The sequence below is a fragment of the Vigna umbellata genome, chromosome 11 (assembly GCF_029865625.1).
Source record: "Vigna umbellata cultivar VRB3 chromosome 11, Vumbellata_1.0, whole genome shotgun sequence".
Classification (NCBI taxonomy): Eukaryota; Viridiplantae; Streptophyta; class Magnoliopsida; order Fabales; family Fabaceae; genus Vigna; species Vigna umbellata.
The window spans coordinates 17,109,607-17,181,695 of NC_142175.1; the positions used below are offsets into that span (position 1 = coordinate 17,109,607).

A 72,089-nucleotide genomic window follows, 5' to 3' on the forward strand; every position below is an offset into this window, starting at 1 on the left:
TGATTGTGACAGAATTACCCTGTGTGAGATTTGAGCCACTTTATGTTCTTTCTTGTGTGTGATACGTCTCTTGATTGCTTGCGCATATGCCTTGGCTTGACTCTTGTTGATAATTCTTGATTGATATGCATGTTTGGAAGTGATAAAGGCAGTTTTGTTTTTGAGCCTCTCTAGCCAAATAAGCTTACCTTGTTCTGATCCTTTGATAACCCCTTTTGAGCCTATACTTTCCTCATTTCTTTGTTTTGAAGCTCATACACTAGCCCTAAGTGAAAAACCATGATTACCTTAACCTTAGGGAATTTTGGAGCTTTGGAAGTGTTTTGGGAACAAGTGTGGTCTCCTAGGGGTTTCTGATGAATTGGCTGGTTGGTTCCTCTTCTTGTTTTGTGTTTGTAAATATGTTGTGTATCTTGTCTCTTATAGTTGTGTCCTAAACAGAGAGAAAAGAAAGAGACAAGATGAAAAAAAAATACAGAAAAAATGAAAAAAAAAATTGTGAATAATTGTGAATAATGGAGTCAAGAAGAGGATTGAAGTAGAGGTTGTGGGTGTGTTTGAATGTGTTTACACTTGTTCCCCATTGCTCCTCTGTTCCTTATGGTTTGTAGCTTCTTATCCAGATATATCCTCCCTTGTCCTTGGCCCCATTACAACCATGAAAAGACCTTTTGATTTGAACATGCGTATGTGCTTGAGTTTTGATATTAGAGGCTTGTCAAGTCTATTTGTGTTTGCTTTCTTGAGTGCATTGAGTGACATTGATTTACCTTAAACACTTGAGAGAAACACTGATAGTGCATCTGTGAGGTTTTGTTACTTTTGATTCACCTCTTGAGCTGATTGATCATTTTGTCATGATTTGAATTGCTTGGATAATTTCATGAGTATCTGCTTTCTCTGATTCTGAGTTGGATATTGTCTACCTCTTTTCTTTGTCCAGATTTCTTGAGGAATGTGTAATTTTGTTTGTTTCCTTGTGAGTCTTTATTTTCTGTGTGTCGACGTTGTGTCACCTTCTTAAACATCCTTTGACCTATTCCCTGATTTGCGTCTTGATTTTGCCCAGGAGTGCAAAAGACTAAGTGTGGTCTATTTTGATGAACCAATATTTTCCTCACTTCACTTAGTTTAATGTGCTAGAATTAGTTGGGGAATTATGCTTAAACGTCCGGTATTTCCCTGTTTTTCCTAATTGTGCTTAATTTGATCGGAAATTCTTATTTTAACTAATTTGAATTATCTGAGCTTATTATTTTGCATTATTAATTACGGGAAAATTTTGGATAACTTTTTGGGACATTTGAAAGCTAAATGAGAAATGGCAATTGAGCCAATGCATCTTAGCCATTTTTATTTTCGCTGGCTGCCGCGTGAATGTTGTGTCAACTTGTGTGTCTTCGTTTGAGTTCAATTCTTATCCGTTTTCCATGCAATTTTTTTTCATAGTTTCGTCTGGATGTCTATTTTAACATATAGTTTTTACTTTGTTCAAATTCATTCTGTGCTGTTCCCAGTATTTATTTTACTCTCATATGTCAGTCCAGTGATTACTGCTGTTTGTGTCAACTTGTGTGTCTTCGTTTGAGTTCAATTCTTATCCGTTTTCCATGCAATTTTTTTTCATAGTTTCGTATGGATGTCTATTTTCACGTATAGTTTTTATTTTGTTCAAATTCGTTCTGTGTTGTTCCCAGTATTTTTTTTACTCCCCTATGTCATTCCAATGCTTGCTGTTTGAGTGATTTCTAATCTGTTGCATTGTTTGCTTGTTGTTTAGTAATTGTGGTGGCTGGAATTGATCATTGGATGATGCTAAGACCTCCCAACACTCTTAACCAAGTCCTTTAATTCTTGAATTTTAAGAAGCAAAATGGAAGGGCCCACATAGAAGCACATGGTCCAGCCGAGAAAATGAATTGGAGGTGCTGCCACGTTTTCTTGGAAGTGTCACAGCCCACACGCTGGCAGCAAGGGGTGCACATAGAAGCTGGATTCATTTGGGAAGAGGCACTTACGGCCTTGATCCAGCAAGAAGAGAAGAACACACACGGAACTAGGTCTCCACGGGAATTGAAGCACACGGCCCACACTTAGGAGGTGGCATCCAGCAAGGGGTATCCACGTCCAGCAAGCATGTGGTGGCAAAAAGAAGAAGCTGTCCAGCAGCTTAGAAGTCCAGCAGCAAGCGGATGCACGTTGGAGAGCTCCAAGCCAGCAGCTTTGAATTGGTACAACAGGCCCACACTTCTTCACGCTTCCAGTAGCTTTGGTGTGCACATGGAGGCATCAGAAAAAGGATGGAGGTGCAGCGGCCCACGCGGGAGAAAGTTGGTGTGACCTAGTAGGGGAAGAACTGGAGAAAAAAAAAAAGACACGGAGAATGGAGGGCTATGGGTAGCAGCAGGAACGCACTAGCTGTAGCCACCACGGAGGATAGGATGGTTGTTGAATAGAGAGCAGCAGCAGCACGTTAGGTAGTGTGTTGTCACGGAGGGAGAGAAACACACGGCTGGAGGAGGAGAAGGGAAGCAGCACACGCTGCATCCTGGAGAGAGAGATTCATTTTTCCTTTTCTTGGCTTGAGCTGCTGCATCCAGCACGTTGTGAGCAGCAGCCTCCACACTTTCTTTTCTCATTTTTGCTTTACTTGTGCACGCTGATACATTCATATTCACTCTTGTTGGCTTTGGATAAAAGAAAAAAAAATGTTTGCTTTCATTTTACTGGCACTGATTTCAATTTTGGAACAAAGGAAGAGACACATGTTTTCGTTTTAATCTCTCGGTCACAGCAGCAAGAAACGAGTGTTTCTTTCTTTAGAGTAGTAGCTCAGTTTTCCTTTATAGCATTTGAATTTAATTTAGTAGGTGGCAGCACGTGTGATTTGTATGAGGGAGAGCCGCCACGGAGTTGAGATGGGAGGCATGCGAATTGGAGGAAGAAGTGCTCTAGGTTTTTATTATTCCAACACATGTAGAAGATTGACTCGGTGATGGAAATTTATTTTATTTAATTGGATTGTGCCCATGATTTTGTCCAGAAGTGTCTTCAAATTTAACTAAAGCTATTTTTATATTACATAGTGAATGGATGTGCGTTGGTGCTGTGGGACCACAATGAGCATTTTATTGTTTCTCTAGTTTAATAGCTGCATTTTAATAGGACAATTGCAATTGATGATTCCTCCGCTGCATTTAATTGGTCTAAGCATTTCTTTGCATTAAAATTTGATTATAAATATTTGATTTTATTTTATAATGATGTTTCACTCTTGCAATTCTTATCTAAGCTCATCATTTGATTCAGCAACCAATGTGCATTTATGCGTGTTTCTAATTTTTCTGTTTTAATTAATTCCCACATCTTGTTAGGACCATTTAGTTTCCTGTTTTCGTCCTCTATGTTGTTTGCTCTGTTCGGGTTCTTTAACTTCTTACAATTCCAATTTCTCCACTTGCTTTAGAGGTCGTTTGGTCTCAATGTAGAACCGTTCGGTCATCGGTTGGACCGTCGGTCTTCATGCTTTGTTCATTTCTGTCAATGTTTTCAAGTATGTTTAGTTGTATTTAATTTCAAGTTTTAATTTCAATGATCCAAATATTTTGTCTTTAAGTCTTAGCTAATCAATAAACCACACAACTAAACTAGGTCGTGAGTCCTTTGGGAAGAACGATACTTGGTCTTACCAAGTTTATTACTTGAACGATTCGGTCATACTTGCCGATTGACAAACAAGTTTGTGACATCATATTTTGGTGTTCATAAATTTGTCCATCAAGTTTTTGGCGCCGTTGCCGGGGACTCGTGGTTTAACTGGTTAATTTGTGTGATTGTTGATTATCTTTGACTTTAATTTTGAATTTCTGTTTTTATTTTTCTGTTTTTATTTTTATTTTATTTTATTTTATTTTATTTTCTGTTTTTATTTTTTCTGTTTTCTGTTTGTATTTTTCTGTTTTTATTTTTATTTTTCTGTTTTTACTTATCTTCTTATCTCTGATCTTATATCTTCTTTTATATCTTTTTGTGCTAACAAATATTTTCTAGAGTTTTGTGCCTAATGTCTGCAGAATGCAATTTGGTCAAGAATTTAACTATATGGGCACTCAATTCTACCAAAGTAATCTCAACCACTGGTGGGAACCTCACTCAAGCATGGATCAAAGCCAATTTTGGCAAGCTTGCTGGACAATTTGAGAACCAACCACAACAACAATGGCAGCAACAACCCTTTCTATCAGGAAGTTTGGATAGGTTGGAGGACACCCTTCAACGATTTTTGAAAAATTCCGACTCTACTCAGAAAAGCATTGAAGAATCATGTAAAAGAATGGAGATGCAACTTCGTTACATCAATCAGAGATTGAATGATGATGTTAATACTGAAGTTAACCTTAAGGAGGAAGGGCAAGTCATTATCACTGAAAGTGACAAGATTCTTGATGAGGAAAAATTAGAGGGAGATGAGGAAAGGGTAGAGAGAAAAGAGAAAGAAGAGTTGAGTGAGAAAGATAAAGATGAAGAAAAAGAAAAATAAGTGGTTGAGAGAGAAGAGAGAAAGAAAATTTGTGTGAAAATAAAGAAGTTGAAAAGAAAAAGAAAAGGGAAGAAAAAAATAAAAGAAAAGAAAAAGAGAACATTTAGGGAGAGAAAAAGGAAGAAAAAGAAGATGAAAGGAAAGAAGAAGAAATCATATGAAAAATCACATCCTCATCTAAAGAAGAATCATAGGAAGGAAAAGAAATTCAAGTGCTTTATGGAAATCTTCAAGAAATTGGAGATTAAAGTTCCTATGATTGAGACATTGCAACAGGTTCCTGGTTTGATCAAATTTCTGAAGAAGTTCAGTAGAAAGAAGAAAAAGAAGAAGGAACTTGAGCTTGGGTAAAGCTAGTGACGTTAAAAGAGCGCTTGCTAGGAGGCAACCCAGTGATTTAAGAACTTTTGATTTTATTTTGGTTGTGTAATTTTTAATTTGTGGACTTTATTTTTGTAAGTATTTGGTTGGAGATAGCATCTACTGAAGGATGCTAGGTGGTTAAGTATCTACTGAAGGATACTATGTTTGTAACACCTACTGATGGGTGTTGGTAAGAAAATTTTGCACCTACTGATGGGTGTTGGTGGATTTTGGGTCAGGCTCGTGACGTTAAACAAGCGCTACCTGGGAGGCAACCCAGTTGATTGAATATTTTTGTTTGTTTATTTTAGTTAGGGTTTGCATAAGCATTTTAAACATTGACTTGCAGGGAACCAGTGAGAGGCATGTATGGGAGGCACGTAAGTTAAGAAAAGAAGGAGAATAGCACATCACGAAAGTGCCGCTGAGCGGCAAATTACCGCTGAGCGGTACTCTCGCAGATGGGCTTTAGTTTCCCCTTAGCGGGACCCGAGCCCATTAGGGTTTTATACCCCAAGCTGCGTTTTAGGTTTTCTATCCAGGCTCTTCTCTGCACAAACACTTCCACATACCTTTTCCAAGGTTTTCCACATCTTTTCATTCTTTCCTCTTGAAAATTTCTCTTCCACTCACTTGCTCACTAGTGTTCCATTCAAGTTTGGGGTTGGAAGAGAGTATCTTAGGTTGGAAACATTCTCATTGCATCTAGTATCTCCACCCAAGTAAGTAAAATGTATTTTGTTCATTCTAGGGTTTTTGATTTTGAATGTGATTGTCAAAGCATGAATAATTAGGGGTTTTGATTTCTATGCATGATTTGATGATATATTTGATGTTTGAACCGATTAAACTGTATGATTATGAACTGGAAAACTGAAAATTGCATTTGGGTGGAGTTAGGACAGCTTTAAAACAACATTTTCAAAAATCTGCAAAGTTACCGCTGAAGGGTAAACTGCCGCTGAGCGGCACTTTGCCAAATTTGGTTTTTCTGAATTTTTGCGTGTTGGAATGTGGCACTGGTGGCGCTGAGGGGAAATTCTGGCCCTCAGTGGTGGTTTAGCTTCGAAAGGAGTTGTGTTCTGTGTTTTACTAATGATTAACATCATGTTCTGTGGTTTTGTGTTTGTGTTTGAATGTAGGAATGGCATCCTCTTCAGGAAAAAGATTGAAAACCATGGCAACATAGAGAAAGGAAAAGGAACCAGAGCAACCCCACTCTAGCAGGTTCCTCTCTAGAAAACATGAGAAACACTTTAGGGTGGTTCAGGACAGGAGACTTCTGATGGAGAGAAAGGTTGGAATAATACCTAACTTTGCTCCTCAATTTGGAGAGCAAGTGTTAGGGAATGACTGGGGAAAGCTAGCCACTTATCCTGCACCTGCCAACATAGCTGTGGTAAAGGAATTTTACACCAATGCTAAGAAGATTGGTGATTATGCAGCTGAGAATTATTTGGGCTATGTCAGAGGCCATGCTATCAGGTATGATCCTGATTCTATTAATAACTTCCTGGACACTGTATGGGCTGGTGAGCAGTGCAAGTTTGCTCTTTGCATGGAGGAAGGTGCTAATTATGAGGATGTGGAGAGAGTACTATGCATACCTGGAGGACACTTCCAAAGGAATAGATCTGGCTCAGTGGTTAATATTAGGAGGACGGATTTGACTCCTCTTGCAAAGTATTGGATGGCGTTTTCTCATGCCAACATTCAGCCATGTTCACATGTGTCAGATATTACTCTCAGCAGGGCACTATTCATCTACTGTGCTATCAGAAACTTGAATGTTAATATTGGGCAGGTGATAGCTGATGAGATTAGTGTGTGTGCTAATACCTCAAACAACAAAGCACCACTAGGACATCCCTCTTTGATCACGCACCTTTGCAAGATAACTGGGGTGGACACTTCTGCTCCACCATTTGAGAGGCCAAGAAAAGCTATTGATGAGGCTTATTACAGGCAGTACTGTGGAGGTGAGGAAGCAGCTCAGCCAGTTCCACCACGCCGTGCTCGTAGAGAGAGAGGGCCAGCATAGAGCCAGACATCTGCCGAGACACATGAAGCAGAACCATTCCAGATGAGGGACATGTATATGTCTCTTATAGGTGCTCAGTTGCAATCCATTCACAGAGGGCAGGTGGCTACTGTTGAGATGATTGTGGGGATGTATGATACACCTCCAGCCCACAGGTGGACTATGGATGAATTCCATAATGTGGTAGCTTGGCCAGAGGAACCAGTGCATGGAGGAGGGGCTGGAGCAGCTGAAGCTTCAGCTAGAGAGATGGAAGAAGATGAAGCTGATGATGATGATGCATTTGAAGAGGATGAAGATGAGGAGGAAGAGGAAGATACAGAGGACAGCTCAGACTGAAGAAGGAGCTGAGATAGCATTTACTGATAAATGCTATCATATGATTCTGCTTTTGTGGTTTAAGTTTTCTGAACTTATTTGTTTTTGTTTTTAGATTAGGGTTTGATGTACTCTATTGAACACCTGGTTTGTTATGATGGTTTGCTATTAACTGTGATTGTGTGATAAGTAATGCTGAATGATGCTTATTGATTGATCGATGTTGAGATGATGTGCACATTAAAATGCTTATACAGGTGATTCACAAGCTTTGTAAACAAATGCATTATATGATGATTGTGATTGTGAAATTAAGCAGGATGTGTATGCCAAATGTGAATGAGCTTATATGTGAGGTTTTGAGCTCTAGAGTTGTTATTGTTAAATGCTATTACTTTGAAAGCATGAATGACTTTGCCCAGGTTTTCTATGATTGAATCAATTGCTTGTTTTGCATCATATGATCAAGGCCGTTTGTTGGAACCCTTTTTATTGGCCAAATTCATAAAGTTAGCCCACTAAAAGAGAACACTTATTGTTCTATCCTTTGAACCCTTAGCCTTGAACATACACTGAAACCCTTGATTGAAAATCTTTACCTTGAGTTAAGTAGAAGATCTTGTGTGGTATTGTTAAATGTTCAAGTTTGGGGTTGTTGGGAAAACATGAAAAAGGAAAAGCATTGAGCTAAGAGCCAAAAAGGAAGTATAGGCAAAGAAAAAGAAAAGAAAAGAAAAAGAAGTAAAGCTCAATGCAAATGCAAAGGCAAGTTGGGAAAAATAAGAATAATTGTGTTGTTATGATTATCTTAACTCAAGGATTTTGTGATCCAGAAAAACCAATTTTCTTGTTAGCCCAGCCACATTATAAGCCATTGAATAGTCCTTGTGATGATGCATGCTTGTGAATGTTTTTGATTGTGGTAAAATGAAAGGCAAAGTTGCTTCATGTGACATTGTGATAGTAGAGTGAATGAGTGATCACCTTTTATACACTTGTGTGTTGAGTGAAATACTTTACCTAGTGAGGAAATATTCCATTAGCACATGAACATCCATGCTTAATTGATTGGTCATTCATGAAAAAGAGCATTTGTTGGGTATTAACTGACTTTGTAAAACACTAAAGCATGTACACATCTTGATTGAACTCTTGGTCATAAGTTTGATTGAAGTTTTTACTTATCTAAAAAGAGGATTTTTGAATGAGTGAACCATCATATGAATTGGTTGGAGATTGAGTTACATCTTGTTTGCTTGAGGACAAGCAAAGTTCTAAGTTTGGGGTTGTGATAACAGTTGAAAAACTGTTATTTTCATGCTTAAAATTGATACTAAAAGCAACCTTTATACTTAGAAACTAGCTTGAAATCATGCTTTTCTTCATATTTTCAGAAATAAGAGAGCTGGACAGGTTTATGCTTGATTTCAGTGTTTTTGTGCAGGTTTTAAGGTGAATTTGGTGAAAGAAGTGAAGAAGGAGAGAGATGGAATCAGAAAAGACATCAAAAAGTGCAAAAGGAGAAGCCGAAGTCACCGCTCAGCGGCAGTTTACCGCTGAGCGGCACTCAGGAGCTTACGCGAGATCCGTTGAGGGGCAAAATGGCCGCTGAGGGGAAGAAATGACTCACGCACTTACCGCTGAGCGGTACTTTACCGCTGAGCGGCACTTTTATGGGCTTGGACCTAATTTTCTGTAATTTACGAATAATATATAAGCTTTAGGGTTTCCTAGGGTTAGGTATCTCTGGCTGGAACGAAGCAAACACTCTCTCTTCCACCCCTTTGAAGGAGGATCTTGGATGCTGAGGCTTCCTCTTCACCTTTTTAGGGTTTTATCTTTCATTCTTTCATTGTTATTCATCTAGGTTCACCATGAATATGGTGAACTAAACCCTATATGTTTGTTGGGGAATCAATGTAATCTTTTGAAGCTGTCATATATGGAATTTGTTTTTACATATTTTATTTAAGATCTATGCTTTCTTTCATCATTAGTTAGGGTTTTTCCTCTTTGCGTAATGCTTGCATTGTTTAACTCATTCGATGCATGATTATTGGTTTTGTCGATACGGGCGCGTACGGGGAAGTCTAGATCCGGGGAATTTCTCCCAATATCATATTTGTTGTCGTTAAGCTTCTGCACTTATGAACTGATCATTAGGAATGCTAGGAATTGTATGAACTCGTGATTAGGGAGAAGCCTTCTTGAAAGGTACTTTAGAGAGTGGCATTAACATTGATGATTTGAATGTTGAATTCCTAAAATATATGAGAGTGGATAAGATGAAATTGAACCCCAACAACATATTCATACATATATTTCATTGAAAGTGTTTATCTTTTGCTTTTGCCATTGATCAAAACTTCATGCATACATATTTAATTTTCGTCTTTTGCATATAAAATCCAAATATTTTGTCTTTAAGTCTTAGCTAATCAATAAACCACACAACTAAACTAGGCCGTGAGTCCTTTGGGAAGAACGATACTTGGTCTTACCAAGTTTATTACTTGAACGATTCGGTCATACTTGTCGATTGACAAACAAGTTTGTGACATCATATTTTGGTGTTCATAAATTTGTCCATCAAGTAGGAGGCAATGCTAAGCTATGGTTGAACTCTTTTCTAGACGATAGTTTCACTGTATGGGAAGTTGTGGTTGCAAAGTTTTTAAACAAGTACTTCCCACAATCTAAAGTCAACAAAGGGAAGCAAGATATATCTTCTTTCAGACAAGGCATGGAGGAGACATTAGGTCAAGCATGGGATCGGTATAAAAGTTTGTTGAGAAAAACTCCCACGCTTGGCTTTGATGAAGCAGCAGTAGTCCTACTTTTCCTTGGAGGTCTTGGTTCACAAACCAAGTTGATTTTACATGCCTGAGCTGGAGGTAATATTAAATGGAAGACTCTAGAGGCAGCAACCGAGTTGATAGATAATATGGATACTAATGATAACGAGTTGCATAGTGAAAGAGGAACTCCAATTCAACAAAAAAAGGTTCTACAATTGTAATCCAGTGATGCCTTGCTCGCTCAGAATAAAATCATAAGTCAATAGTTGGAGAATTTAACAAAGACACTTACACAATTGCCAAAGGAGCTAAGGGAGTTGCAGAGGTTCAACAGATGTGTGAATTATGTGGTGGTGCCCATATCAATGATCAATGCGCTTTTCCAGTGGAGGCTTTGGAAGATGTAAATTTCATGGCCAATCAATTTCCATATCGCCAAGGTAATTACAACCAAGGGTGGAAACCTCACCCTAGCATGGGTCAAGGTCAAGGACAAGCTGGACAAACTGGGCAATCAGGGCAATTCAATAGGCCACAACAGCAACCATCATTATGGCAACAAGTGTCTACACTCAATGAAAGATCAACAAAGTTGGAAGAAACTTTTCAACAATTTATGCAGGTAACTATTTCCAACCACAAGAGCACTAAAACGACCATTAGAAACTTGGAGATGCAAGTAGGCCAAATAGCTAAGAAATTGGAATATATGACTGATAAGAATTTTGAGGCTAATACTGAGGTTAACCCTAAGGAAGAGTGTAAAGTTTTAGTGAGTGTGGATGTTGAAAAAGTTGAGTATGAGAGAAAAGAAGAAAAAGAAGAGAGAGTAGAGAGAAAGGAAGAGAGAAAAGAAGAGAGAAAAGAGGAGGATGAGAGAAAAGAAAAAGAAGAGAAGAGAGAAGAGAAAAAAATTGAAAAAATTCTTCCTTATCCAAAAGATTGTGAGAGAATAGACAAAGTGAGACAATATGGGCATTGTAAAGATTTCTTCAATCAAATGGATGTTGATCTACTTGTGAATGAAGCATGTTAACAATTTTCAGCTTAGGTAAATCATATGAATCAAATCTCCAAAAGAAAAAGATATATTGATGAGGAGATTAATGAGTGCAAAGCTGTAAAGAAGAAACTATATCCTCCAAAAATTAAAGATCCAGGAAGTTTTACCATTCCTTGCATTATAGGGAAGGAAAAGATAAGGAAAGCCCTACTTGATTTAGGGTTAAGTGTCAATTTAATGCCTTTATCTATACTTGAGCGAATTGGAGATCTTAAAGTTAAGCCAACAGAGATGAATTTGCAAATAGCAGATGGATCTTCAAAGGAGCCTTATGGTGTAGTGGAAGATGTTATGGTTTGTGTAGGCAAAATACAATTCTTGGTGGATTTTGTGGTGATGGAGATGGAGGATGAAAGGATTCCTGTTATTCTTGGAAGACCGTTTATGAAAATGGCAAAGGTCATCATTGATGTAGATGAAGGAATTATAGTGCTTCAGGATCAAGAAAAAAGGGTGGTTGTTGATGTCTTCAAAGAAGAGTAGCAGATGCAAAAGGAGGAGGCTAGTCATAAAGCTACATGTCAAGATGTACCCATGACTAGCTCTAAAGATGCAAAGCCAGACTTCAAAGGTAAAAATTGTTTCTTGTCACAGGTTAGGGAAAAAGAAAAAGATGGCAAAGGAAGGACAGTTCATGATGACTTAATGCAAGCACAACCCACACTTGGTAAACATGTAAGATTCAAGAACAAGTTATGGGTTGTGAAAGACTATAAAGAGAATGGAGTGATAGAGATAGAATCTCCATATTCAAGAAGAGTCAAAGAGGTGGACCGAAAGCAGTTGATGAGTTGGTGTGATGACAAAAAGATGAACACCAACATTGAAGATGGAACTTGAACTTTACTGGGTCAAGCTAGTGACGTTAAAAGAGCACTTGCTGGGAGGCATCCCAGTGATTTAAAAACATTGATTTCTTTAGTTTTTATTTTTGGTTAATGTACATTAGTGCAGAAAGGGCTTTAAACGTCTGTTATTTTGGCTTTTTAACGTCCGACCTATACCCAACGTCTTTGTGGGTGACGTTAGTCAGACGTCCGGCCTGACACAACAGACGTCTATATAGACGTCCGTTATGTCAGGCCAGACGTCTATATAGACGTCCGTTGAAGCCACCCCGGACGTCTATATGCCTGAACGAGTTGTTTAGGGATTAGGGGGTTTGGACGTCCGTTTGTGCACTGCCAGACGTCTGTCAGTGCACTAACCGACGTCTACTGGGCATTTTTTTTTTAAAAATCAATTTATTTTTGCATTAAAACCACACCTGAAAAGCAGAAAATCGTCCCAGAACAATATATAGTATAGTATATTTGCATTTCATATAAAGAAAGTTCTACTTAATGTACAAAATAATCCAATACCAAAACTATCAATATATAAACTTATAAAACTAAAATTAAGCAATGTTCAACAACAAATAAAATTGTTCCTAACTCCATCTTTGCAGAAGATAAGTTGTCCACTCCTGCCTTATTTGCCTAATCGTGTCCTCTGGTATAGGAGATGTACTCTTGAAGCGCTGCAAAATTGAAGAAAGATTCATTATGGTTTCATATATGTTTAAAGATGAATTTGATTTGTAATGTATTCAAGGTATGCATCATTACCTCATTCCAGTCATCTGTAATGACAGTTCGAATGATGGTCTTAATCCAACACATGACATAGAAGCCACATTCCCATGAATCCTGTTGCTGGTTACACTAAAATGACAAACTAAATAGTCAAGAATTTAGATCATTCAATAACATAGAAAATGAATTAGAACTATAAATGATTTACAACCTTTGGATATAAAATTTGAACTAATTGACCTCGAGATTTACCAATAACTCTGTACAGATTGAAAACACAAAGTAAAATTATCATAACTATATTTATCATAAAAGTTTAAGGAGAACATCAAATTCAAAGTCATTTTTGGAGAAACACTTACCCTTGAAGCATGGTTCTCAAGTCATTTTTCATCTTCCTGTGCAACGAACAAAACCATATAATTTTACATTGTTTGGGAATGATGACCATCAGCTGCCAGTGCGACCTATCACGAAGGACAAATAGTTATTTAACTAAGTAATTAAGGAAACTTTAATAATGCACTTTTACATATAACAACACCTACCCATCAATGTATGGCACAAGGTATACGTCTCTTTTTTACTCATCCATCCATGTTTGCAAATAATGTTGTCTGTTTTCAAGTGTGTTACCAGAAGGTTGAATGGTCTGAGGTTCATCAAATCCGTACATGGAAGACCGACCTTGGTCTACAACGATTGTGTCCATGTACCTAAAACAACAAAGTTAAGTTGTTAGAAACTATAGGAATGAAAGAAAAAGAGATATGGAAGACAAAATTAACTATCTTACATGCACCACAGTTGAATGATGGAAATATTCAACATCCTGTCTCCCCCAATCACCTCCAATGCATCAGGCAATGTGATATATACTGGCACATGGCGGGGCAGACCAAATACTCTCAAATCCTAGTATAGTTCTAATGGTGCTCTCTTCAACCTGGGTAATCTTGTCATTAGCTTTGATAGAGGATCATCCTCTACTTCAGCCATGTCATCATCTTCATGTATGACTTTATCATGAATTGACTGCTTCTGAGGACGTGTGAACTGAAGATAAGAATTTCATCAAAGAGTTATCAACAAATATTTTTAAACTTAACATAGAAATACTAATAACAAAGACATTATACCTGTGGAGTAGCGATGTGTGACATGATCAATGCTCGAGGTCAAGCTATAAATGAGCCTATGGCCTCCCCCATAAAATTAATTTCTGGAGTGGGTACAGGCACCTGAGCCAGGGGATCCCGAATCTCGTCAATCGTCACACGCACGTGGTGGGGTAAATGGGAACACCATGAATAGTGAGCCCTCCCTCAAGCACTCGTTCGACAGCCACAATGCGTGGGGGATCCCCATCAACCAACAACTCATATTGACTGCTGTACTGAGTAGGTTCTACAGCAGAGCATGATCCTCTAGTGCTGACACGAGGTGGCGTGGGAGTTTCATCGGGTCCCGTGTTGCCCTGCTTCATGGAATGCAGGTTCTCTTCAAGCGCTCTTTCTATTTCTTTTTGTTCTTGTAGCTGCTCCATTCATCGTTGCTCGATTGATCTCATGCTTTGGTTGAGTCTTTCCTCCCATTGAAGATCCATCTGCCTTAGTGCCTCCTGACTCATTGATTGAGTGGTTTTCTGTGTGGGGCCAAAGTAGTCACGAAGACCAATCGCCCCAGGAACTCCACGTACACGTCCTGGGTGCTCGGGCTTTCCAATGGCTGTTGTTAGAATGTCGTCCCTACCTTGGCCAATAAATGTTCCCTGAGTCTGCTGCTCAACCAACTCATCCTGCACATAAAAAAACGAAGATACTTAGAAGACATGCTGTGATAGATACACAATCAAACAATGTTTAGAATTTGAACTTATAATTCTTTGTGAGATCAATGCTGTTGAGGATCAGATTTAGTCCGAGCAGCCTTCCACAGCTTGTACCAAGCAGGTGCAGGTGCAGGGTCCGGTGAGTCAAGTCTCAAGGCATCCTCTCTAGACTTTCTAAGTTTTTTCTCCAATTTTGCATAACCACCTCGTGATAACAAGTGTGGTGCATCGTTTAGCCTTTGTCTTTCTTGGGCGGCTAACCTTTTACCCTGTGAAACCATGTATATAAATAAGTGTAAAATCATAAGAACTCAATGAAAGGTTTGAAGTTGTTAAGAAACAAACCTTCCATTCCTCATACTCTCTAGATGCACGAAACTGTATCCAGTCCTCCTCTGTGAAGGTATACTGCTGACATGGATTTTGATCTTGTCTGTCTCTAAAGACATATAGTCGTGTCAGCCTTGTCTTGAAATCCCTCCATCTTTTCGCTATATGCGATAACACTTTCTTTCTAATTCGTATCGTGTTTGGAATATCATAATGTTGCTGTTTAAAACAAAACACATGTTATTGATTTGAAAAGATGAAAGAAATAAGTATATCAACAGTGTTGTAAGTAAACATACCTGAATATCTTGCCATAAGAGGTTCTTGTCGACCTCTGGGACGTCATCCCAAGTTGCATGAAGGATAGACACATGGGTTTTTGCTAACTTACCCAGATAACTCCTAAACCTATCAGCATTTGGCCCTAATGCCTGACCTGATCTGGGTCAATGTCGACATGTCTCCTCTGCCCATCAACACGTCCGGCTGTCACATCTGCCAATCGTGTGATGCCTCGACCACGTCTGGTCTGTCCCGATCCTGAGTCTGAGGCCGACATACCTAAAAAATTATACAAGGTTAGTAATACACTACAAGAAAAAAGTGTATTACATACAACAAAAATCCGTATATAAGACCAAAAATCCGTATATAATCTGTGTTTATTTACGGATTACATACGGACAAATATCCGTATATAATACCATCGTAGCTAAGTTTACATACGGATTTATCCGTATATAACTTATATACGAAAATTATATATGGATTTATCCGTATATAACTTATATACGGAAATATCCGTATATAATTTATATACGGAAATTATATACGGATTTTTTCGTATATAAGTTATATACGGATATATCCGTATATAATTTCCGTATATAAGTTATATACGGATATTTCCGTATATAGCTTATATACGGATAAATCCGTATATAACTTATATACGGAAATTATATATGGATTTTTCCGTATATAATGGTTTAACAAGAGCTAAATAAATTCTATGTATATAGCAGTTCTCCATGCACAATATACAAGCAGACCTGGACATTATACATTGCACATTGACATATAAATTTAATAAGGTTTTCATATACACTTAATCCACAAAGAAAACATTGTATATGAATACATAAATATTGTATAATGTAATTATAACTGCAACATTTGGTAAGTTCATAAACAGATTGTAGTTATGGTTCTAAATAAGTTCAACAGTAATGGAAATAAGTTCTATAAAATTCCTAATAATGCATGTAATCATCATTTCCATCTTCTGGTTGTTCATGTGGTGGTTGCTGGTGTGGTGGTTGCTGTTCTGGAGGTTGCTGTTCTGGTTGGACTGTATTGGGTACGTCATTTTGAACTTGAGGATTTTGAAGGTTTAAAAATTGTTGTGCAGCCGCGGCTGCTGAAGGCGGAAGGAATGGCAGGAGGACGCCAATAAAGCCTTCAAACTTTTGAAGCTGCTGACCATATTGTTCTAACTGCGATTTCAGGTTAACAATTTCTTCTGAATTTTGAGGTTGAGCAGTAGAAGATGCCTGTGTCTGTTGGATGTAACTATCAACACAGTCATCTTGGGAAGTGACATTTCCAATGCCGTATACGCGTCCCTTGTATTTTCCACCAGCAGCCTCTAACCAACATCGGTTTCTCAATCTTTCCTCCTCTACAGGGTCTAGAGGAGAAGATGTTGAGACACCAACAGATGCAGTCTCAGATCTAATTTGAGAAAATTTTGCAACAAATTGTTCCTGTTAAATGAATAAATATTATCATTACACATGAGGTTTAAAAAACGAAAATTTATAATGTGATAGAGTTAGTACAAACTTACATGGGTCCGCCTAGACCTTTCGTCCACAAATTCTCCCGTTGATTGACGAATATGTGTCTGCTGAAATATTTCATCAACATGCATAGACCGACCAAGCTCTTGTGACTGCAAACAAAAGGAGTTGTTAATAAATATTTGTAAAGTTTATGATTAAAAATATAAGAAAAAAAATGTACAAGTTATATACCAAACGAATAGCATGCTCATGCACGCTTATAGATCCTCCAGTGTGCAAACATCCACCCTTTTCAGATGTCCGATTCTTCTTTGCCGTTTCACACTTTTGTCTATAAAGTGGCATGTTCCACTTTTCCAAAAGAGCATTCCAAGTATCGTCCCCCAGCCAATCAGGTCTTTTTCCTAGAGTTCTAGCTTTTTTATACATCTCTGAGAGTCTATGAGATGCCTTGGTGTGATAATTTTTTTTGACCTTTTCCTCATCTTCAGGCTTCCATGAAACCTTTCTCTGTTGTTATAATAGAAATAATAGGTTTGAATAAGTATACAAGTTCAAAGTATAAATTAAATGCAGGACACCAACTATTGACTTGTAACAACAGGATTAGGAATGAAAAGTGTTTACCTTAAAACGTTCGAAGAAGACATCTCTGGTTGACTTAGGGATTGCACCCCATGTTAGCCATGGGTCATCAAACTGTTCCTTGGTGGTTGCTGTGATTGCCTTGGATGCAGTTTTTGTAGGATAAAACCTAAAACAAAATTAAACTCAAACATTACAATAATACAACAATGAATTGTGTATATATTAATTGAGTTATTTTTTTTCTTACCCTCCTCCAACGGGTGTAATCATTGGACGACTATTGGAACATTCTTCCATGTTATTGGCGGCTGAACTAGAATGTGGATCTGCATCCTCTACACCAGGTGATGCTGCAATATTTCTGGGAGTTGATGGGTTAGAACCAACATTGGGAGAGAGTGAAGCCTGAAGATAAGGAGGCACTTGGTATGGAGTGGGTGTCAAGCCAGGCACTTGTATTGGAGGTGGAAGAGATGTACCAATAGAGGTAGGTGAAGATGTAGGAACTTGATGTGGAGTGGGAGTGAAGGCAGGAACAACTAATGGAGGTGGAACAGATCTACCAGTAGAGGTAGAGGTAGGTGTAGTTGGTTGACTGGTTGAAGCAATTTCATTATTGAAACGTGTCATCAACTTCACTACGTAAGATTTCTTCCCCTTGCCCTTATCAGAATTTCCTGAAGGTGGAATAGGAGGGCCAGAAGGACCTGATGCCATATTCTTGAACATAATATATATTTTTATACAATAGAAGAAAAGAAAATTTAGAAATAGTACAATCAAAGATAAATGCAATAAAAATCTATTCTGTAACCAACTTGTGAGATAATATAATATTGTGATTGTGATAAAGGTATTTGGCAAGAATTTTTCAGCAACATAATATAATATTGTGATTGTGATGTGTGGAACTTGGTAGAACATATGGAATCACGTGAATAGTTTTTCACAGTAGTTTTCGCAGGTAAAGTATTTGCCAAGAAATTTTCAGCAAGATTTGGAATTAGTTATGTGAGATTTATTTATGAACGATTAATATTCTCAACCACCAAAAAGAGACATATCCGAATAACCAGCCAAATTGAAATTCAACTTAGAATCTCTAAGTTCAGATTGACAAGTAACTAATAGACATCTTTGGCAATTGACAGGAAACTAATACTTTGGATTAACTCAAATGCTAAACACTGAAACTCAAGTCTTGGGCTTTTATTACATTTGAGGTTACCCAATTGATTATTTTTGCTGCCATGATAGTTAAATTTATTTCTCAAAGAAAATGGAGAAGTATATAACTTAATCCAAGTGGTAAGATAACAAGATTGTTTTTCTTAAATGAACTTTTAGGGGTGACTAAGTGTTGTAAAGAGAGTAAGTGGTAGTATAGCTTGTGAGTCCACTGGCTTTAATTTGGATTAGTTGGAAACTGAGTTGACTTCTCCACGTGAAGGATCTAAGACAAATAAAAAAGAATTCTAACTACTAACATGATATTATAAAGTTGTTATTAATAGAAAAATGATCAAGAATGGTAATTAGAAAATGGAACTGTTAAATTGGTCATTTTGGGCTCTCAACAGTTCTGAGTGTTCCATCTTTTCATCTTCTTCTATGAGAGAAAAACGCAAGAGTGCAGAGAACATGGGTGGAGAATGAAAGAAGAAATGGTGCAGGGGTGAGAGGCTTGGCAGAAGAAAATTTAGAGATGATCCTAAGTAGAAAAATACCACATTCAGAGAGCTGGAAGAAGGAAGCAAACTGATGTTATGTTTGGGAAGGAAGCACACAGCCAAGAGGCAGCAGCTACCACTTGTTTGTTCCTTTTACTTTGAGTATTTTACTTCAAGAGAACTGTAGTTTACTGCTCTACTGCAACACTCAAACCTGCAAGTGTTTGGTTCTTAACTCTAGGACTGAACAGGAGAGTAAGAGTCTATTGCATACAACGCTGGTTTGTATCCAAACAGGTACTATGACAACATATGATGATTACTTCACTGTTTAGGTTGATGCTAGGATCCTCAGCGACATCATAATCAATTCATAACAGATCAACAATGACGTAAAATTATTGCAGAAGGGCATTGTCAGTTAGGCTCTACTTTGGTTTTCAGCTCAGCATTATAACGGGAGACTATTCATGATGAACATAAAGTAATTTTATGGCACTCGAAATTTAATGTTCTTTTTCGTTTTATTTATCATTTCACTGGAAGGCTCCTCATCCCCACCCTCCTCTTCTCCGAAAATACCATAAAACATGATTTACAAGGAGGCACCGAATGAAAATCAACCACAGCCCCAAAAAGGAAACCCAAAAGTACTAAAATATGTTGGATTCATAGACATTTCGGAGATTATAACTTCTTAAGAACACTATAGAAGGTGATACTCGACTAACTTTAATTGTTTATATTGTGTTTGGTTTCTGAAAAGAGAAATAAAGTGAATGGAAATAGGACAGAAACAAGTTGAAAAAGAGAGAAATAAGTAAAAGATAAAATTGAATGTTCAGTGATTTGATAGAGTAGAAATGGGAGAGAAATAGAGACATAACCTTTTGAAAGTTCTATAATTTGATAGAAAATAGGAAGAGATAGAGGGGGTGAATATATGTATGCAACAAATAATATAGTGGTCCCCGAATTTATTTCTTTTCTCCTTTCCCTCTATCAAACGCTCAAAATTCTTCCCCCTCCTTCTCCATCCTTCCCCTCCACTCCACCAAAAGACACCCTTACTGAACGTTTTGAGGGCAAACAATGGTAAAAATCAGATCCCATCTAAACTATTCACCAGAAATTCCAACATGCAAGAAAGAAGTTAAATTCATCTGTTGTTAATCAATCTACTACAGCAGCTACCAACATTCTGTATTTTAGTTTCTTGTATTTTGTTGCTGTAATTTTAATTCTGTTTCCATATTTGAATTTTTTCTGTTTTCTGTTTTTACTGTTTACTGTATTTTCGTTTTTTGTATTTTCGTTTTTCTGTATTTTCTGTTTTCTGTTCCAGAATTGTTTTTATTGTTTCATGTTGCTTTAATTTCATTTTCACTATACCAATTTCGTTTAATGTTAAGACTGAGGTTTTTGCAATAAAACTGAGGTATTTGCAATAAAACTCTATTAGTAAATGTTTAATGTAAAGACTTACATTCATAAGAACTTAAGATTGTGGACAACATTATAAATGCAACAAAAATAAGGAGGAACACACCCTAACTCTATTCAGTGCTAGAACTATGAAATTCATCTTCATTGTCATCTTCACCTTGTTCCTCTGCATTGCATTCTTCTGATTCCGTTGTTTCTTCATCTATCTGCCCTTGAAATGATGAAATATTGTTAGGGTTCACTTCTTCAAGACCAGCGTCTACATCTTGTAATCGGACTACTTCTTCAACATCAATGACATCATTAACATGTGACATTTCCTCCACTTGGTATGGCACATCGGCTTCTACATCATTCGAATCAATGCGACCTCTAGGCTTGGTTTTTATCGCAACACACCAACCTCGTTTGTCCGTGCGTGATGTAGGATATGGTACATAATACACTTGTTGTACATTATGTGAAATTATAAAAGGATCAAACAACACATATCTTTTATCCATTCGAATATCCACAATGCCATACTTTGAATCCACCCTTGTACCTACTCTGGATGGATCAAACCAATCACAATAAAATAATACAATTTTCTTTTCTGTGGTTGTTGAATTGTATTCCAACTCAAAAATGTGTTTAATGACACCATAGAAATCATCTTGACCTCCTTCTGTTAGCCCTTTAACATGAACCCCACTATTTATTGTCTTCTTGCCCTGACTCCATGCATGGGTATGAAATTTGTATCCATTAGCAAAGAATGTATGCCATTCCTTTACACACCTTAAAGGACCAAGTGATAAATCTCTAAGATGTTGGTTCCTCACACTTAAAGGATCGTTATGAACCTAAAACCATTCAGGATATCAACCTATTCAACAATGTAATGATTAAAGAATTAAGGAAGAAATGAATGTGTTAGAATGATAGGAAGTCGTACTTTTTGCCTGAACCACAATGGGAAATTAGCATGTATGTATGTCGAACTGTTTGACTCAGATAGTTGATAGGTATGTAAGAATGACCTGTTGACATGTATGACGAGATTAGATCAAAGACAATGCATGTAATCAAATGAAATAACCTCCGATGGGTAATATAATTGATTTTGGAGGCTTACTGAAGGTAAGGTTCAACTTCATTGCAATTGATCAATACATGAACATGAGCTGATCTCAATTCTTCATCACTTAGCCAATGTGTTGATTCCCTCCCAGAATGACGGCTAGGTTGGTCAAACACTGATAATGTTGTCGTTAGGCTTTCTATTTGAATGTCTACTTCATTTCTACTGGTTTGTGGTGTTAACATGAAGTGTTTGAAATAGTGGGAACAAAAATGAGTTGTTTCTCTGTGCAAGTATGATGCGCAAATAGATCCTTCAACCCTAGCTTTATTCTTTACTGAACGTTTAGCATATCCCATGAACCTACAAATTTGAAACTGATATGTTAGGATTTTTGAATTATGCCTACTAAATTGAACGATAAGATGTCATATTGTCACCTTTCAAATGGGTACATCCACCTATAGTGGACTAGTCCACCAAGTCGTGCCTCATATGGAAGATGGATAGGGAGATGTTCCATAGAATCAAAGAATGAAGGAGGAAATATTCTCTCCATCTTGCACAGAATGAGAGGAATGTTTTCTTCCATCTTCGCTAGGTCATCCTTGTTCAATGTAGTACAACACAAATCTCTAAAGAAATGACTTATCTCTGTAATGGGATTGAGAACATGAGACGGTAAAGAACTAAACGCAATAGGAAGTAAGCATTCCATAAACACATGGCAGTCATGGCTTTTCATCCCAATGAGCTTTCCCCTATTCACATCAACACACCTTGACAAGTTAGAAGAATATCCATCAGGCATCCTAAGAGCTTTTACCCAATGACAGACTTCTTTTGTTTGATCTGCTGAAAGTGTATAATTTGCTTTTGGCTTATACATGTTTCCATTGGTATGCCTTTTTAGCTCCAAATCTTTTCGTCTACAGTACAAAGCTATATCCATTCTTGCCTTCTCATTGTCTTTTGTCTTCCCCACAACATTCATCACAGTATTAAAGATGTTGTCAAAGAATTTTTTTTCAATGTGCATGAAATCAAGATTATGCCTTAACAAATTATCCTTCCAATAGGGTAGATCCCAAAAGATGCTTTTTTTTGTCCAATTATGCCACTCACCGTATCCATCAATTCTTGGTGCACCATTTTCAGTTATTTTAGGATAACCATTGATTATATTCCAAACTTCTGCTCCCGTAAGATATGGTGGTGCGTCATCCATCTCCACTTCCCCCTTCTTGAAAGCATTCCTATTCCTCCTAAAGGCATGGTCATTCGGTAAAAACCTCCGATGGGAGTCAAACCACGAATTTTTTGCCCCATGATATAATCTAAAAGCGTTTGTATGCTCCATGCAATGTGGGCATGCCAGTTTACCATGAGTGCTCCAGCCGGACAACATACCATAAGCAGGAAAATCATTAATTGTCCACATTAGCATGGCCCTCAAAATAAAGTTTTGTTTCCTTGAAATATCATATGTTATCACACCCGTCCACAGCTTCTTCAATTCGTCTATCAAGGGCTCTAAGTACACATCTATGCCAACCTTTGGATTGAATGGCCCAGGAATGAGACATGTTAAGAACATGTAAGGTTTAGACATGCACATTTCTGGAGGAAGATTATAAGGAGTGACAATAACTGGCCAACATGAATATGGTATATTTGATGCCTGTACATATGGGTTAAAACCGTCAGAGCATAAACCGAGTCGAACGTTGCGTGGCTCGATACCAAAGTCAGGATATACTCTATCAAAGTGCTTCCAAGCCTCTCCATCGCATGGATGACGCAAAACACCATTCGTCGACATGTTCTGATAGTGCCATGTCATTTGTCCTGCAGTTTGTGTTGAGGCATACATTCTTTGTAGTCTGGGAATTAATGGCAAATAGAACATTGATTTCATAGGAACTTGTTTGCTAGTAGTTGCTCCCGTGTTACGTGGTTGATATCTTGGCTTTCCACAAAATTTGCATTCAAGCAATGCGCCATCATTCTTACCATATTCATTATCATAGAAGAGCATGCAACCATCCACGCAACAATCAATCCTCTGCGATTGTAATCCCAACTTTGATACACACTTTTTTGCATCGTAGTATGTTTTAGGCAAACCTGATTTGATGGGTGTTGCATCCATAACCATTTTTGCAATAAAATCTATGCATTGGTTAGGAATATTCCAATTTGACTTGCAAGCTAATAGTCTGACACACATCGATAATTTCGAGTCTGATGCTCCTTCATACAACGGCTGGTTTGCATCCAACAAAAAATTAAAAAACCTTTGTGTCTCTTCATTTGGAGCCTCTTCAATGTTATTAGAAGTAGATGCTTGGCACGACTCATTTTGCCTAAGAGCATCATGCACCATGTCTTCCATTGTTTGAAATTGGTTAATTTGACCACCTTCCGTCTCTACAGCCATCGAACTTTCATGATTCTGTACATGATCTTCTGGCAATCTTTCCCCATGATCCTCCCAAATGAAATAATTAGGCTTGAAACCGTTCTTGTAAAGGTGAACCTTTACAACTCTTTCGTGCAGAATTTTTGTACAATCGCACTTTAAACATGGACATCGAAGACCCCCGTCTCTACGATAACGTTCTTGTTCACAAGCTTTACTTATAAACTCTTCAACACCCAATACAAAAGACTCTTTCAAAGCACCTCTTCCTCTATGACACCTATCGTACATCCATGAACGATTTGGTTGAGCATCATCCATGTTCTGTACATAAATCGATTACAAAACAATTAGCCAATGGTTAATACACGTCTCCATAGTAGGACACGTGCCGTATCAAATGGCTTCCTAAACAATAACCTAAAAAATTCTTAAGTCTAGGTAGGCTAAAATGTGCATGGAATGGGGTAATTCGGGGTTCAGACATCATTAAAGAAAGATAATAAAATGCACTAAACAGTACTGGAATAAGAGAAATGTTAAATCAGTGGTGATACCAAATTTGAGAGCTAACTAGTCAAAACTAGTGTTTTTGGGGGATTGTTGGGGTATTTTTCTGCACAAATTGGACATAACAAAGTCTGATTTTGATTTCGGCTAATTCTGAGCTATTTGATAGCTTGAACAAGTTTAAAATGGTGTTTAAAAGTTGCTAGCAGATTTCAATTAGTAATATCTTGGCCTAAGTGCAGACTTGTGTCTTAAACCATCATATTTTGAGTTATATTAGGAAGTGGCAAGGTCAATTTGAGTAGCAATCTGTTTTTAACTCATTTTAGAGTTTTAACACGTTTCAAATCACTAATTAAAGTTGCTGAAGTGATTCATTTCGAGTTTAAGCCACTTGTGTGCAAATTTGAGTTTCAAACCACCAAAACCAAGCCAATTTTCTGGTGCAGTGTTGAAAACTGAATCTGTTTTGATGAATGTACTTTGAAATCCAATTTGGCTTGCAGCAATCTGTTCTAGCACCTTTTTTAGGATCCATTTGAGTGCCTACTTCTGTTGTAAACCTATTTTTATTGCTTTTGAGCTTTTGGCCTCTTAAATTGTCAAGTTCAAGTCAAATTTTGGTGTTGAAACTGGTGCAGATTTTTAATCTGTTTGGTCAGTGTTTTGGATGATTGCAATGGTGTTGTGAAGTCCAATTGGAGCATTCAAGTTGCAGAACCCTTTCCCTACCAAGGTAGCATCTTAGGAAGTGGAGAGGAACCTGAATTTGTGAATTCAAGTGTGCTGTCCACCAAACGTCAAATTTGCTGGAAGAAATTTTCTCTACTAGTTAGAGACAAAAAAAAACTTACGCTGGAAAGAGGGAAGGACATAATGGCTGGTCGGATTTTTGGCTATAAGAGAGTGGCAGTAGTATAGAGAGGAGACGGGCCTGTTAGAGGAGTCTCTCTTCCAGGAGAAGTCACAGAGAGTTTTTCCAGAGTTCCAACTAGAAAGGAGTCTTAGAGGAGGAGAGTTTCAATAGAGTTCCAGAGGGTAGACGATCCTGGGAGGAGGCTCTGGCCTCTTTCTCTTCCTTTTCCAATAGCAAGTTTTCGGTTTTCCAATTTCCAAACACAGTGCGACCCTCTCGTCACTGGTTATACAACTAATTAAGCTTAGTTATATATATGTTTAGGGTTAGTTAGTACAATCTAATGAATGTGTATACCCATTCCCTGTTCAACCCTTCTATAATCCCTTATACCCCTATACCACCATTATTCTTCCCAAATAATTTACCCTTAAACTCACTATGACCCCTGGAATCATCTCCACCCTAAAACCAACTATATTTCCTACTTACAATATTCATTGCATGCCGTAAACTTTTAATATATAATATGTATCAATGTACAAGTTCTAGTATAACTTAGAGTGATTAATTAAGGTTTCAATATAGATCATTGTTCAACTTTTTATATAACTTAGAGTTATTAAACTTTTTATATAAAGGGTTACTCATATTTTAACACAACTTAGAATGACTAAGATTTTTATATTTTAATATAGAAGGTTGTACAACTTTTAGTACTAATTTAGAGCAGTTTATTAATGCGTGACTTTTAACATAACTCAGAGATTTATAACTTTAAGTGCAAGTGATTAATATCTTACATAGATCCATGTACAACCAAACATAGTTAAAGAAAAGTGCCTCTCTGCACCAGTACAACCTTATGTGCATTCCATGGATGATAAAGACAAAAACATACAATAAAGTTTTAAATGTAAATATGAAAAATGCTGATAGAAAGCATTTATAACAGATGCAGAGGATACAAAATGGAATAAAAATATGAGAGAGAGATAGAAAGTACCGCAAGCCCTTAACTGCACCCTAACTTGCAGACGGCAGTATTGGATATGATCTTTTCACAACACCTACAATGTAAAATGCAAGCACCATTTCTGTAAACATCTTTAAAATACTTGACAGCTAGAAAAGAAAAACAAGAAACAGAATCCACACATTCAGAAGACACTAATACAAATTAACCAAAAGAGGCTAGAATAAAATATTTCATACCAACAAGTTTCTTCTCAATCTCTTCATTGTGTATTTGCTGAGGTAAAAGAGGGTATAAGGAAGGCAGGCCTGAAGGAATTAGTAAATCTAACTATTCCAAATGACGTACTTCCCACGTCAATTGTTTTTTTCCAAGGGTCGTCCAGTAACATTAGCACAACAAGAAAAGAAGGAAGAGGATGCCCTATTTAGGAGATTAGAAGAAAGGACTTCAGGGGAGAAAAAGCTAAGGATCATGTCCAAACCCTTTTGGCAGGATCTTCGGACCATATCAAATCACTACCCTTCATAGCAATTGAGTGGTGTTTCTAGTATGCAGCAATTGTTTCTAGATATATGATAGGTTCACTGGAGAAGTCTATACTAGGATAAATAAATAAAGGAGGTAGTTAAAACCTCCTGCAACTGTAACAGACTAGTATATATATACTGTGTTTTAGGCTGTTATTGGATTATTGAACTAACTAGCCTAGCTATAGTTATAAATGCAAAAAATCACCTCTCCCGTGGTGTTTTATATGTTTAAGAAACTGTGGACCCTTTATGTACGATATTTTATCATTCAACCAACTACAATCAATCATCAACAACCAACTACAACAATCATCATCAACCTTTCGATCAAGTATAGTCAAATAAAACAACAACCAGTTGTAGCAATCATCATCATCATCATACTGTAATTAGCTTAAGCTGAAGTGATGTTGATAGGTACGAGAGGTGATAATGAAAACAATAATGGTAGTAAAATGATTTTAAAGAGAACATTAAGTTTATTTTATCTCAGGGTTACTTCAATATATACACAAAATTTCTGCATGAGAGAGCATTAAGTGTTTCTTACAGAGATGATGGAGTAAACTATGGGAAAACTACTGCACCTGATTCTAAATTACTTGAGAAAAGATATATGGACTTCAATATTTTGGAAAAGCAACCTTTGAGTAGTTTAAAATGGTTTGATTATTGTTTTACAGAAGTAAATCCTAGAAAGGTTGTCACAGACCTAGAAGAACTTGGAATGTTGCTTCACTATGGCAGAAGCGGAGTACTGTCCTAGTACATCTTTTTGGGGTATCGGATGCTATAGCAAGAAACTTACTCTGCCACTTTGACAGGCTAAATATCAGGAATTATATACTTATGGGCCCTCCATTTGACAACTTATTTGATCTGGCAAGGAGGGGACATCATATAACAACAGTCAAATTATTTTATTATTTAATTACTTTTTAAATGTTTTTAAAATATTTTTAGAACTTAAAGGACCTTTTACAATAAAATAATTTAAGAAAATATATAAAAAAAATGAAAATCTCTGCATAAATTGATAAACTAAGAGGGCTTGTTTAAAGGAGTGAGGAGTTGAACTTTTAGTATTATAGTGACTACTTTCAAACTAAAAAAGATTGAAGTAGATGGTTTCTCCTCTCATCTGCAATAAAATTTGAAGTGAATAGTAAAAAAAAGGTGGAAATGGTAGTGGCAAAGGAAGTGATAGGAAACACAAGATATGATGGAATCATATATCTCCCTATTATTGATTCAGAAATGAGGGACAGTGAATGTGTGTACTGGACACCCATAAGTAATAAGAAACACAAGAAAATGATGGATGCTAAAGCCATCTTCTTCACTGCTGAAAGGATCAGCTACCTTGGTGACAAGACAAACCCCAAAATGAAATCAGAATGCTATAATATTACCAAGGCCATGCACATTCCACAGAGAAGAACCAATACTGTTAAAAACATTTCACTGTCCATAAATAGCACCAGAGTAGTTTCTGACAGTATACTACAAACAAAATTAGACATCAGAAACCTATCATGCAAAACAGAAATGCCACAGCCAAAATGTTTCAGTACTAGATTTTCTTATAAAACATCAAAGCTAACACTCAAATACTATTATGATACTAACAAGTTTTCATGTCATACCTAAACTAGAATCACATTTATAAAAGCTAATTTCCATTACAAGAACAAGGAGAGCAAACCCCTGGCCTAAAACATCTATGTCCCTCCTGGTGAACACAAGGTACTTAGTTTTTGCTTTTATTTTTCCCAGCAAAAAGGAGGATCTTAGGGGTGGAACCAACTCACTGATCATAACCTATTATATTATTTTATTTTATTTGGTTGGTGTTATCTAAAGTCAACCACCTAACCTGAACTTGAACGTCAATAAGTAAATGTTTTATTTAACTTCCCCTTTTGTTAGTGTCCTAAACTTTTGTCTTGCCTTTGATGGCAATGTTGCACCTTTTCAATGATCTAAAGTGAAAAAGTGTTGTGGGATATTTCCATGCGCTTTCACTGGTTGAAACTCCATTAGGTAGTCTGATGTTGGAGATGATATGCACCCCAAAGAAAAAAGGACAACCCCTCCTTGGTAAGATCATCATTTATCAAACCCCATCATAGGAATTTACAAGAAAGAATCCTTTATAGTATCATTCATATGAAACAAAGCTTATGATATGAAGGAAAAAATGAATTATGAAGCAAGCCGAATTGCCCCATTGTACTCTGTTACCTTATGCTTATGATATGTCCTTTAGTTCTTTTTTTATTATCAATACAATTATTCTTTTCCCCTCAATTATAAATCTTACATCCACATATTACTGTTCAGCAGCAATTGGTCGCCCATTACCATGCTGGAATTACTTTGAAGAAAACTCATTCATGGAGGGAAATTAAAAACCCAACTACATTGCATACAAAACCGAGCAAGAGAGGAAATTAAAAACACCTTTTTGTGGTTCCTTCGGCCTTCGCAGCACTAAGTTCAATGTCTCAGGTTAAACTGCAACACAGCAGCCTCAATCGATGCCTCGTCAAAATCCAACTACGTCTTCTAGACGAACCAAAAATGGGGCAATGAAAATAAAATCAACACACATTAGGTTTCAATTTTAAAGATTTCTACCCATTACAGATTACCATTAACATGAACGAAAACAAGAATCACTTACCAGATTTAGGGCTCCAGAGAAGAATGATTTACAGCTGCTGAGAGGAGGGCTCCAGACGATCCAGAGGGGAGGTGACTGAAGGTTTGAGACGAAGGTTTGACACGAGAGCTGATTGAAGGTTGGAGAGGAGAGCTGAATCAATGGTTGATGAAGGATTGATGAAGATGACTCCACAGAGAAGAGGGTTGGAGAGTAAGAGAGTTCGAGAGAGAACAAAGTTCTAGAGTTCGAGAGAGAGAAGAAAGTTCTAGAGTTCGAGAGAGAGAGAACATAGTTAGGGTTCGAGAAAGGGAAAAACGCTTCTTCAGCCAGCATCCAATTAATCAGAAAAATAAAATTTTAAAAAAAATAATTTCCCATATCCGTATATAATATCCGCAGTTAACAATTTCATTTTAACTGCATACGGATACTACGGGTTATATACAGATATATCCTTCGATAATTTTCCCGCCACCACGCGCAAATTTTATATACGGAATTTATATACGGAAAATTCCGTATATAAATATCCATATATAATATCCGTATATAAAGCTTTTTCTGGTATCCGTATATAACTTTCGTACATAATTCCTCATTTATATACGGATGTAAATCCGTATATAATTTTCCGTATGTAATTTCATTATTTCTTGTAGTGATAATTCAATTTTGATGAACATAAATATAAAGTCAATACAAAAATATCACAACCTATTAAGATATTGTTTTCTCCCAAATCCCTTCATTGTGATCACTACGAATTGCCTGAATGACATCGGCAACGTCATCAACTGGGTCTTCAATGGGTCTAGATGCAACAGATGTTGTCTCAAGTATATCAAGAGAATCGTCATCATCATGTCCATGCATGTTTTTTCCTTCTAAAACCACTGACCATTTTTTATTCGCTGCATCATTTACGTAAAATATTTGTCTTGCTTGACTAGCCATGATAAATGGTTCATCAGTGTAATTCATCTTGTTCAAGTCTACCAATGTGAAACCAAAGTCACCTATCATGACACCAGAATTTATATCAACCCATTTACACTTGAAAACTGGGACTCTAAAAGTGACATAATCAACTTCCCATATTTCTTGTATTATTCCAAAATAACTCATCGATGTTGTGATTGGATTTTTGTCTTTAGAACTAGCAAAGTGGACAGCCTCAGCTTGTAGTGTGACGCCACTATTTTGAACTCTACTTTTGTCATCTTCTACCTTTGTCTGAAAAGAAATATTGTTTATATAGTACCCACCATATGTAATGACATCTGCGTTCGGTCCACGAGATAACCTCAATAAACTTTCAGAAACATGTGGAGTCGCATAAATCTTTTTCTTAAACCATTGTAAGAAGGTTTTCACATGTTCACTAAGATGCCATTTTTCACTCATTCTTGGGTTTGCTGCCTTTATTTCATTAACGTGGTCAGAAATGTAAGGAATCACATCAACAGTGTTGTTTAAGATGTACAAATGAGCTTGGTCAACTTCTTTTCTGCTAACACTTTGAATTCTCACACCTCGAACACCCTTACCTTCACATTTTCCTTCATGTATGCTCTTGGGAAGACCCACTGGTTCACAAGATGACATATAACTTGAACAAAATTCAATGGCTTCCTCTACAATGTATCGCTCTATGATTGAAGCTTCTAGTCTATACTGATTCTTGACATATCCCTTTAAGATCTTCATGTATCTCTCAACTGGGTACATCCACCTTAAGAAGACCGACCCACATATTCAAATTTCTTTGACTAGATGAACAATCGAATGTACCATGATATAAAAAAAAAAAGTGGAAAATACATCTTCAATTGACATAGTAGTCTTATTCCTTCATTTTCCAATTCATCTAAGCCTCGAGGGTCAACAACTTTCTTGCAAATCATTAAAGAAAAAACTCAGGCGTGTTAGAATACCCCTAACAGAAGGACGTAATATGCCTCGAATAACAACAGGTAACAATTGTTGCATCAATACATGACAATCGTGGGACTTTAAACCAACTAACTTTAACTCTTGCATAGAAACAAGGTTACTAATATTTGAAGAATAACCTTGTGGAACCTTCACACTTAAACAGTTACAAAAACTTTGTTTTTCTTTTTTAGAAAGTGTGTGACAGGCTAGGGGCAGATAGGTGCATCTTCCTATTATCTGTGGATGTAACTCAGATCGGATTCCCATGTCATCCAAATCTTGTCGTGCTTTTATTCCATCTTTGCTCTTCCCTTTGACGTTTAATAAAGTTCCGATGACACTGTCACAAACATTTTTTTCAACGTGCATCACATCAATACAATGTCTAACATCAAGTTGACACCAATATGGAAGCTTAAAAAATATTGATCGTTTCTTCCAAATGTTTTTTGCAAGGGTACTTTTATGATGTTTTCCAAACACAATGTCAATGTTTTTGACTTCGTTGTACACCTCTTCACCATTCCGGGGTCTGCACACAACCTCATCCTCAGCACTTCCATTAAATGCTTTTTTCAATCTACGATAAGGGTGATTACGAGGAAGGAATTTTCGATGTCTTGTATATACCGTCTTCTGTCCATGCTTCAATTGAAGGTAACTAGTGTTTTCTTCACATATGGGACATGCAAAATGACCTTTAATACTATAACCGCTCAAGTTTCCATACGCTGTGAAATCATTTATAGTGCAAAACAACGTTGCACGCAAACGGAACTGTTCCTGAACATGTGAATCAAACACGTCGACCCCTTCTTCCCACAACAATTTCAAATCTTTAAATAAAGGTTTTAAGTAAACATCAATGTCATTTCCAGGTTGTCTAGGACCCAATATCATCATGGACAACATCACATATGTTCTCTTCATGCACAACATAGGAGAAAGATTGTAAATCATCAACATAACTGGCCATGAACTGTGTTTGCTACTTAAGTTTCCATAAGGATTCATACCATCAGTTGCAAGTGCAAGTCTTAAGTTTCTTGGATCTGCACCAAACTCTAGAAATTTTTCATCAATCTTTTTCCATTGGGGTGAATCAGCAGGGTGTCGAAGAAGATTATCGCACTTTCTTTCGTCAAAGTACCATTTATGGTTCTTTGCATCTTCTTTAACAGAAAACATACGTTTGAACCTAGGTATTATAGGCAAATACCACATCACCTTAGCAGGTGCACCATCATTACCTTCATCAGCAGTGTTTCTACTGTCAGATTTCTTTTTAAAACGGGATAAACCACATGTTGGACAATACTTTAGCGAAGCAAACTCCTTTGTGTACAAAACACAATCATTAGGACAAGCATGTATCTTTTGATATTCAAGACCCATTGGACATAAAAAAAAATTTGCCTCGTAATTACGAATAGGTAGAGTATTATTTTCTGGAAGCATCTCCTTTAACAACTCCAACAACTCGGTGAAAATTTTATCGGTCCATCCATTCCTTGCTTTTAAACTAAACAACTTTAAAGTTGCAGACAGACGTGTAAAGTTCGAGCATCCGGGGAACAACAGTTGCTCTGAATCATTTATAAGAGAATCATACAAATTAGCTCTTCCAAAATTATCTTCACCGACATCATGTATCATGTCCTCTAAATGATCACTCATCCATTCTTCCACATAATCCGTTCCTCGTGACGTGGTAGGCTGGTCCAATACTTCTCCATGCCAAGTCCCAACAGTATAAGTCCTCATGATGCCAAAAATTAATAGATGGTCACGCACATTGCCTGAGTCTTGCCGTAAGTGATTAAGACAATGCACACAAGGACAAAAATATGTCCCGTTCACAGACTTAGCATTTTGTTGAACGTATTGCAAGAACTCCGAAACACCCTTATCATATTCTTCACTGATGCGTCGTTCATTCATCCAGCTTCGATCCATTCTATGTTCGTAAAATCATCAGTTTAAGTTTTTAACTCTCACAAGGTTAGGCCCTACCCATTCAAAAAAATTAATTTTCATAATTTGCTAAGACATGTGCAAAGAAGTCTACATCATAAATTTGATAAAATTTCGGCAGCATTTCGCATTGGTCTCCGAAATACACGAAATGAGAGTAGTCAACGATGACCACAATCAAATATGCATCTGGAGAACAACACAAATACTGAACCGAAATTTTATCAATCTTATCCATAGACTCCAACTTACATGTTATTGCAAATTATGAAAATTAATTTTCTCAAACTGTCCAATCGGACAATTCAAAATTTAACACAAACGATTAAAAGATTAATCGTTTGTGTTAAATTTAAAACGGGAACTAAGGGTCACTCAATGATTTAATACCTATAATCTAACATGAAAATTATAATAACACAACTAATACATGCATATTCAAAAGCCAATAACACATGCAGACCTTAAAGTCAAAAACATGCATACACTAAACCGACGTGTACAATATTATAGACGTCTGCCCCCCGCCCCCCACAATGGACGTTTAAGAGGCTGAACACCATTAACTCTTCAACTACCCTGTCAGCAACTTAGACGTCCGTTCTGGAGGGGGCCGGACGTCTATAATATTATAGACGTCGGGGCCCCTCTAACGGACGTTTAAGAGGCTGAAGCAATGAACTCTTCAACTTCCCTGGTAGCCGCTTAAACGTCCGTTCTTCGGGGGGCGGACGTCTATAATATTATAGACGTCCGGCCCCTCCAGAACAGACGTCTAAGTTGATGACAAGGTAGTTGAAGAGTTAATGGTGTTCAGCCTCTAAACGTTCGTTGTGGGGGGGGGGGGGCGGACGTCTATAATATTATACACGTCGGGGCCCCTCCAACGGACGTTTAAGTAGCGGTTCTAAGAGTTAACTTTATCAGCCTCTTAAACGTCCATTGCAGGGGCCCCGACGTGTATAATATTATAGACGTCCGCCCCCCCCCCCCCACAACGAACGTTTAGAGGCTGAACACCATTAACTCTTCAACTACCTTGTCATCAACTTAGACGTCTGTTCTGGAGGGGCCGGACGTCTATAATATTATAGACGTCCGCCCCCCGAAGAACGGACGTTTAAGCGGCTACCAGGGAAGTTGAAGAGTTCATTGCTTCAGCCTCTTAAACGTCCGTTAGAGGGGCCCCGACGTCTATAATATTATAGACGTCCGGCCCCCTCCAGAACGGACGTCTACAGTCCCACTTATTTACGAATATGCCACCGGTCAATTATTTACGTTGGTATTTTTGTGGACGGACGTCTATTGGGTGACGTTACAGGCCAATTCTGCACTAGTGGTAATTTTATAAACTTTGGACATTTTTGTATGTTGAGACTTTTGGTTATAGAATCTACTGATGGATGCTAGGTGGTTAAGTATCTATTGAAGGATACTAGATGTGTTACACCTACTCATGGGTGTTGGTAAGAAAGGTTTGCACCTACTGATGGCTGTTGGTGGGTTTTTGGTCAGGCTCGTGACGTTAAACAAGTGCTACCTGGGAGGCAACCCAGTTGATTGACTTTATTTTTGTTTGTTTTGATTCTGCTTTAGTTGCATGATAGGGATTGAATGTTTGAGTGAGGTAAGAGACTAAATGCTTGGAGTGAGTAAGAGGGAAGAGTATAGGACACCTAGGGCAAGCTAGGAAGAAGGAAAGCAAGTCACGCAAATGCCGCTCAGTAGTAATTTCCGCTAAGCGGTAACACTGCAGACTTGGGGTTTTACTGTTTGGTCCATATTGGCTTAGCGGGAGTAGGGCCCATTAGGGTATTTTTATATCCTAGGGTGCGGTTTTGCTTCTATTTTCAGATCTACCTCTTCACACACACTCTCAAGTATTTTTCTAAGAGTTCTCTCCAGTTTTCCCTCTTCCCCCTTTATAAAATCTCACTTTCACTCACTTTCTCACTAGGGATCCATTCAAGTTTGGGGTTTATGAGAGCACTGCAATTGGGGGTTGTTTTCTTCAAATTCCTAAAGCATTTTTCATTCATCTAGCATCTCCACCCAAGTAAGTTCAAGCATTTTTAATTCTAGGATTCTTGAAAGCATGAATTTATATGAACATAGTAGTTTATGCATGATTCTTTAGGGATTTTGATTTTTATGCATGATTTGATGAATTAATTACTGTTTGAACCGATTAAAATGCTTGATTTGGGTCTAGAACTAAGAAGATTGCATGTGGATGGAGAATAGGACTTTCAAAAAGAGATTTTGAAAAATCTTCAAAATCGTCGCTCAGCGGAAATTTCCCCTGACCGCGATTCTGGCATAGTTGCTTTTATGGCTCTTTTGCTTGTTGGTTGGATGTGCAGGTTGCGTTGAGGGGCTCCGTTTACCCTCAGCGGTGGTTTGGCATGGTTTTGGGGTATTGTTTGTGGTTTACTTATGATTAACATGTCTTTTGGTTTTATGAATTATGTTTGATGTAGGGATGGCCTCCTCTTTAAGCAAGAGATTCAAGACTGCTACTTCCAAGAGGAAGGATAGGGAACCAGAACACACCCATTCTAGCATGTTCCTTTCTCACAAGCATGAGAAGCACTTCAAGATTGTCCAAGATAGGAGGCTCCTAATGGAAAGGAAAGATTGACTGATTCCTAATTTTGCTCCCTAGTTTGGAGAGCAATTGGTGAGCAGGAGTTCGAAGAGATTAGCCACACCCCCTGCACCAACTAACATAGCAGTGATAAAAGAATTTTACACCCCCAGCACACAAGTGGACCGTGGATGAATTTCATAACGTGGTGGCATGGCCAGAGGAGCACGCCTAGGGCAGTAGTGCTGGAGCAGCTAAAGCTTCAGCTATGGAGAATGATGAAGATGATGATGAGGAGGACGCATTTGAAGATGCTAAGGATGATGAAGAGCAGGAAGACACAGATGACAGCACAAGTTGATGAGGAGCTGAGATAGAATTTACTGATGGATGCTATCAGCACTAGAGCAGGATCTTTTCTATCTTTTGTTTTGTAATATTGAACTTATTGCTTTGGTTTTTAGAATAGTGTTTGATGTACTCAATTTGAAACTTTGTCTGTTATGATGGGTTGCTTGTGACTTTTGTGTGATAAGTAATGCTTGATGATGCTTTGATATTGATTGATGTTGAGAATATGCACATTATATGCTGAGATACAGGTGGTTCACAAGCTTTGTGAACAAATGCATGATGTTGTGATTGTCATTATGATGCTAAGTAGGATGGGTATGTGGAATGGTTGAATGAGCCTATATGTGAGGTTTTGAGATCCAGAGTTTTGATTGGATGCTATTACATTGAAAGTATGAATGACTTTGCCCAAATTTTCTATGATTGAATTAATTGCTTTTATGTGTCATATGATCAAGGCCATTTGTTGGTAACCTTTTTTAGTCAAAATGCATGATTCTAGCCCATTAAAAGAGAACACTATGTGTTCTATCCTTTGAACCCTTAGCCTTTAACATGATTAAAAAACCCAGTTTGAAAAAGGTTTACCTTGAGTTGAGTTGAAGATGTATAGTGGTATTGATAAATGTTCAGGTTTGGGGTTGTTAGGAAGTCTAGAAAGGGAAAATAACAAGCATTGAGCCAAGAGCTAAGCATGTGAAAATCAAAATAAAAAGGAAGAAAAGAAAGAAAAAGAGAAAGGCTCAATGCAAAAGAAAGTTGGGAAGAAGGAAGAATGGTTTTGTTTAGATGATTCACTTGACTAAAGGATTTTGTAATCTAGAAAAAACCAATTTTCTTGTTAGCCCAGCCATATTATAAGCCATTGAAAAGTCCTTGTGATGACACTTACTTGTGAATGAGTTTGATTGTGATTAAATGAAAGTCAAAGTTAATTCATGTGACATTGTGATAGTAGAGTGAATGAGTGACCTCTTATACACTTGTGTGTTTGAGTGAAACAATTTTTCTGGTGAGGACAAATTCCATGAGCACATAATTTCATCTTTGCTTAGCTGATTGATCATTCATGAGAATAACATTTGTTGGATTTTATGGAATTATGTGAACACTAAAGCATGTGTGCATCTTAACTAAATTCTTTGTGATGAGTTGATTTGAGTATTACTTGTCTTGAGAAAAGAAGTTTTGAAATTGGTGAACCATTGTATGGATGTGTAGAAGATTGAGTTACATCTTGTTTGCTTGAGGACAAGCAAAGTTCTAAGAATGGGGTTGTGATAAGAGTTGAAAAACTGTTATTTTTATACTTAAATTTGACCTTAAACACAACCTTTTTGACTTAGAAACTAGCTTAGAATCATGTTTTTGTTGAAGTTTTGGAAATAAGAGAGTTGGACAGGTTTTATGCTTGATTTCCTTATTTTTTGCAGGTTTTGAAGATGAATTGAGTGAAAGAAGTGAAGGAGCTAAGAGTTGAATTCAGAAAAGGGAGAAAAAATGCATAAAAGGAAGAAGTCACAAGTACCGCTCAGCGTCATTTACCGCTGAGTGGCACTTTGAAGACGCGCACTCACTGCTGAGGGGCAGAATAGAAGTCACGCACTTACCGCTGAGCGGCACTTTTATGGGCTTGGACTTACTTTTCTGTAATTTTTAGAATACTATATAAGGTTTTAGTTAACCTAGGTCAAGGATCTTTGGCTGGAACGAAGCAGAAACACACTCTTTCACCCCTTGGAGGAGGATTTTGGATGCTACATCTCCTTTCTCACCTTTCTAGGGTTTTATCTTTCACTCTTTCATTGTATTTCATCTGGTTTTACCATATTATGGTGAACTAAACCTTTATTGTTGTTGGGGAATCAATGTAATCCTTTGAAGCTCTCATGTATTAAATTTGTTCTTTAAGACCTTTTAAAGATACATGCTTTATTTCATTAATTGTTAGGGTTTTTCCTCTTTGCTCTAAGCTTGCATTGTTTAACTCATTCGATGTCATGATTATTGATTTTGTCGATATGGACACTGATAACAGTTGAAAAACTGTTATTTTCATGCTTAAAATTGATACTAAAAGCAATCTTTAACACTTAGAAACTAGCTTGGAATCATGCTTTTGTTTATATTTGGGAAATAAGAGAGCTGGACAGGTTTATGCTTGATTTCAGTGTTTTATGCAGGTTTTAAGGTGAATTTGATGAAAGAAGTGAAGAAGGATAGAGATGGAATAAAAAAGAACTCAAAAAGTGCAAAAGAAGAGAAGCCGCAAGTACCGCTCAACGCCAATTTACCGCTGAGCGGCACTACTTAACACTCGTTGGCACCGCTGAGTGGTGAAAGTGAAGCTGAGGGGAAGAATTCAACACACGCTAGTACCGCTCAGCGGTAAAATACCACTGAGCCCCATTCTAAATGGGCTTGAACCAGTTTTCTGTTACTTTTATGGGCTTGGGCGTAATTTTCTGTATTTTTTAGAATAGTATATAAGCTTTAGGATGTCCTAGGATTTGTAACTTTGGTAGAGTACGAAGCAAACACACACCTTTCCACCCCTTGGAGGAAGATCTTGGATGCTAAGGCTACTGATGAGTCAATATTTTCTTCACTTCACTTAACTTATTGTGCTAGATTTAATCAGGGAATTGTGCTTGAATGTCCAGTATTTTCCCATTTTTCCTAATTGTGATTAATTTGAATTATCTAAGACTAATTATTTGCATTATTAATTGCAGGGAAACTGTTGGATAATATTTTGGAACATTTGAAGGGTTGTCACATATTTCTAGAGTCTCCACAAAAGAAGTATGGACAATAAAGAGGGTTATGATGATTTTAATTTTTGGGCTAATGAGAAACGGGTGCACACGGAGGGCTGGAATGGTATAACCGCCAGGAAGATAGTAATTTCTAAATTCAATTGGAAATGAAGTGTGAAAGGCTCATGATGGATTTTTAAGGGGTTATGTGTTGCAAGATGTTGTGTTTGGAAGAAGTGGGATGCCACATTTTTGAAGGCTGGAGCAGCATGTGACGGCCCACAAAATGAAAAGGTTTTTGGTTTCTTTATTGGATGCAAGTAGGGACGTCCAGGGGTGCTTCCACAAGTGCAGCATCCGTCTAGCATTTCATTCATTTGGGCTGCATTCACGTCCAACAAAAATTGGAGAGGCACTAACGGTCCAGTAGCTGACGCATCCAACCTTCGCACGGCTGCATTCAAATTGCGCTTGGAGAGCATCACGCGTGGAGGGAGGTGCACACGGAGATGGGCTGGACACATTGCAGCTGCTAATTCCATTTTGAGTTGGAAGATGTCACGGCCTTTTCGAAAGCATACGTGGCCCAGCAGCATGAGAAGGGGTGCACGGTGATGGAATTTTGGTGAGCACGCGGAGGTAGTCCAGCTTGCACACAAAAGGAAGCAGCAGCTGCCACCTAAGGAAGAAGGCATCTTTCTTTTAAAGAAATCACACGTCCAACAAGAAGTACACGAGTGGGAGCCCACGTAAGAGGGGTTGAGTCTAGCAAAGGTGGGGGCTTCACGGAGAATGGGAGGCTGATGACAAATTTATGAACACCGAAAAACGGCGTCACAAACTTGTTTAACAATTGGCAAGTGTGACCGAATCGTATCAAGTAATAAAACTCGGTAAGACCAAGTATCGTTCTCCCAAAGGACTCACGGCCTAGTTAGCTATATGATTTGTTGATTATTTAAGACTTGTTGACAATTTGATTATAGGTTTAAATGCAAGAGACAGTAATTAAATATGTATGCATGAATTTGATCAATGGAGAAAAACTGAATACAAACACTTCAACGAATTAGATGAATGAGTATGTTGTTGGGGTTATCAATTTCATCTTGTTCACTCTCATATACGGTTAGGAATTCATCATTCTTTTCATCAATGCTAATGCCACTCTCTAAATCACCTTGCAAGAAGGCTTATCCTTAATTATGAGTTCATACAATTCCTAGCATTCCTAGTAATTAGTTCTAAAGTGCAGGAGCTTGAAGGCAACCAATATGCTACTGGGAGAAATTCCTTGCAAGAAGGCCACCCTTTGAAAGGCAAAGGAAAACAATTGATGAGGCCTATTATAGACAATACTGTGGAGGTGAGGAAGCAGCTCAACCAGTTCCACCACGCCGTACTCACAGAGAAAGAGAGCAAGCACAAAGTCGGGCATCTGCTGAGACAAATTTATGAACACCGAAAAACGGCGCCACAAACTTGTTTAACAATCGGCAAGTGTGATCGAATCGTTTCAAGTAATAAACTCGGTAAGACCAAGTATCGTTCTCCCAAAGGACTCACGACCTAGTTTAGTTATGTGATTCGTTGATTATTTAAGACTTAAGAACGAAATAAGTGGAGTTTAATATGCAAAACAGAAAATAAACATGTATGCATGAATTTGATCAATGGCTAAAACAAAATACAAAGACTTCAATGGAATATATGGATGAGTATGTTGTTGGGGTTATCAATTTCATCTTATCCACTCTCATATACTTTAGGAATTCAACATTCTTTTCATCATTGTTAATGCCACTCTCTAAATTACCTTACAAGAAGGCCTATCCCTAATTACGAGTTCATACGATTCCTAGCATTCCTAATAATTAGTTCTTTTAGTGCAGGAGCTTAACGGCAACCAATATACTATTGGGAGAAATTCCCCGGATCTAGACTTCCCCGTACGTTCCCGTATCGACAAAATCAATAATCATGCATTGAATGAGTTAAACAAAGCAAGCATTGAGCAAAGAGGAAAAACCCTAACTAATGATGAAAGAAAGCATAGGTCTTAAATATAAGATGTAAAAACAAATTCCATATATGAGAGTTTCACAAGACTACATTGATTCCCCAACAACAATACAAGGTTTAGTTCACCATATTCATGGTGAAACTAGATGAATAATAATGAAAGAATGAAAGATAAAACCCTAGAAAGGTGAAGAGGTAACCTGAGCATCCAAGATCCTCCTTCAAAGGGGTGGAAGAGAGAGTGTTTGCTTCGTTTCTACCAAAGATACAAACCCTAGGACGTCCTAAAGCTTATATATTATTCTAAAATTACAGAAAATTTAGGCCCAAGCCCATAAGTGTGCCGCTCAGCGGTAAAGTACCGCTCAACGGTAAGTGCGTGAGTTGGTTTCTTCCCCTCAGCGGCCATTTTTTACACTTTTTGATGTCTTTTCTGATTTCATCTCTCTCCTTCTTCACTTCTTTCACCAAATTCACCTTAAAACCTGCACAAAAACACTGAAATCAAGCATAAACCTGTCCAGCTCTCTTATTTCTGAAAATATGAATAAAAGCATGATTTCAAGCTAGTTTCTAAGTGTTAAAGGTTGCTTTTAGTATCAATTTCAAGCATGAAAATAACAGTTTTTCAACTGTTATCAATAGCTGGGGTGGATACTTCAGCTCCACCCTTTGAAAGGCAAAGGAAAGCAATTGATGAGGCCTATTATAGACAATACTATGGAGGTGAGGAAGCAGCTTAACCAGTTCCACCACGCCGTACTCGCAGAGAAAAAGGGCAAGCACAGAGTCGGGCATCTGCTAAGACACATGAAGCAGAACCGTTCCAAATGAGGGACATGTACATGTCTCTTATAGGTGCATAGTTACAAGGAAGATGATGTTGAAGCTAATGATGATGATGCATTTGAGGATGCTGAAGATGAACAAGAAGAGGAGGATACAAATGACAGCTTAGATTGATGAGGAGCTGAGATAGCATTTACTGATGAATGCTATCATAACTAGAGCAGGACTTATGCTTTTAGTTGGTTTTGTGTTCTGAACTTAATTACTGTTGTTTTAGAATAGAGTTGATGTACTCAATTGGAAACTTTGTCTGGTATGATGGTTTGCTTATGATTGTGATTGTTTGATAAGTGATGCTTGATGATACTTTGATATGGATTGATGTTGAGATGTACGTTATATGCTTATACAGGTGATTCACAAGCTTTGTGAACAATTGCATGATATTATGATTGTGATTGTGATATTAAGTAGGATGTTTATGTCAAATATGAATGAGCTTATATGTGAGGTTTTGAGCTTCAGAGTTTTTGTGATTGAATGTTATTCCTTTGGAAATATGAATGACTTTGCCCAGGTTTTATATGATTGAATTACTTGCTTGTTTGCATCATATGATCAAGGCCATTTGTTGGTAACCCTTATATTAGCCAATTTCATGATTAGCCACTAAAAGAGAACACTATGTGTTTTATCCTTTGAACCCTTAGCCTTGAACATGATTTGGAAACCCTTGTTGAAAAGCTTTACCTTGAGTTAAGTAGAAAATATTTTGTGGTATTGATAAATGTTCAAGTTTGGGGTTGTTGTAAAATAGAAAGGGAAATTGAAAGCATTGAGCTAAGAGCTAAGAAATAAGAATATGAAAAGAAAAGGAAAAAGAGAAAGAAAAGAAAAGAAAAAGCAAAGCTCAATGCAAAGGAAAGTTGGGAAAAGTAAGAATGACTGTGTTGATATGATTCTCTTAACTCAAGGGTTTTGTGATCCAGAAAAACCAATTTTCTTGTTAGCCCAGCCACATTATAAGCCATTGAAAAAGTCCTTGTGATGATGCATGCTTGTGAATTTATTTGATTATGATTAAATGAAAGGCAAAGACAATTCATGTGACATTATGATAGTAGAGTGAATGAGTGATTACCTCTTATACACTTGTGTTTGAGTGAAACACTTTACCTAGTGAGGAAATATTCATTGAGCACATGAACATCCATGTTTAGTAAATTGATCATTCATGAAAAATAGCATTTGTTGGATAATAAGTGACTTTGTGAACACCAAAGCATGTGTACGTCTTGATTAAAATCTTTGTCATGAGTTTGATTGAAGTCTTTACTTATCTTGAAAAGAAGATTTTTGAATGAGTGAACCATTATACAGATTGGTAGAAGATTGAGTTACATCTTGTTTGCTTGAGGACAAGCAAAGTTCTAAGTTTGGGGTTGTGATAACAGTTGAAAAACTGTTATTTTCATGCTTAAAATTGATACTAAAAGCAACCTTTAACACTTAGAAACTAGCTTGAAATCATGCTTTTGGTTATATTTTCAGAAATAAGAGAGCTGGACAGGTTTATGCTTGATTTCAGTGTTTTTATGCAGGTTTTAAGGTGAATTTGGTGAAAGAAGTGAAGAAGGATAGAGATGGAATCAGAAAAGACATCAAAAAGTGCAAAAGGAGAAGCCGCAACTGCCGCTCAGCGGCAGTTTACCGCTGAGCGGCACTCAGGCAGTCACGTTGGCTCCGCTGAGGGGTGAAAAGGCCGTTGAGGGGAGAAAAACAACTCACGCACTTACCGTTGAGCGGTAGTTTACCACTGAGCGGCACTATTTTAGGCTTGGGCCTAATTTTCTATATTTTTAGAATAGTATATAAGCTTTAGGACGTCCTAGGGTTTGTATCTTTGGCAGAGACAAAGCAAACACTCACTTTTCCACCCCTTGAAGAAAGATCTTGGATGCTCAGGCTACCTCCTCCTCTTTCTAGGGTTCTATCTTTTATTCTTTCATTATTGTTCATCTAGTTTCACCATGGATATGGTGAACTAAACCTTGTATTGTTGTTGGGGAATCAATGTAGTCTTTTGAAACTCTCATATATGGAATTTGTGTTTTAACGTCTTATATTAAGATATATGCTTTCTTTCATCTTTAGCTAGGGTTTTTCCTCTTTGCTTAATGCGTGCTTTGTTTAACTCATTCATTTCCATGATTATTGATTTTGTCGATACGGGAACGTACGGGGAAGTCTAGATCCGGGGAATTTCTCCTAATAGCATATTGGTTGCCTTTAAGCTCCTGCACTTTAAGAACTAATTACTAGGAATGCTAGGAATTGTATGAACTCGTAGTTAAGGATAGGCCTTCTTGCAAGGTGATTTCGAGAGTGGCATTAGCATTGATGATAAAAATGATGAATTCCTAAAAATATATGAGAGTGGATAAGATGAAATTGATAACCCCAATAACATACTCATCCATCTAATTCATTGAAGTGTTTGTATTCTGTTTTTCTCCATTGATCAAATTCATGCATACATATTTAATTACTTTCTTTTGCATTTAAACCTACAATCAATTTGTTCTTAAGTGTTAAATAATCAACAAATCATATAGCTAAACTAGGCCGTGAGTCCTTTGGGAAAACGATACTTGGTCTTACCTTGTTTTATTACTTGATACGATTCGGTCACACTTGCCGATTGTTAAACAAGTTTGTGGCCGTTTTTCGGTGTTCATAAATTTGTCATCACTTGCTTGATCAAATCTAGAGGATGAAGCAGTTCTTCGTCAAAACTTCCTTGCTGGATCCTGTGGTGGAAGACATCTCCCTGATAGTTCAAAATTGGCAGCTTCCACCCTAACCTAGGGGAGTTTTCTTTTTCCTTCTCCCTCTTTCCCTACTTTATTGCACTTGTCCATGATCTGTTGATTGTTCTGATTTCTGATCTTATGCTTATGACACATTGAGGACACTGTGTAGTTTAAGTGTGGTCTATTGGGGGAGTTTCTGATTTTTCTTTGTTAGTTTTTGTTTTGTGTGTTAAATTTTTTCTTTTCTAGGTTGTTTTTGTCGTGTCTTGTGTGCAATTTTACATGTTTCTCTTGATCTCTGGACTTTGTTTAGGTTGTAGATTTTTCCTTCACCTCATTGATACTCTGATTAGTTTGAAACTCTTGCTTTTCTCTGCTTGGAAGATGATTATGATGTTTTAGAGGTTGATTTGATTGTGACAAATACCCTGTGTGAGAATTTGAGCCACTTGATGTTCTTTCGTGTGTGTGATATGTCTCTTGATTGCTTGCGCATATGCCTTGGCTTGACTCTTTTTGATAACTCTTGATGGATATGCATGTTTAGAAGTGATAAAGGCAATTTTGTTCTTGAGCCTCTCTAGCCAAAGAAGCCTACCTTGCTGTAATCCTTTGATAACCCATTTTGAGCGTACACTTTCCTCATTTCTTTGTTTTGAAGCTCATACACTAAGCCCTAAGTGAAAAACCATGATTACCTTAACCTTAGGGAATTTTGGAGCTTTGGAAGTGTCTTGGGAACAAGTGTGGTCTCCCAGGGGATTCTAATGAATTGGCTAGTTGGTTCCTTTTCTTGTTTTGTTTTATATCTTGTCTCTCACAGTTGTGTGCTAAAGAGAGAAAAGAAAAGAGACAGGATGAAAAAAAAATAGAGAAAAATGAGAAAAGAAAATGAGAAAAGACAAAAAAATAAAATTTGTAAATAAAGGAGTCAAGAAGAGGATTGAATTAGAGGTTTAGGTGTGATTTGACTGTATTTACACTTATTCCCCATTGCTCCTCTATTTCTTTTGGTTTGTAGCTTCTCATCCATATTTATCCTCCCTTGTCCTTGGCTCCATTACAACCCTGAAAAGACCTTTTGATTTGAACATGTATATATATTTTGAGTGTTGATATTAGAGGCTTGCCAAGTCTGTTGTTGCTTGTTTTCTTGAGTGCATCGAGCTGATATTATTTACCCTAGACACTTGAGAGAAACACTGTTAGTGCATCTGTGAGGTTCTGTTATTTTTAATTCACCTCTTAAGCTAATTGATTATTTTGCCATACTTTGAAATGTTTGGATGATTTCATGAGTATCTGATTTCCTTGATTATGTGTTGGATATTGTCTACATCTTTTCTTTGTCCAGATTTCTTGAGGACTCTATAATTCAGTTTGTTTTCTCGTGAGTCTTTGTTTTCTGTGTGCTGAGTTTGTGTCACTTCCTTGATGTCCTTTGAACTATTCCTTGATTTGCATCTTGATTTTGCCCAGGAGTGCAAAAGACTAAGTGTGGTCTATTTTGATGAGTCAATATTTTCTTCACTTCACTTAGTTTATTGTGCTAGAATTAGTCGGGGAATTGTGCTTAAATGTCCGGTATTTTTCCGTTTTTACTAATTGTGCTTAATTTGACTAGAAATTCTAATTTTAATTAATTTGAATTATCTGGGCTAATTATTTGCATTATTAATTGAAGAAAAATTGTTGGATAATATTTTGGGACTTAAAGAGAAATTTCTCATCAATTATATTTTAAACTAAAATGAGAAACAAAGTGAAATTCATTTTCTTGCTGTGCATACGTCTTGGGACTTCATTTATTGGAAAAGAAGAGAAGGCTCATGAGAAGCAATCACACATCCTTAGTGATTTAATGTTGAGAGAAGATGTTGATTTCACGTCCAACCTTGCCTTTAGAAGCACACTAATTCAATTTGCATTTTAATAGCACAAAGGCCGTAGCTGTCACGTCCAAAGAACAATTTGGTTCAATGCTTTTACTATTAAAGCTTTTACTATTAAGTGTGCTTTTTGCAATATTGAATTACATTTAACGTTTAGTTCTAGTATCCATTCTCTTTCTTTCTTTAAGGAAAAGTGGTGATTAATTGGTGAATGGAAAAGCACACGGTCCAGAGAAAAGGAATGGAAGATGCAGCCACCACTAAAAGAAAACACACTCTTTGGTCAAGCAGCTTGATGGACGAGCGTCCAAGGAGATGACGATAGAAGCTGTGCAAGCACGAACCTGACCTCCTTGAAGCTTCTCCGACGAAGAAGGATGCAGCGGAATGTTGAGGAACTCGAAATTGAAGAATGACTCGAATGAAATCTAAGGAAACCGAGAGTGAACACAACGAAACCCTAGACCTAGGTTTAAACGGTGGAAAATGGATTTTTAAACGGTGAGAAAGGTGTATAATCGGTGGAAAATGAAAAACAAGGTGAGGAGAGGTTTTTTAATCGATCCAAAAGCTAGATCAAACGGTGAAATGAAGAAATGGTGAAAAGGATGTGGAATCTGTGAAGAGAATGATGCTTATAGATGATGAAGAGATGAATCTATGAAGAGAGAAATGGAGTAGAGGCTTATTGTGATGATGATGCGTTTGAGAGGGAGAAACCCTAGCAGATGAGGTTTCTTCAAAGTGGAAATGTGAGTAGTGAGGATGCGCGAGTGGAAAAGTGGGAAGTGATGCGTTAACGATGATGTGACAGAGAACGCGTGGCTGAAGGAGGAAATGGAGCGCACTGACGCATGCGAGGTGGAGACGTGGCTAAGGCGTGAACAAGAAGCCGAAGATATGGCAGCAGAGTAATGTTTAGTGGATCAGAGAAAATATAAGCACCGTGGAAATGGAAAATGGAAGTGAGAGAGTGTGCTTGGAAGGTGGCTAGAGATAGTCTTTGGACTCTCTAGCCTATGACTTTCAAGAGAGAATAATTTTTGATTTCAGAAAATTCAATTCTCATTAATCTCAAAAATGAATGATACAGTGATGGAGACGGGTATTTATAGTAACCCATGCTCCTTACAAGCTAACCTATAAAAGATAAAAATACTAAACAAGGACTACGTCGGGCAGGATTACATCACAGCTGCCACGTCCTGAAATAAGAAGCAGCAGCACGTTGGTGTGTGAGGTGCTTGTCACCTTTCTGTTAGCTGGCTGCACGTAAAAGAAGAAGAGTGCAGCAACGTCCAGCAAGCAAAGAGCTGGGATGTGTTGGAGCAGCCACCAACGGGAGAGAGAGCTGCACGGTGTCTCGGCCTGGAGCTGGTGCAGCCGCCACCATGGTGGGAGTCCTCGGTCCTTCAAGCGTCCAGCAGCCTTCTACGTCCAGCAACATCGTCCAACAACATCGTCCAGCGTGGGTAGAAGCTTGTGGGTGCAACAGCTGGTTCAGCTTGGATTCACGCAGAGAAAAGAAGAGGAGGCAGTGTTGGTATGTGCGCTCACGTCCAGTGTTGGAAACGGAAGAGGAGGTGTCACGGCAGGGGAGAATGAAGCAGCAAGGAGCAGTGGTGTGCACAAGCTGAAGCGGTCATTCCATTTGGAGAGCAGTAGCAGCACATGGTGCGTTGGAGGCATGGAGAAAGGCACGTTGATCCATGGAAGAGAAGAGAATAGCCAATTGCTTGAGAAGGAAGTGGTGATGAGAATGGAGGGCCCTTTGCTTACTTTTGGTACGTCTAGGAGGTGCATTCTTGTGGTGATTAATTAATTGAAGGAAGTCAAAAAGTGCTAGGGGATAAAACTTCATGGAATGAAGAAGTGGGCTGAGCACCATGTTTTCTTTCTTTTAAAATATTGGTGCATGGCAATGTGGGGAAAACAAGAGGACATCAGCAAAAAAGGATAAGCACACGGACACCACATTGGAGGGACCACAAGCCACAGGAAATTATTTTGGTAAGAAAAAGCAAGCACACACAATGGGATGATGATGACAAATTTATGAACCCCGGCAACTGATGGACAAATTTATGAACACCAAATTATGATGTCACAAACTTGTTTTCAATCGGCAAGTATGACCGAATCGTTCAAGTAATAAAACTTGGTAAGACCAAGTATCGTTCTTCCCAAAGGACTCACGGCCTAGTTTAGTTATGTGATTTCTTAATTAACTAAGACTTACAAACGAATTAATTGGGTTTAAAATGCAAGACAAAAAATAAACATGTATGCATGAATTGTGATCAATGGCAAAAAGCAAAAGATAAACACTTTCAATGAAATTTATGTATGGATATGTTGTTGGGGTTCAATTTCATCTTATCCACTCTCATATATTTTAGGAATTCAACGATCAAATCACCATTGTTAATGCCACTCTCTAATGTACCTTTCCAGAAGGCTTCTCCCTAATAACGAGTTCATACAATTCCTAGCATTCCTAATGATTAGTTCATAAGTACAGGAGCTTAACGACAACCAATATAAAATTGGGAGAAATTCCCCGGATCTAGACTTCCCCGTACGTTCCCGTATCGACAAAACCAATAATCATGCATCGAATGAGTTAAACCATGCAAGCATTAAACAAAGAGGAAAAACCCTAACTAATGATGAAAGAAAGCATAAGTCTTAATTAAAAGATGTAAAAACAGATTCCATATATGAGAGTTTCACAAGACTACATTGATTCCCCAACAATCATAAAGAGGTTAGTTCACCATATTCATGGTGAACCTAGATGAATTACAATGAAAGAATGAAAGAATAAACCCGAGAAAGAGAAGAGGAGAGTTGTCACCATCTCCCAATCTACCCCAAGGGGTGGAAGAGAGAGTGTTTGCTTCGTTTCTGCCAAAGATACCTAACCCTAGGAAACCCTAAAGCTTATGTATCATTCGTAAATTACAAAAAGTCAAGTCCAAGCCCATTAAAGTGCCGCTCAGCGGTAAACTACCGCTCAGCGGTGATTGCGTGACTTGTTTTCTCCCCTCAGCGGCCATTTTGCCCCTCAGCGGACCTCCCGCAAACTCCTGAGTGCCGCTCAGCGGTAAACTGCCGCTGAGCGGTGACTTCGGCTTCTCCTTTTGCACTTTTTATTGTCTTTTCTGATTTCATCTCTCTCCTTCTTCACTTCTTTTACCAAATTCACCTTAAAACCTGCACAAAAACACTGAAATCAAGCATAAACCTGTCCAGCTCTCTTATTTCCAAAAATATATAGAAAAGCATGATTTCAAGCTAGTTTCTAAGTGTAAAGGTTGCTTTTAGTGTCAATTTTAATCATGAAAATAACAGTTTTTCAACTGTTATCAGCAACGACGCCAAAAACTTGATGACAAATTTATGAACACCGAAAAACGGCGCCACAAACTTGTTTAACCCACGGCAAGTATGACCGAATCGTATCAAGTAATAAAACTCGGTAAGACCAAGTATCGTTCTCCCAAAGGACTCACGACCTAGTTAGTATATGATTTGTTGATTATTTAAGACTTGTGAACAATTTTTTGTAAGGTTTAAATGCAAAAGACAATAATTAAATATGTATGCATGAATTTGATCAATGGAAAAGAGGAATACACACACTTTAATGAATTAGATGGATGAGTATGTTGTTGGGGTTATCAATTTCATCTTATCCACTCTCATATACTTTTAGGAATTCATCATTCTTTTCATCAATTGCTAATGCCACTCTCTAAATCACCTTGCAAGAAGGCATATCTTTAATTACGAGTTCATACAATTCCTAGCATTCCTAATAATTAATTTTGAAGTGTAGAAGCTTAACGGCAACCAACCCTCATATTCCTATGTCTAGGCAATATGCTATTGGGAGAATTTCCCCGGATCTAGATTTCCCCGTACGTTCCCATATCGACAAAATCAATAATCATGGCATTGAATGATTTAAACAATGCAAGCTTTAGGCAAAGAGGAAAAACCCTAACTAATGATGAAAGAAAGCATGTATCTTAAAATAAGATGTTAAAACACAAATTCCATATATGAGAGTTTCACAAGACTACATTGATTCCCAAACAACAATACAAAGTTTAGTTCACCATATTCATGGTGAAACTAGATGAACAATAATGAAAGAATGAAAGAGATAGAAAAACCCTAGAAAGAGAAGATTAGAGCCGTCACCATCTCCCAATCTACCCCAAAGGGGTGAAAAGTGTGTTTCTGCTTCCTCCCAGCCAAAGATACAAACCCTAGGACGTTCTAAAGCTTATATACTATTCTAAAAATACAGAAAATGAGGCCCAAGCCCATAAAAACAAAAGAAAACCGGTCCAAGCCCACTTAGAATGGCGCTCAGCGGTATTTTACAACTGAGCGGTAATGCCGCATGATCCATTTTGCCCCCAGTTGCTGTTTTTGCCCCTCAGCGGTGATTTTGGCACCTGAAAAGTGCCGCTCAGCGGTATTTTACTGCTCAGCAGAACTTTTTCTGTATTCTGGTTGACTTTTAAGCATTCTGGTTGACTGGTTGACTTTTCTGGTTGACTGGTTGACTTTTCTGGTTGATTGGTTGACTTTTCTTGTTGACTGGTTGACTTTTCTTGTTTCTGGTTGACTTTTCAGCATTCCAATCATTCGGTACTTCAATTCTTCTTTCAAATCATTCAATTAGCCTACAAAATCAAGGGAATCTTGTACAAAACCATTAAATTCACTTTTAACTTTCTTATTCAATAAACTAAAGCAAAAATATGATTTCAAGCTAGTTTCTAAGTCTTAAAGGTTGCTTTTGCTATCAATTTTAAGCATAAAAGTAACGGTTTTTCAACCGTTATCACAACCCCAAACTTAAAACTTTGCTTGTCCTCAAGCAAACAAGATGTAACTCAGCCTTCCATCAATCCATATAATGGTTCACCACATTCAAAACTCCCTTTTTAAGATAAGTAAGTGCTCAATTCAGCTCATTGCAAAGATTTCAATCAAGACAAGCACATGCTTTAGTGTTCACACAATCACATACTATCCAACAAATGCTACTTTTCATGAATGATCAATAACTAAGCAAAGATGTTCTTATATGTTCATGGAATCTTTCCTCGCTAGATAAAGTGTTTCACTTAAACACGCAAGTGTATCAGAGGTAATCACTCATTCACTCTACTATCACAATGTCGCATGAACCAACTTTGCCTTTCATTTAACCACAATCAAAAACACTTACAAGCAAGCATCATCACAAGGACTTTTCTATGGCTTATAATGTGGCTGGGCTAACAAGAAAATTGGTTTTTCTAGATCACAAAACCCTTGAGTTAAGAGAATCATATAAACACAACCATTCTTACTTATTCCCCTTTCCTTTGCATTGAGCTTTGCTTTTTCTTCTCTTTTCTTTTTCTTTTTCTTTTTCTTTTCACATACTTAATTCTTAGCTCAATGCTTTCAATTTCCCTTTCTATTTTCCAACAACCCCAAACTTGAACATTTATCAATACCACAAAATATTTTCTACTTAACTCAAGGTAAAGCTTTTCAACAAGGGTTTTCAAATCACGTTCAAGGCTAAGGGTTCAAAGGATAGAACACAAAGTGTTCTCTTTTAGTGGCTAATTTCATGAAATTGGCTAATACAAGGGTTACCAACAAATGGCCTTGATCATATGATGCAAACAAGCAAGTAATTTAATCATAGAAAACTTGGGAAAAGTTATTCATGCTTCCAAAGTAATAACATTCATTCACACAAACTCTGAAGCTCAAAACCTCACATATAAGCTCATTCATATTTGACATACACATCCTGCTTAATATCACAATCACAATCACAACATCATGTATTTGTTCACAAAGCTTGTGAACCACCTATATAAGCATATAATGTGTACATCTCAACATCAATCCATATCAAACCATCATCAAGCCTTACTTATCAAACAATCACAATCATAAGCAAACCATCATAACAAACAAAGTTTCAAATTGAGTACTGATAACAGTTGAAAAACTGTTATTTTCATGCTTAAAATTGATACCAAAACCAACCTTTAACACTTAGAAACTAGCTTGAAATCATGCTTTTGGTCATATTTTTAGAAATAAGAGAGCTGGACAGGTTTATGCTTGATTTCAATGTTTTTGTGCAGGTTTTAAGGTGAATTTGGTGAAAGAAGTGAAGAAGGACAGAGATGGAATCAGAAAAGACATCAAAAAGTGCAAAAGGAGAAGCCGCAACTGCCGGTCAGCGGCGGTTTACCGCTGAGCGGCACTCAGGCAGTCACGTTGGATCCGCTGAGGGTGAAAAGGCCGCTGAGGGGAGAAAAACAACTCACGCACTTACCGCTGAGCGGCACTATTTTTGGGCTTGGGCCTAATTTTCTGTAATTTTAGAATAGTATATAAGCTTTAGGACGTCCTAGGGTTTGTATCTTTGGCAGAGACGAAGCAAACACTCTCTTTTCCCCCCTTGAAGGAAGATCTTGGATGCTCAGGCTACCTCCTCCTCTTTCTAGGGCTATCTTTCATTCTTTCATTATTGTTCATCTAGTTTCACCATGAATATGGTGAACTAAACCTTGTATTGTTGTTGGGGAATCAATGTAGTCTTGTGAAACTCTCTATATGGAATTTGATTTAATGTCTTATCTTAAGATATATGCTTTCTTTCATCTTTAGCTAGGGTTTTTCCTCTTTGCTTATTGCTTGCTTTGTTTAACTCATTCATTGCCATGATTATTGATTTTGTCGATACGGGAACGTACGGGGAGTCTAGATCCGGGGAATTTCTCCCAATAGCATATTGGTTGCCTTTAAGCTCCTGCACTTTAAGAACTAATTACTAGGAATGCTAGGAATTGTATGAACTCGTAATTACGGATAGGCCTTCTTGCAAGGTGATTTAGAGAGTGGCATTAGCATTGATGATAAGAATGATGAATTCCTAAAAATATGAGAGTGGATAAGATAAATTGATAACCCCAACAACATACTCATCCATCTAATTCATTGAAGTGTTGTATTCTGTTTTTCTCCACTGATCAAATTCATGCATACATATTTAATTACTGTCTCTTGCATTTAAACCTACAATCAATTTGTTCTTAAGTCTTAAATAATCAACAAATCACATAGCTAAACTAGGCCGTGAGTCCTTTGGGAAAACGATACTTGGTCTTACCTTGTTTATTACTTGATACGATTCGGTCACACTTGCGATTGTTAAACAAGTTTGTGGCGCCGTTTTTCGGTGTTCATAAATTTGTCATCAAGTTTTTGGCGTCGTTGCCGGGGACTCGTGGTTAACTATTTCATTTGTGTGATTATTGATTATCTTTGACTTGAATTTTGAATTTTGAATTTTGTTTTTATTTTTTCTTTTTTTATTTTTTTATTTTATTTTATTTTATTTTTGTTTTTATTTTATTTTATTTTATTTATTTTCTTTTATTTTTTTCTGTTTTCTGTTTTTATTTTATCTTCTTATCTCTGATCTTATATCTTCTTTTATATCTTTTTGTGCTAACCAATTTTTCTAGGGTTTTGTTTTCTTGTGTATGCAGGAAGCAATCCGAACTAGAAGCAAGAAAACTGCAGAACCTCTTCTTGAAGGTTTAGACGAGAGTAGACGGAGGAGAAGAATCCGTACATCTAGAGAACTTTTTCCTCCTCCGAAACTCTGTTACAACCATCACCACAAGGTTCTAACCATAGCATGAAAATATGGAGAATAATAATGCCAGAAGAACTCTTGCAGATTATACAAATATAGCTGGACCTCAACATTTAACAGCATAGCAAGACCAAGGGTCAATGCAGTCAACATGGAGGTTAAGCCAACATTAATCCAACTGGTGAAGAGTAATCAATTTAATGGGTTGTCTCACGAAAGCCCATATGAGCACCTCACAACTTTTAATGAGATCTGCAACACGGTGAAAATAAATGGGGTGCGGATGAAGCAATCAAACTTAGCTTGTTTCCATTCTCACTAGGAGGCAACGCTAAGCTTTGGTTAAATTCTTTTCCAGAAGAAAGCTTTACAGAGTGGGAAGCAGTGGTGACCAAGTTCCTAAACAAATACTTTCCACAATCAAAAGTAAATAAAGGAAAGCAAGAGATTTCATCATTCAGGCAAGGCATGGAGAATCACTGGGGCATGCATGGGACAGGTATAAAAGCTTATTAAGAAAACACCCACGCATGGCTTTGATGATGTGCAAGTAGTCCTAACCTTCCTTGGAGGTCTTGGTCACAAACCAAGATGATGCTTGACGCCTCAGCAGGAGGAAATATCAAATGGAAAACTCCAGAGGAAGCTACAGAAATCATTGACAATATGGCTACTAGTGACAATGAGCTCAACAGTGAAAGAGGAGCTCCTATACAACAAAAAGGAGTTCTACAATTACAAACCCATGATGCCTTGCTAGCACAAAATAAGATACTAACTCAACAACTGGAGACTCTTACGAAAACTCTTGCACAACTACCAAAAGAGTTAAAGACTGTTGCACAGGCTCAATCACAGTTGTGTGAATATGTGGAGGAGACCATATCAATGGTCAATGCGCTTTTCCAGTAGAAGCATTAGAAGATGTAAACTTCATGGCCAATGAATACCGTCAAGGGACTTTAATCAAGGGTGGAAACCACACCCAAGCATTGGTCACGGACAAACTGGGCAAGCTGGACAAACTGGGCAATTCAATAAGCAATAGCAACAACCAACCTTATGGCAACAGATGGCTATACTAAATGAAAGGTCAATAAGGATGGAAGAAACTCTTAATCAGTTCATACAGAGAACTGAGTCTACTCAAAAGAGCACTAAGGCTTCTATTAAGTATTGGGAGACTCAAATGGGTCAGATTACCCAACAATTGGAAGAGAGGCCAAACAAAAATTTTGGGGCTAATACTGAGGTTAACCCCAGGGAAGAATGCAAAGTGGTGGAGAGTACAAATGATGAGAGAGTTGAGTTAAAAGAAAAGAGAGAAAAGAAAGAAAAAATAAAAGAGAGAAAAGAGAGAAAAAGAAAAAGAAGAGAGAGAAAAAGAAAAAGAGAGAAAAGAGAAAGGAGAGAGAAGAGAGATAGAGAGTAATGATATTTTTCCTTTTCCAATGAATCAAAAGAAGCAATTTGATTTTATAGAATTATTCAAGATGGTGGACAATGATGTACCTTGGAATCAGATACTACAACAAATTGCAGTTTATACTAAACCTGAAGAAGAAGTCTCTACAAGGAAAAGACGTAGAGAGGAAGATACAAAAAAGTATAAAGCTGTTAAAAAGGAGCCATTTCCTCTAAGGACAAAAGATCCAGGAGGTTTCTCCATTCCATGCACAATAGGAAAGAAGAGGATAAACAAAGCCTTACTCGATTTAGGATCAAGTGTTAACTTGATACCTTATTCTTTACTGGAGCAGATCGGTGATGTTGATGTGAAACTTGTAAAGGTTAACTTAGTAATGGCAGATGGATCTTCAAAGGAACCCTGTGGAATAGCAGAAGATATTATAGTTTGTGTGGGCAAACTCCAGTTCTTGGTAGACTTTGTGGTGATGAAGATGGAGACTGAAAAGATACCCATTATTCTTGGAAGACCGTTTATGAAAACGACCAAAGCTATCATTGATGTGAACGAAGGTATAGTGGTGCTCCAAGACAGAGAAGAGAGTTTTGTTGTAGATGTCTTCAAAGATGAGAGGCAGATGCAGGCGGAAGAAGCTAGTCATAAAGCTGCATTTCAAGATGTACTCATGACTAGCTCTCAAGATGAAAAGCCCAAGGTTAAAGGTAAGCATAGTTTATTGTTTCAGGTATCGGAAAAAGAGAAGATTGGAAGAGGAAGGAAAGTTCCTGATGACTGGATGAAAGAACAACTCCAACTGGGTACACCTGTGCGAGTCAAAAACAAGTTGTGGGTTGTGAAAGGCTATAAAGAAAAGGAGATGATAAAGATAGAGTCTCCATATTCTAGAAGAGTCAAAACAGTACACCGGAAGCAGTTGAGGAGTTGGTGGAATTTGGACATCAACCAGGAAGAAGGAACTTGAACTTTATTGGGTCAAGCTAATGACGTTAAAAGAGCGCTTGTTGGGAGACAACCTAGTGATTTAAGGACTTTTAATTTTTGTTTTGGTGATGTAATTTTGAACTTTTAGACATTACTTCTGTAAATATTTTGTTGGGATATAGCATCTACTGAAGGATGCTAGGTGGTTAAGTATCCACTGAAGGATACTAGGTTTGTTACAGCTACTGATGGGTGTTGGTAAGAAAATTTTGCACCTACTGATGGATGCTGGTGGATATTGGGTCAGGCTCGTGACGTTAAACAAGCGCTACCTGGGAGGCAACCCAGTTGATTGATTTTATCTGTATTATTTGTTTTGATTCTGCTTTAGTTGCATGATAGGGATTGAATGTTTGAGTGATCTGAGAACTTAATTACAGGGAGCAAGTGAGGGGCATGAGTAGGAGGCACCTAGGTTAAGCTAGGAAGAAGAAGAGCACTTCACGAAAGTGCCGCTGAGCGGCAAACTACCGCTGAGCGGTAGTGTCGCAGAATGGGCTTAGGTTGCCCCTCAGCGGAACTCGAGCCCATTAGGGTATTTTTATACCCTAAGTCACGCTTTAGCCTTTATTTTCAGATTCTTCTCTACACACACACACACACACACTCCTAAACACTTTTCCAAAGGTTCTCTACATTTTTCCTTTCATTCCTCTTTAGAAAGTCTCCCTTCCACTCACTTTCTCACTAGCTTTCCATCTAAGTTTGGGGTTGGGAGAGAGCATCATTGATGGGGCTGAGTTTTTCGAAGCACTAGAGCAGGATTTGTTTTATTTACTTTTGTTTTAGAATAGTGTTTGATGTACTCAATTGGAAACTTTGTCTGTTATGATGGTGTGCTTATGATTGTGATTGTTTGATAAGTAATGCTTGATGATGCTGTGATATGAATTGATGTGAGATGTGCACATTACATGTTTATACAGGTGATTCACAAGCTTTGTGAACAAATGCATGATATTATGAATGTGATTGTGATATTATGCAGGATGTTTATGTTAAATATGAATGAACTTATATGTGAGGTTTTGAGCTTCAGAGTTTTTGTGATTGAATGCTATTCCTTTGGAAACATGAATGACTTTGCCCAGGTTTTCTATGATTGAATTACTTGCGTGTATTGCATCATATGATCAAGGCCATTTGTTGGTAACCCTTTTATTAGCCAAATTCATAAATTTAGCCCACTAAAAGAGAGCACTATGTGTTCTATCATTTGAACCCGTAGCCTTGAACATAATTTGAAAAACCCTTGTTGAAAAGCTTTACCTTGAGTTAAGTAGAAAATATTTTGTGCTATTGATAAATGTTCAAGTTTGGGGCCGTTGGAAAATAAAAAGGGAAATTGAAAGCATTGAGCTAAGAGCTAAGAATAAGAATGTGAAAGAGAAAGAAAAGAAAAGAAAAGAAAAAGCAAAGCTCAATGCAAAGGAAAGTTGGGAAAAGTAAGAATGATTGTGTGGATATGATTCTCTTAACTCAAGGGTTTTGTGATCCAGAAAAACAAATTTTCTTGTTAGCCCAGCCACATTATAAGCCATTGAAAAAGTCCTTGTGATGATGCATGCTTGTGAATTTATTTGATTGTGGTTAAATGAAAGGCAAAGACAATTTATGTGACATTGTGATAGTAGAGTGAATGAGTGATTACCTCTTATACACTTGTGTTTGAGTGAAACAACTTACCTAGTGAGGAAATATTCATTGAGCACATGAACATCCATGTTTAGTTGATTGATCATTCATGAAAAATAGCATTTGTTGGATATTAAGTGACTTTGTGAACACCAAAGCATGTGTACATCTTGATTGAAATCTTTGTCATGAGTTTGATTGAAGTTTACTTACCTTGAAAAGAGGATTTTTGAATGAGTGAACCATTATAAGGTTTGGTAGAAGATTGAGTTACATCTTGTTTGCTTGAGGACAAGCAAAGTTCTAAGTTTGGGGTTGTTATAACACTTGAAAAACTGTTATTTTCATGCTTAAAATTGATACTAAAAGCAACCTTTAACACTTAGAAACTAGCTTGAAATCATGCTTTTGGTCATATTTTTAGAAATAAGAGAGCTGGACAGGTTTATGATTGATTTCAGTGTTTTTGTGCAGGTTTTAAGGTGAATTTGGTGAAAGAAGTGAAGAAGGACAGAGATGGAATCAGAAAAGACATCAAAAAGTGCAAAAGGAGAAGCCGCAACTGCCGGTCAGCGGCAGTTTACCGCTGAGCCGCACTCAGGCAGTCACGTTGGATCTACTGAGGGGTGAAAAGGCCGCTGAGGGGAGAAAAACAACTCACGCACTTACCGTTGAGCGGTAGTTTATCGCTGAGCGGCACTATTTTTGGGCTTGGGCCTAATTTTCTGTAATTTTAGAATAATATATAAGCTTTAGGACGTCCTAGGGTTTGTATCTTTGGCAGAGACGAAGCAAACACTCTCTTTTCCACCCCTTGAAGGAGGATCTTGGATGCTCAGGCTACCTCCTCCTCTTTCTAGGGTTTTATCTTTCATTCTTTCATTATTGTTCATCTAGTTTCACCATGAATATGGTGAACTAAACCTTGTATTGTTGTTGGGGAATCAATGTAGTCTTGTGGAACTCTCTTATATGGAATTTGATTTAATGTCTTATCTTAAGATATATGCTTTCTTTCATCTTTAGCTAGGGTTTTTCCTCTTTGCTTATTGCTTGCTTTGTTTAACTCATTCATTGCCATGATTAGTGATTTTGTCGATACGGGAACGTACGGGGAAGTCTAGATCTGGGGAATTTCTCCCAATAGCATATTGGTTGCCTTTAAGCTCCTGCACTTTAAGAACTAATTACTAGGAATGCTAGGAATATTATGAACTTGTAATTACGGATAGGCCTTCTTGCAAGGTGATTTAGAGAGTGGCATTAGCATTGATGATAAGAATGATGAATTCCTAAAAATATATGAGAGTGGATAAGATAAAATTGATAACCCCAACAACATACTCATCCATCTAATTCATTGAAGTGTTTGTATTCTGTTTTTCTCCACTGGTCAAATTCATGCATACATATTTAATTACTGTCTCTTGCATTTAAACCTACAATCAATTTGTTCTTAAGTCTTAAATAATCAACAAATCACATAGCTAAACTAGGTCGTGAGTCCTTTGGGAAAATGATACTTTGTCTTACCTTGTTTTATTACTTGATACGATTCGGTCACACTTGCCGATTGTTAAACAAGTTTGTGGCGCCGTTTTTCGGTGTTCATAAATTTGTCATCAAGTACATCAAACCCTATTGTAAAACTAAAGCAAATAAGTTCAAAACACTGGGTTGCCTCCCAGTAAGCACTTGTTTAACGTCACGAGCCTGACCCAAAATCCACTAACACCCATCAGTAGGTGCAAAAATTTCTTACCAATACCCATCAATAGGTGTAACAAACCTAGTGTCCTTCAGTAGATACTTAACCACCTAGCATCCTTCAGTAGATGCTATATCCAAAAAAATACTTACAGAAATAATGTCCAACTGATTAAAAATTAAAAAACCAAAATAAAATCAAAAGAAATATTGTCCTCAAATCACTAGAATGCCTTCCAGCAAGCGCTCTTTTAACGTCATTAGCTTGACCAAATAAAGTTCAAGTTCCTTCTTCATGGTTGATGTCCATATCCCACCAACTCCTCAACTGCTTTCGGTGTACTGTTTTTGTTGGTATCGGAGGGGGTATTTTTCGAAGAGTATAACGCAGCGGAATTAAAACTCAGAGAGCGGAAAGCGTGTTCGATCACAATTAAAATTAATTTGGTCCTTTTAGTAAAAATAATTTTCTTTCAGAAAATTAATCAAACAGTTGATATACGTAAAATAATATGAGTGTAGGGAATAGAAAAATCACACAGATATTTTTATATTGGTTTGATTCACCAGAATCTACGTCCAGTCGTTAATCACTATAAATAGTGATTAACAGTTCCACTAAAAATGGTTTAACAGATTACAATCAAATGAACAGGAATAAAACGAAAAGAACCACTCTACCAACTTGAAGAGAACCGCTCCGGCAATCGACCAACGATTCGCAAACTTCTCCTTTCACAAGACCAAGCAGAGTACCTTGCTAACTTGAAGAGAGTCTGCTCCGACTATCGACACACGATACGCGAGCTCTCCTTTCACAAGACCAAGGAAGGGAACAATGAACAAAAAGCTCTCTAAGAACGTTCCTCTGACACACAGTGTTCTAAGCTTTCTCAGTTCAAAAAAAAAAAACGTTACCTTCTGATTTCTCCAAATCAAATTATATAGCCAAGTACACTGAATGCCAAAGGTCAGCTCTCAACTGCCATGAATAATCGATTATTGTAAGTGATAATCGATTATTCAAGTCCATTACAGAGTTTTCAAAAAAGTGATAATCGATTATATGAAGTGATAATCGATTATTCATGTATGACCTGTGATAATCGATTATTGCTTAACCATATCGATTATACTAGTAAAAATTACAATGTTTAACATTTTCCTACTACATTCAAAATCTACAAGTTGCTTTTTTTAAATAATTTCCTACTACATCCAAAATCTATAAGTTGCAGCATCATCAAAACACATCTTCAGCATTTACCAATACTCCTTATTGGTAACAATCTCCCCCTTTTTGATGATGATCAAAAACTCTCTTTTTAAAAGCAGCTCAGGTTTACCTGTAACATATATAAACTAATGGACAACCACAGAGTTAGCAGTACCTGTACAATTAAAAACTATTTTTTTCTTTAATCCTCCCCTTATATTTCTTCTCTCCCTTTTTTATCATAAGCAAAAAGAATAATGTAATAACCTCCCCCTTAATATGAGCTCCCCGTCAAAAATGGAATATATGCACAAAATAAAAGCTCATTATATTAAGAACAGAAAGGAATTACATGAAATTCATAAAGATTAAGAAACTAAATACCATAAAGAAAATAACATAACAATCAAACTTAGAGGCCTAAAACCTAGAATTCAGGACTAGGAGAACGTTCAGGAGGTGGGATATTAAGATGACCCTCGATGTTAGTGATAACAGTTGAAAAACTGTTATTTTCATGATTAAAATTGACACTAAAAGCAACCTTTACACTTAGAAACTAGCTTGAAATCATGTTTTTCCTCATGTTTTTAGAAATAAGAGAGCTGGACAGGTTTATGCTTGATTTCAGTGTTTTTGTGCAGGTTTTAAGGTGAATTTGGTGAAAGAAGTGAAGAAGGAGAGAGATGAAATCAGAAAAGACAATAAAAAGTGCAAAAGGAGAAGCCGAAGTCACCGCTCAGCGGCAGTTTACCGCTGAGCGGCACTCAGGAGCTTGCGGGAGGTCCGCTGAGGGGAGCAAACAAGTCACGCACTCACCGCTGAGCGGTATTTTACCGTTGAGCGGCACTTTAATGGGCTTGGATTTGACTTTTTGTAATTTACGAATGATATATAAGCTTTAGGGTTTCCTAGGGTTAGGCATCTTTGGCAGAAACGAAGCAAACACTCTCTCTTCCACCCCTTGGGGTAGATTGGGAGATGGTGACAGCTCTCCTCTTCTCTTTCTCGGGTTTATTATTTCATTCTTTCATTGTAATTCATTTAGGTTCACCATGAATATGGTGAACTAAACTCTGTATGTTTGTTAGGGAATCAATGTAATCTTGTGAAACTCTCATATATGGAATCTGTTTTTACATCTTTTAATTAAGACTTATGCTTTCTTTCATCATTAGTTAGGGTTTTTCCTCTTTGCTTAATGCTTGCATTGTTTAACTCATTCGATGCATGATTATTGGTTTTGTCGATACAGGCACGTACGGGGAAGCCTAGATCCGGGGAATTTCTCCCAATATGATATTGGTTGTCGTTAAGCTCCTGCACTTATGAACTGATCATTAGGAATGCTAGGAATTGTATGAACTCGTGATTAGGGAGAAGCCTTCTAGAAAGGTACTTTAGAGAGTGGCATTAACAATGATGATTTGAATGTTGAATTCCTAAAATATATGAGAGTGGATAAGATGAAATTGACCCCCAACAACATATTCATATCTATATTTCATTGAAAGTGTTTATCTTTTGCTTTTTGCCATTGATCAAAATTCATGCATACATGTTTATTTTCTGTCTTGCATATTAAACCCAAATATTTCGTTTGTAAGTCTTAGTTAATCAAGAAACCACATAACTAAACTAGGCCGTGAGTCCTTTGGGAAGAACGATACTTGGTCTAACCAAGTTTATTACTTGAACGATTCGGTCATACTTGCCGATTGAAAACAAGTTTGTGACATCATAATTTGGTGTTCATAAATTTGTCCATCAAGTTTTTGGCGCCGCTGCCGGGGACTCGTGGTTTAACTGGTTAATTTGTGTGATTATTGATTATCTTTGACTTATTTTTTTTATTTTATTTTTAAATTTCGAATTTTTATTTTATTTTTCTGTTTTTTATTTTTTTTTTATTTTCTGAATATTATATCTTCTCTTATATCTTTTTGTGCTAACCAAATCTTTTCTAGGGTTTTGTGTTCTTGTGTATGCAGGAGGCAATTCGAACTAGGAGCAAGAAAACAACAGAACCTCTGCTTGAAGGATTAGAAGACAGTAGACGGAGGAGAAGAATCAGAACATCTAGAGAACTTTTCCCTCCTCCGGAAACTCTGTTGCAACCATCACCACAAGGTTCTGACAATAGCACAGAAAATATGGAGAATAATAATATCAGAAGAACTCTTGCTGATTACACCAACATAGCTGGACCTCAACACTTTAACAGCATAGCTAGACCTAGAGTCAATGCAGCCAATATGGAGGTCAAACCAGCACTGATCCAACTGGTGAAGAGTAATCAATTTAATGGGTTATCTCATGAAAGCCCATATGAGCACCTTACTACATTTAATGAAATTTGCAACACAGTGAAAATCAATGGGGTGCCAGACGAAGCAATCAAACTTAGTTTGTTTCCTTTCTCATTGGGAGGCAATGCTAAGCTTTGGTTGAACTCTTTTCCAGAAGGAAGTTTCACAGAGTGGGAAGCAGTGGTAACAAAGTTTTTGAACAAGTACTTTCCACAATCAAAGGTGACAAAAGGCAGGCAAGAGATATCTTCATTTAAGCAGGGCATGGAAGAATCACTGGGGCATGCATGGGATAGATACAAAAGTCTGCTAAGAAAAACACCTACGCATGGCTTTGAAGAACAGGAAGTAGTCTTAACTTTCCTTGGAGGGCTTGGTTCACAAACCAAGATGATGCTTGATGCCTCAGCAAGAGGCAATATTAAATGGAAAACTCCAGAGGAAGCTATAGAAATCATTGATAACATGGCTACTGATAACAGTTGAAAAACTGTTATTTTCATGCTTAAAGTTGATACTAAAAGCAACCTTTAGACTTAGAAACTAGCTTGAAATCATGCCTTTTGTTTATATTTTCAGAAATAAGAGAGCTGGACAGGTTTATGCTTGATTTAAGTGTTCTTGTGCAGGTTTTGAGGTGAATTTGGTGAAAGAAGTGAAGAATAAGAGAGAGGACATTAGAAAAGACAAGAAAGAGTGCAAAAAGGAGAAGTCGAAGGCACCGCTCAGCGGCAAACTACCGCTCAGCGGCACTCAAGAGGTGACGTTGGAACCGCTGAGGGGCAAAATGGCCGCTGAGGGGAAGAAAGAAGACGCGCAATCACCGCTGAGCGGTAAATACCGCTGAGCGGCACTTTTTGGGCTTGGACTTTTGTAATCTTTTGTAACTCTAGATTAGTATATAAGGGCTTGCACGTCCTATAGTTAGGCATCTTTGGCAGAAACGAGGCAAACACTCTCTCTTTCACCCCTTTGAAGGAGGATCTTGGATGCTCAGGCTACCTCTTCACCTTTATTGGGTTTATTCTTTCATACTTTCATTGTAATTCATCTAGGTTCACCATGAATATGGTGAACTAAACCTTGTATGTTTGTTGGGGAGTCAAAGTAATCTCTTGAAGCTCTCATATATGGATTTGTTGAGTACATCTTTGAATTAAGACATATGCTTTCTTTCATCATTAGTTAGGGTTTTTCCTCTTTGCTCAATGCTTGCATTGTTTAACTCATTCTAATGCATGATTATTGGTTTTGTTGATACGGACACGTACGGGGAAATCTAGATCCGGGGAATTTCTCCCAATATTATACTGACAATATTATATTGGTTGCCTTTAAGCTCTTGCACTCATGAACTAATCATTAGGAATGCTAGGAATTGTATGAACTATTTGATTAGGGAGAAGCCATCTAGAATGGTACATTAGAGAGTGGCATTAACAATGATGATTTGAATGTTGAATTCCTAAAATATATGAGAGTGGATGAGATGAAATTGACCCCCAACAACATATTCATTCATATATTTCCTTGAAAGTGTTTATCTTTTGTCTTTGTCATTGATCAATTCATGCATACATATTTAATTTTCGTCTTTGCATATTAAACTTCAATTATTGTGTTCTTAAGTCTTAGCTAATCAACAAATCACATAACTAAACTAGGCCGTGAGTCCTTTGGGAGAACGATACTTGGTCTTACCAAGTTTATTACTTGAAACGATTCGGTCATACTTGCCGATTGTGAAACAAGTTTGTGACATCATATTTTGGTGCTTACAAATTTGTCCATCAAGTTTTTGGCGCCGTTGCCGGGGACTCGTGGTTTAACTGGTTAATTTGTGTGATTATTGATTATCTTTGACTTTAATTTTGAATTTCTGTTTTATTTTTCTGTTTTTCTGTTATTTTTTAGATTAGATTTTATCTTTTAGGATTAGATTTTATTTGGTTAGATTTTATTTTATCTTTTAGGTTAGATTAGATTTTATTTTATTTTATCTTTTAGGTTAGGTTAGATTTTATTTTATCTTTTTAGATTAGGTTAGATTTTATTTTATTTTATTTTATTTTATTCTATCTTATTCTATCTTATCTTCTGAATCTTTTATCTTTTGAATCTATATCTTCTTCTCTATCTTTTTGTGCTAACAAATATTTTCTAGAGTTTTGTGCCTAATGTTTGCAGGATGCAATTCGAACAAGAATTTAATAGGCACTCAATTCTACTAAGGTAATTTCAATCACTGGTGGGATCTCACTCAAGCATGGATGATGATCAATTTTGGCAAGCTGTCGAACAATTTAAGAATCTACCACCACAACAAAGGCAGAAAAAACCCTCTCTATCGGGAAGAAGGATAACGTTGGAGGAGGCAGTTCAACAGTACATACAGATACCTGATCGTCATCACAAAACCACTCAAGCTGCCGAAGAATTTGATAGGCTGCCACCACAACAATGGCAGCAACAACCCTCTCCATCAGTAAATTTGGATGACACCCAACAATTTTTGAAAAATTTGGAGATGCACCTTAGTTTCATTAGTCAAAAATTGAATGTTAAGGTTAATACTGAAGTTAACCTTAAGGAGGAAGGTCAAGTCATTGTCACTGAAAGTGACAAGATTTTTGCTGAGAAAGAAATAGAGAGAGATGAGGAAAAGATAGAGAGAGAAGAAAAAGAAGAGTTGAGTGAGAAAGATAAAGATGATGAAAAAGAAAAAGAAGTAGTTGAGAGAGAAGAGAGAAAGAAAATTTGTGTGAAAATAAAGAAGTTGAGGAGAAAAAGAGAAAGGAAAAACAGAAAATTTAGGGAGAGAAAAAGGAAGAAAAAGAAGATGAGAGGAAAGAAGAAGAAATCACATGAAAAATCACATCCTCATCTAAAGAAGAATCATAGGAAGGAAAAGAAATTCAAGTGCTTTATGGAAATCTTCAAGAAATTGGAGATTAAAGTTCCTATGATTGAGACACTGCAACAGGTTCCCGGTTTGATCAAATTTCTGAAGAAGTTCAGTAGAAAGAAAAAAAAAAAAAAGAAGAAGGAACTTGAGCTTACTGGGTCAAGCTAATGACGTTAAAAGAGCGCTTGCTGGGAGGCAACCCAGTAGATTTACAAACTTTTGATTTGGTTTTATAATTTGTAATTTGTGAACATTATTCTGGACATTATTTTGTTGGATTTAGCATCTACTGAAGGATGCTAGGTGGTTAAGTATCTACTGAAGGATACTAAGTTTGTAACACCTACTGATGGGTGTTGGTGAGAAGATTTTGCACCTACTGATGGGTGCTGGTAAGTTTGAAACACCTACTGATGGGTGTTGGTGGATTTTGGGTCAGGCTCGTGACGTTAAACAAGCGCTACCTGGGAGGCAACCCAGTTGATTGATTGTTTTCTGTTTGTTTATTTTTAGGATTTGCATAAGCATTTTTAACATTGAATTGCAGGGAACCTATGAGGGGTATGCTAGGAAGGCACGTAGGTCAAGAAAAGAAGGAGAAGGGCACATCACGAAAGTGCCGCTGAGCGGCAATTACCGCTGAGCGGTACTATCGCAGATGGGCTTAAGTTCCCCTTAGCGGAACCCGAGCCCATTGGGGTATTTTTAAACCCTAAGCTGCGCGTTTTTATATTCTTTCAAGCTCTTCTCTGCACTAAGACTCCCACATATCTCCTCTTAGGTTTCCCACATCTTTTTACTCTTCCCTCTTTAGAAAATTTCTCTTCCACTCACTTTTACACTAGTGTGCTATCAAAGTTTGGGGTTGGAAGAGAGCATTCTAGTTTGGAAGCATTCTCATATCATCTAGCATCTCCACCCAAGTAAGTAAAATGCATTTTGTTCATTCTAGGGTTCTTGAAATTGACTGTGATTGTCAAAGCATGAATATTTAGGGGTTTTGATTTCTATGCATGATTTGATGATATATTTAATGTTTGAACCGATTAAACTGCTTGATTATGAACTGGAAAACTGAAAATTGCATTTGGGTGGAGTTAGGACAGTTTAAAAACAAGATTTGCAAAAATCTGCAGATCACCGCTGAGCGGCACTCTGCCAGATTTGTTTTTTCTGGTTTGTTGCGTGTTTGGATGTGGCACTGGTGGCGCTGAGGGGAAATTCTGGCCCTCAGCGGTGGTTTAGCTTCAAAAGGAGTTTTGTTTTGTGTTTACTAATGATTAACATCGTGTTCTGTGGTTTTGGATTTATGTTTGAATGCAGGAATGGCATCCTCTTCAGGAAAGAGATTGAAAACCATGGCAACCAAGAGAAAGGAAAAGGAACCAGAGCAGCCCCATAATGGCAGGTTCCTCTCTAGGAAACATGAGAAGCACTTTAGGGTGGTTCAGGACAGGAGACTTCTAATGGAGAGAAAGGTTGGAATGATACCTAACTTTGCTCCTCAATTTGGAGAGCAAGTGTTAGGGAATGATTGGGGGAAGCTAGCCACTTATCCATCACCTGCCAACATAGCTGTGGTGAAAGAATTCTACACCAATGCAAAGAAGATTGGTGATTATCCAGCTGAGAATTATTTGGGCTATGTTAGAGGCCATGCTATCAGGTATGATCCTGACTCCATCAATAACTTTCTGGATACTGTGTGGGCTGGTGAGCAATGCCAGTTTGCTCTTAGCATGGAGGAAGGTGCTGACTTTGAGGATGTTGAGAGAGTATTGTGCATACCTGGAGGACACTTCCAAAGGAATAGATCTGGCTCAGTGGTTAATATTAGGAGGACAGATTTGACTCCTCTTGCAAAGTATTGGATGGCATTTTCTCATGCCAACATTCAGCCATGTTCACATGTGTCAGATATTACTCTCAGCAGGGCACTCTTCATCTACTGTGCTATCAGAAACTTGAATGTTAATATTGGGCAGGTGATAGCTGATGAGATTAGTGTGTGTGCTAACACCTCAAACAACAAAGCACCACTGGGACATCCTTCTTTGATCACTCACCTTTGCAAGCTAGCTGGGGTGGACACTTCTGTTCCACCATTTGAGAGGCCAAGAAAAGCTATAGATGAGGCCTATTACAGACAGTACTGTGGAGGTGAGGAGGCAGCCCAGCCAGTGCCACCACGCCAGGCTCGTAGAGAGAGAAGGCCAGCACAGAGCAGGACTTCTGCTGATACTCATGAGGCAGAACCATTCCAGATGAGGGACATGTATATGTCTCTTATAGGTGCTCAGTTGCAGTCCATCCACAGAGGGCAGGTGGCCACGGCTGAGATGATAGTGGGGATGTATGATACCCCTCCAGCACACAGGTGGACTATGGATGAATTCCATAATGTGGTAGCTTGGCCAGAAGAACCATGGCATGGAGGAGCTGAAGCAGCTGAAGCTTCAGCCCGAGACATGGATGAAGATGAAGCTGAGGAGGAGGATGCATTTGATGAAGATGATGATGAAGAGGAAGAGGAAGATACAGAGAGCTCGGACTGATGAGGAGCTGAGATAGCATTTACTGATGAATGCTATCATATGATTATGCTTTTGTGGTTTAAGTTTTCTGAACTTATTTGTTTTTGTTTTTAGATTAGGGTTTGATGTACTCTATTGAACACCTGGTTTGTTATGATGGTTTGCTATTAACTGTGATTGTGTGATAAGTAATGTTTGATGATGCTTATTGATTGATTGATGTTGAGATGATGTGCACATTAAAATGCTTATACAGGTGATTCACAAGCTTTGTGAACAAATGCATAATATCATGATTGTGATTGTGAAATTAAGCAGGATGTGCATGTCAAATGTGAATGAGCTTATATGTGAGGTTTTGAGCTCCAGAGTTGTTATTGTTGAATGCTGTTACTTTGAAAGCATGAATGACTTTGCCCAGGTTTTCTATGATTGAATCAATTGCTTGTTTTGCATCATATGATCAAAGGCCGTGTTTTTGAAACCCTTTTTATTGGCCAAATTCATAAAGTTAGCCTTCTAAAAGAGAACACGTTGTGTTCTATCCTTTGAACCCTTAGCCTTAAATATACACTGAACACCCTTGATTGAAAATCTTTACCTTGAGTTAAGTAGAAGATCTTGTGTGGTATTGTTAAATGTTCAAGTTTGGGGTTATTGGGGAAACATGAAAAAGGAAAAAGCATTGAGCTAAGAGCTAAAAAGTAAGAATATGCAAAGAAAAGAAAAGAAAAAGAAGCAAAGCTCAATGCAAATGCAAAAGCAAAGGTGATGAGTGCATATTTATGCCCACATTTATGTTTGAAAATTAAAATTTTGATGGGATAATTGTGTTTAAATGGTTTATTTTAAGTGAATTTGTGATGATTGGAATTATTGGCTTTGGAAAATAAAGAGACGTAAAAAGTGAGTTTTAATGCATAAATTATTCTTGGATTTTCTAATGTTTATTTGTGCAGCTGAGAATATAAGTTTTATTGGTCCAAATGGCAATTCAAGGCCCAAAGTCAGATTTTATTTGGAAAATTCAGAAGGGGCTAAAGTGCAGATAGAGGAAATTTCAGGGTATTTGTGCAATTTTGGAAAGTCAGAAAATCTAAAAGATAAAATTCAGTTGTTGAATTTAATTTGGGAATATCAATAGAAAATATCTTCCAAATAATTTTATCATTATCTAAATCTTTTAGTTATTTGGAAGATATAGGATATAAGATAATTAAGTTAATATCTATCAAATATTCTTTGAAACTGATTTAATCTAATGAATATTTGAAAGATATAATATATCAACAGAAAATATCTTATCAACAAACTATTCAAAGTCCAAGCCCAATCAAGCCTATATAAAGAGACCCAAGGGAGGCAGAAAAGGGGACTTCACTTCATACATTCATTCTCTCTCATACTCCTCTCACTTTTCTTTCATCTTGTATTCAACTCCATTCATGGAGAGCTAAGCATTTTAGGGCTAATTCTGCTGTAATTCCATTATGGATTCTGAGGTTAGATTGAGTTAATGCAATTGTTTATTTTGATTATTGATTTAAGTTGTTTTCTCTATGTCTTTCATCTCTCTACCAAATTAAAAGCAAAGATTTTTCCATCATAATGTGTTTGAATCTACATGCATATTGATTATATGAGTTCTAGGGTTTCTAGGTTTAATTGAGAATCTACTTTGATTTAATTTAGAAACTTTCATATGATTAAATGGTTTTTACTTTCAATTGAGAATGTACTTTGATTGATTAGTAATAATTTCAACTATAATCAATTGAGAATTTACTTTGATTGATTAGCTTTTAATTTGGTTAGGAGATTTAAGAATAGACATGATTAAACACAATAGAATTTGATTGAGAATGTACTTTGGTTGAATTTATTGTGAATAATCTAGAAAGGTTTTGCATTTGATTGAGAATTTACTTTGGTTAAATGCATGATCGCCCTCAAATTAATTAAGAATGTACTTTAATTAATTTGAAACTTAAACAATAATCAATTGAACAATTATCCGTGAATAACCGATGATGAATCTATCTTGGAAAAGCAGTGGAATTAGCCTATTTAATCATAACTGTTTTTAAGTTTATTATTTGTTCTTTAAACATTCTCCAAACATCATTTTTATTCATAAGCATTGCATAGCATAAGAGTCAGATATTCAAAAGCAATTCCGTGTTCGTTGGGAGACGACTCAGGGTTACTTTAGCCCTATCTACCTTCTTGAATACTACTTGGCAATACTGAAGTTGCCTTGAAAAGTAGTATTAATTTGATAGCTTCAACGACAGCCTATCAAATTTGGCGCCGTTGCCGGGGAACACGGTTAGTATTTTAAATATTTTGATTCTTATTTTATTTTATTTTATTTTTTATTTTTTATTTTTTTTTATCTTTATTTTATTTTTTTTAACACACATACATTTAATTTAATTTGAGTTATTTTGTAGCCTTTAGTCATTCTTATTTTAGGAAAAAATCTTTGTTCTTGTTTTTATTAAGAATTTCTTTTGAGAAATACTTGAGGCTAGTTTGAATACACTCTGGCTAGGAAAGACTTGGTACTTAAGTTGTCCAGTGTGACGCACCTCTCTTTCCTGGGAGTGGATCCAACAAGTCTCTCTTATCTCTTATTTGAAATCTTTCTCTAAAGCAAGAACAAAAGAAAAAGAGAAGTCAAGAGAAACAACATCAAGCAGATTACGTAGTGCATGACCAGAGCTAACCCGGGAGAATTTTATCAAATTAACCCGGAAGTTGAAAGGAATTTGCGTAAGCTGCGGAAAAGATTGAAATTTGGGTGTTCTACTGAGGGAACACTTCTTACATCTGAAGTTATTCCACCTTCATTATCTCCAATCACAAACATACCATCCAATCCTTTACCTGATCCTAACCCAAACAATATGGCACAAAGAACCATCAGACAATTAGCCACCTCCCACAATACAGCTATCCGAAGTAACATTGAATATCCTAATGAGGAGTGGGAGCTGAGACCTGACCTGTTAAATGCCTTACCAAAGTTCAATGGGTTATCAAGGGAGAATCCACACAAGCACTTGAGACAATTTCACATGTTGTGTGAAAACTTTAGATCTCCCAGGATCACAATAGAGAGCCTTAAAATGAGAGCTTTTCCTTTTAC

At 37.3% G+C, this 72,089-nt stretch overlaps 3 protein-coding genes and 2 pseudogenes across 3 annotated transcripts; 1 reads left to right on the forward strand and 4 right to left on the reverse strand.

Annotated features, from left to right (window-relative positions):
* Positions 1 to 10,769: 10,769 nt before the first annotated feature.
* Positions 10,770 to 11,963, forward strand: LOC124822666 (uncharacterized; annotated as a pseudogene).
* Positions 11,964 to 12,442: 479 nt separating this feature from the next.
* Positions 12,443 to 13,985, reverse strand: LOC148191051 (uncharacterized). The gene is made up of 7 exons (XM_088101718.1): positions 13,840 to 13,985; positions 13,497 to 13,756; positions 13,249 to 13,416; positions 13,063 to 13,167; positions 12,912 to 12,960; positions 12,734 to 12,829; positions 12,443 to 12,645 (listed from the first exon to the last, which is right to left on the reverse strand). The coding sequence occupies exons 4-7, from the start codon at positions 13,149 to 13,151 to the stop codon at positions 12,556 to 12,558; spliced, it is 324 nt and encodes a 107-aa protein (XP_087957844.1). The 5' UTR covers positions 13,152 to 13,167; positions 13,249 to 13,416; positions 13,497 to 13,756; positions 13,840 to 13,985; the 3' UTR covers positions 12,443 to 12,555.
* A 1,955-nt stretch (positions 13,986 to 15,940) lies between these two features.
* On the reverse strand, positions 15,941 to 18,701 carry LOC148191052 (uncharacterized). The gene is made up of 5 exons (XM_088101714.1): positions 17,502 to 18,701; positions 17,294 to 17,420; positions 16,898 to 17,176; positions 16,711 to 16,815; positions 15,941 to 16,627 (listed from the first exon to the last, which is right to left on the reverse strand). Exons 1-5 carry the CDS (start codon positions 18,176 to 18,178, stop codon positions 16,115 to 16,117), a joined length of 1,701 nt encoding a protein of 566 aa, XP_087957840.1. The 5' UTR covers positions 18,179 to 18,701; the 3' UTR covers positions 15,941 to 16,114.
* A 1,682-nt stretch (positions 18,702 to 20,383) lies between these two features.
* Positions 20,384 to 24,220, reverse strand: LOC148191053 (uncharacterized). Its single transcript, XM_088101713.1, has 4 exons — positions 21,874 to 24,220; positions 21,488 to 21,796; positions 21,308 to 21,392; positions 20,384 to 21,215 (listed from the first exon to the last, which is right to left on the reverse strand). Exons 1-4 carry the CDS (start codon positions 24,174 to 24,176, stop codon positions 20,481 to 20,483), a joined length of 3,432 nt encoding a protein of 1,143 aa, XP_087957839.1. The 5' UTR covers positions 24,177 to 24,220; the 3' UTR covers positions 20,384 to 20,480.
* A 6,947-nt stretch (positions 24,221 to 31,167) lies between these two features.
* LOC148191054 (uncharacterized) lies at positions 31,168 to 33,289 on the reverse strand (annotated as a pseudogene).
* Between the last annotated feature and the right edge of the window lie 38,800 nt (positions 33,290 to 72,089).

Excerpts from the sequence above, each read along its gene's own strand:
- LOC148191053 (XM_088101713.1), bottom strand. The coding sequence starts at position 24,176 with ATGGATGATGCTCAACCAAATCGTTCATGGATGTACGATAGGTGTCAT. Across the intron at positions 21,797-21,873 it reads TGGATGTACCCATTTGAAAG|GTTCATGGGATATGCTAAAC; the intron begins GTGACAATATGA and ends TCAAATTTGTAG. Across the intron at positions 21,393-21,487 it reads GAAGTTGAACCTTACCTTCA|GTCATTCTTACATACCTATC; the intron begins GTAAGCCTCCAA and ends ACATGTCAACAG.
- LOC148191051 (XM_088101718.1), bottom strand. The coding sequence starts at position 13,151 with ATGGTCATCATTCCCAAACAATGTAAAATTATATGGTTTTGTTCGTTG. Across the intron at positions 12,961-13,062 it reads TTGAGAACCATGCTTCAAGG|AGTTATTGGTAAATCTCGAG; the intron begins GTAAGTGTTTCT and ends CAATCTGTACAG. Across the intron at positions 12,830-12,911 it reads TTCAAATTTTATATCCAAAG|TGTAACCAGCAACAGGATTC; the intron begins GTTGTAAATCAT and ends TTGTCATTTTAG.
- LOC148191052 (XM_088101714.1), bottom strand. The coding sequence starts at position 18,178 with ATGTTCTACCAAGTTCCACACATCACAATCACAATATTATATTATGTT. Across the intron at positions 16,816-16,897 it reads ATGAGCATGCTATTCGTTTG|TCACAAGAGCTTGGTCGGTC; the intron begins GTATATAACTTG and ends TTTTGTTTGCAG. Across the intron at positions 16,628-16,710 it reads AAAGGTCTAGGCGGACCCAT|GAACAATTTGTTGCAAAATT; the intron begins GTAAGTTTGTAC and ends TTCATTTAACAG.